The sequence below is a fragment of the Macaca fascicularis genome, chromosome 14 (assembly GCF_037993035.2).
Source record: "Macaca fascicularis isolate 582-1 chromosome 14, T2T-MFA8v1.1".
In the NCBI taxonomy this organism is placed as follows: Eukaryota; Metazoa; Chordata; class Mammalia; order Primates; family Cercopithecidae; genus Macaca; species Macaca fascicularis.
In genome coordinates this window covers 117,745,245-117,814,138 of record NC_088388.1, presented here as the reverse complement: position 1 = coordinate 117,814,138, position 68,894 = coordinate 117,745,245, and the positions used below count along the sequence as shown (strand labels likewise).

The window sequence follows — 68,894 nt, the reverse complement described above, 5'->3', positions numbered from 1 at the left end:
CAACCTCCAGAGTAGCTGGGATTACAGGCATGTGCCACCATGTCCCGCTTATTTTTATATTTTTTGGTGGAGACAGGGTGTCACCATGTTGGCTAGGCTGGTCTCAAACTCCAAAGCTAAAGTGATCCTCTGGCCTTGGCCTCCCAAAGTGCTGGGATTACAGGTGTGAGCCACCGCACCTGGCCAAATTTAATAAAAATTTTAAAATCCATCATTTTAAATGTTGATCTTATCCAAAAATATGCCATCACAGAAAGATCTGGAATAATGTTTGACTCAATCCCTGGCACCATGGTCCACCTAAATTGACATATAAAATTAACCATCGCATCTACCTTGACATATTCAGATTTTTTCAAATTACCCAACAGCTGAGTGAAGAAATCACAAAGCCATCAGGTCGTATTGGCTTAGGGTTGGGGTTTTCAAGGCAGGGAAATGTGGAGGTATTGGCAGAAGTGAAGAAATGGAGAAGAAGGTCCAGGCTAGTGATGGACAAGAGCGATAGAGGGGAAAGCACTGAGGGATGGAGATTTTCAGTGAACTCAGGGCAGAAGGAAGGCATGAGAGACGCGAAAGAGCAGGAGAGTGTAGATGGGGACAGGACATAGAGTGGCAGCTAGTTAGGTGGCTGCAGGGGAGAGGAAGCCGAGGTCCTCACTGCAGTTGGGTGGATCAAAATATTGTGAGGCCAGGTCAGGGGTCGCAGACCCAGTTGCCTCCAGGGGCCAAGCAGATAACAAAAATAGTACAAGGAGCGGCCAACTGAAGAGAGTGTAGCAGCATGAGCTCTGTCTAAAGGGGTTGCCTCACTCAGCTCTGTGAGAGTTGCCTTGCAGAAAGAGGGACTGTATTAGTTCATTTTCACACTGCTATAAAGAACTGCCCGAGACTGGATAATTTATAAAGGAAAGAGGTTTATTTGACTCACGGTCCTGCATGGCTTGGGAAGGCCATTATGGTGGAAGGCACCTCTTCACAGGGCAGCAGGAGAGAGAATGAGTGCTGAGCGAAGGGAGAAGCCCCTTATAAAACCATCAGGTCTCAGCCAGGTGCGGTGGGTCACGCTTGAAATCCCAGCACTTTGGGAGGCCAAGGCAGGCAGATCACAAGTCAAGAGATCAAGACCAGCCTGGGCAACATGGTGAGACCCTGTCTCTACTAAAAATTACAAAACTTAGCTGGATGTGGTGGTGGGGCCTGTAGTCCCAGCTACTAAGGAGACTGAGGCAGGAGAATCGCTTGAACCCGGAAGGCAGAGGTTGCAGTGAGCCGAGATCTTGCCACTGCACTCCAGCCTGGTGACAGAGTCAGAAATCTGGATTTTCAGGCAAAACAACCTTATTTTAAAATTTGCAATGAATAAATACACATTATGAAAATGCATTTTGTGAGCCAAATCATATACTTCTTCAAGGTCAGCCTTGTCATTAGGACCCCCAACATTGTGCCATTTGGGACAGGGTATTGGGAGGAGAATAGGTTGTTAGGTGAGCAAGAAGGAGGAATATTTGGAGTTGGTGGGAAATTGGCTGGAGGATTCTAGAAGCAGCAATGTGCTCAGGGCAGCCAGCAAGCAGAGCCCTGGGAAGGAGGAATTGCAGTGGCATGGGGTGGCAGTGGAGGAGGTGGGGGAGCAATTGCCCTGGGAAAGACCTGGTCCACAAGTATTCTGCAGACATGAGGAGTCTCTCACAGGGGTTAAGCAGGAAAGGGATATAATTAAGTTTGGTTATAGAAAGATTAAGAGTAGGTGGAGGTTTCACTGTGGGGTAATCAATCCTTTCCTCAGGCCCGAAGGAGAGCTCATCCACACAAGACATAATGATGAACTAAATTGACATGAATTAGTTTATTCAATAAATGTCTTATTAAATGCTTTTGTGTCGGCAGGACATGGTGGCTCACGCCTGTAATCCCAGCACTTTGGGAGGCCGAGGCAGGTGGATCACCTGAGGTCAGGAGTTTGAGACCAGCCTGGCCAACATGGTGAAACCCCGTCTCTACTAAAAATACAAAAATTAGCTGGGTGTGATGGTGGGCACCTGTAATTCCAGCTACTCGAGAGGCTGAAGAAGGAGAATCGCTTGAACTTAGGAGGTGAAGGTTGCAGTGAGATGAGATCACGCCATTACGCTCCAACCTGGGCAACAAGAGTGAAACTCCATCTCAAATAAATAAATAAATGCTGGCTGGGCACGGTGGCTCAAGCCTGTAATCCCAGCACTTTGGGAGGCCAAGACGGGCGGATCACGAGGTCAGGAGATCGAGACCATCGTGGCTAATACGGTGAAACCCCGTCTCTACTAAAAAATACAAAAAACTAGCTGGGCGAGGTGGCAGGCGCCTGTAGTCCCAGCTACTCGGGAGTCTGAGGCAGGAGAATGGCGTAAACCCGGGAGGCGGAGCTTGCAGTGAGCCGAGATCCGGCCACTGCACTCCAGCCTGGGCGACAGAGCAAGACTCCGTCTCAAAAAAAAAATTTAAAAATTTTAAAAATAAATAAATAAATAAATAAATGCTTTAGTGTCAGTCACTATGCTGAGCTATGGACATTGAGGGGTGAATAAGACACTGCTCTTACTGAAATAAGGTCTAGTGAGAGGTACTGAGAAGAGTTCACTACTACACTGCATCAGGATTTTAGTGGAAGATATAAGAACAGCTATTGCTCACTAAGTGTTTCCCATGGCTGGGTGTGGTGGCTCATGCCTGTAATCTCAGCACTTTGGGAGGCTGAGACGGGAGGATTGCTTGAGCCCAAGAGTTAGAGACCAGCCTCGACAACATAATGAGACTCTACAGAAAATACAAAAATTAGCTGGGCATGGTGGTGTACACCTTTAATCACGGCATGTAATCCCACCTGTAAACCCAGCCTGTAAACCCACCCGTAATCAGGAGGCTGAGGTGGGAGAATTGCTTGAGTCCAGAAGGCAGAGGTTGCAGTGAGCTGAGGTCGTGTCACTGCACTCCAGCCTAGGCAACACAGCAAGACCTTTTCTCAAAATTAATAAGAATAAGAATAATGTGTTTACCACATGCCAGGCATGTTAACTCCTTTGTATGTATATTTTCCATTAATTCCTTTATATATATTTTCTTTCTTTCTTTCTTTCTTTCTTTTTTTTTCTGAGATGGAGTTTCACTCAGCCACCCAGGCTGGAGTACAGTGGTGTGATCTCAGCTCACTGCAACCTCTGCCTCCTGGGTTCAAGCAATTCTCCTGCCTCAGCCTCCCGAGTAGCTGGGATTACTGGCGCCCACCACCACGCCAGACTAATTTTTTGTATTTTTAGTAGGGAGGGTGTTTCACCATGTTGGCCAGGCTGGTCTCGAACTCCTGACCTCAGGTGATCCACCCACCTTGGCCTCCCAAAGTGCTGGGATTACAGGCATGAGCCACCACGCCGTCTTTTTTTTTTTTTTTTTTTTTTTTCTGAGACGGAGTTTTGCTCTTGTTGCCCAGGCTGGAGTGCAATGGCGCAATCTCGGCTCACAGCAACCTCTGCCTCCTGGGTTCCAGCCGTTCTACTACCTCAGCCTCCGGAGTAGCTGGGATTACAGGCATGCGCCACCATGCCTGGCTAATTTTGTATTTTTAGTTGAAACGGGGTTTCTCCATGTTGGTCAGGCTGGTCTCGAATTCCGGACCTCAGGTGATCTGCCTGCCTCGGCCTCCCAAAGTGCTGGAATTACAGGCGTAAGCCACCGTGCCCAGCCTTTTTTTTTTTTTTTTTTCCCCAAGACAGAGTCTTGTTCTGTCGCCTAGGCTGGACCAGGCTGGAGTGCAGTGGCACGATCTCAGCTCACTGCAACCTCCACCTCCCAGGTTCAAGAGATTCTTCTGCCTCAGCCTCCCGAGTAGCTGGGACTACAGGTGTGCACCACCACGCCCAGCTGATTTTTGTATTTTTAGTAGAGACAGGGTTTCACCGTATTGGGCAGGCTGGTCTTGAACTCCTGACCTCGTGATCCGCCCACCTCGGCCTCTCAAGGTGCTGAGATTATAGGCGCGAGCCACTGCGCCCGGCCCCTTTACATATATTTTATTGCTTAAACCTTATAACAACCTCTGTGAGGCAGGCAATACTATTATCCTCATTTTATTGAGGAAGTTAAGGCACAATAAGTTAAATAACTTGCTAAAGAGGCTTCTCACCAAAGGGCAACTTACATGAGCTTGTGTAGTGTGGAAGAGCTACCTGGAGGAAGTAGTAACTAAGTGGAGACCTAAATTCAAGTCCGAGTTAGCAAGGTGAAAGTGGAGAGAGCGGAGGAAGAGGGAAGATTATTCTAGGCTGAGAGACCTGCAAAGGCACAAGGTCAGAGAATGGGTCCACTGGAGGGTCAGAGTAGAATTTGGGGAAGTCACTGGAGAAGTAGCTGGGAAAAGATGGAAGGCTTTTGCAGTCCCTTTAAAGAATTTTAATTTTGATCCTAAGGATAAAAGAAAGCCCTTGAAAGGTTTTAAACTGGAGAGTGTGCTGATCACATTGTATTGAATATAGATGGCTCTTGCTGCAATGTAGAGATTGTGTTGGATAGATAGCTGGCAGACATTTTAGAGGCTGTTAAAATCAGATTCTAAGGCCAGGCACGGTGACTTACGCCTGTAATCCCAGCACTTTGGGAGGCTGAGGCGGGTGGATCACGAGGTCAGGAGTTGGAGATCAGCCTGACCAACATAGTGAAACCCCGTCTCTACTAAAAAATATAAAAAATTAGCCAGGCGTGGTGGCAGGCGCCTGTAATCCCGGCTACTGGGGAGGCTTAGGCAGGAGAATTGCTTGAACCCGGGAGGCGGAGGTTGCAGTGAGCGGAGACCGCGCCATTGCACTCCAGCCTGGGCAACAGTGCAAGACTCTGTCTAAAAAAAAAAAAAAAAAAAAAACAAAACAAAACAAAAATCAGATTCTAGGTCAGCGTGGTGGCTCACACATAATCCCAGCACTTTGGGCGGATCCCTTGAGGTCAAGAGTTTGAGACCAGCTTGGCCAATATGGCAAAACCCCATCTCTACTAAAAATAACAAACGTTAGCCAGGCATGGTGGCACAGGCCTGTAATCCCAGCTACTCAGGAAGCTGAGGCAGGAGAATCGCTTGAACCTGGGAGGCGGACGCTGCAGTGAGCTGAGATCATATCCCTGCAGCCAGGGTGACAGAGTGAGACTCCGTCTCCAAAAAAAAAAAAAAAAAGATTGGGGAGAGGGCTTTTTTTTTTTTTTGAGACAGGGTCTTCTACTGTTGGCCACAATGGAGTTTAGTGACATGATCATAGCTTACTGCAGCTCAAGCCTGGGCTCAAGTGACCCTCCTGTCTCAGCCTCCCAGGTTAGCTGGGACTATAGGTGTGCACCATCATGCCTGGCTGATTTTTTAAACTTTTTTTTTTTTTGGAGACGGAGTCTTGCTTTGTCACCCAGGCTAGAGTGCAGTGGCATGATCTCGGCTCACTGCAACCTCCACCTCCCAGGTTCAAGCAATTCTCCTGCCTCAGCCTCTCGAGTAGCTGGGGGACTACAGACATATACCACCAAGCCCAGCTAATTTCTCTCCTTCCTTCCTTCCTTCTTTCTTTTCTTTTCTTTTCTTTCTTTTTCTCTTTCTCGACGGGGTTTCACCATGTTGGCCAGGCTGATCTTGAACTCCTGACCTCGTGATCCACCCGCATTCGCCTCCCAAAGTGCTGAGATTACAGGCGTGAGCCACCGCGCCCAGCTATTTTTTAAAACTTTTTATATGTAGAGACAGGGTCTCGTTATGTTTCCCAGGCTGGTCTTAAACTCCTGAACTCAAGAGATCCTTCTGCCTCAGCCTTCCAAAGTGCTGAGATTATAGGCATAGGCTACTGCTCTAGGCAGAGGGAAAAACTGACAAGGTCTGGTGATAGGGACAGTTGTGTGCGGTTTGGGGAGCAGAGTTAAGGAAGATGCTCCCAGGTCCTGGTTTGGGCAGCAGGGTGGATGACAGAACTGTCAGGGGCTAGAGAACACAGTAGAGGGTGGGAAGGGCAGGTTGTGGCAAGGGGCTGGGTGGAGATATTTGGGTCTTGAACTTGCCAGTTGAGGTGCCTGAAGGACACCCAGATGGAGGTATGTGGAAGGTGGTTAGATGTGTGGTCTGGAGCACAGGAAAGGTTGTCAGTGCAGGCGCGACAGCTGAAGCCTTGGAGAGGAGCAAGTGGATGCTGATTGAGAAGACAAGGTCAAGGACAGAGCCTGGGGCGCCCCAACATTTATGGGCAAAGGAAAAGAGGAGACTGCAAAGGAAACCAAGAAGCTTCCCTAAAAGAAAAAAGAATAGCCAGGAGGGAGCAGTAGCCCAGATGCCCAAGGAAGATTCCTGTGGGAGGCACATCGAGCAGCAGCGGGACCACAGGGAACTGAAGAGATGTGCTGAAATGTGCTCCTTGGATTTGGCAAGTCAGAGGAGTCATTGGAAAGCTCTTCAAACTGGAGGGTGTGCGAATGAGAGGGACTAAGCTGGGCAAGAGGATGCTGAAGGACTAAATGTCTGTGTGGAGGGTCTCGGACTCAGTGAAAGGCTCAGAGACCAGAGGGCCTCCAGAGGGCAGGAGAAGGAAAGGGAAGGATCCTCCCCGCTGCCCCACCCCACCACCCCATGCACTTCTTTAGATCTTTTTGGCTCTTGCTGGGCCCCCTTCTGAGTTGTCTGAAAGAACCTCTGATGGGCACAGGGAAGTAGGGTCAGGAGGGCCTCCCTGGGATGCTGGTGGAGGGTGGAGGAGAAGGTATGAATGAAGCACCAAAGCAAGCTGATCTTGGAATGCCCTTCCCTCTAGGCCTGTGGAGGAAGGAGCCCCATCCTCCTTTGGAGAGGTGGGGCAGAGACCTGGACTCTCCAGCCCAGTGGCCAAGGGACCCAACAGCATTGTGACCTTTAACCCCTCTTGGAGTGCAGGCATTTCTGACACCCCACCCACCCCAACAGGGACTTCCAAGTGTCTCAGGCTGGTCCCCTGAGAGAACAGTGGGGGATGTTTCATGGTCACCAGGAGGAACAGCCAGGTATGATGGGAAGGGGTGGGAATGCTTTGGAATCCTATCCCATCCTCCTGGGTTTGGGGGTGGTCTTGGCACAGCTGCCCAGGCCACAGCCCTGAACTTGGCCTTCTCCCACCTCCCCAGGCCCTGTTTGGTATGCACATCAGATACCGGTGCCCTTTGCAAAACTGTTATTTGTACAGAAACCTGAGGGAAGACGAAGGAGGGAAACTGCTCCCCCCCTTTCCTCCCTCCAGCCACTTCCACTTGCAGGGACCTGCAGGAAAATGCCCACCCCCAGCACTCTCCCTCACCACTCCTGAGACTTGCAGCTTCCCCAGCTCCCCACGTGGCCCATGCTGGGAGTTTCTGCTCTGCCGGAAATGGCTGGGCCTTGGAGCTTCCCCCCACCTGCTGGGGCCTCTCAACCTCAGCCCTTCCTCCCCATTTCCCCAGCCCTCAGCTCAGCGCTGCCCTGCACCTCCTCCCCAACCTGGAGTCTCGCTGGCTGTGACATATTTGGCTTAAGCCTTCCCAGTTCCCTTCATCTCCAAGAATGGAGTCAGAGCCTCACCCTAGTCTATCCCCTGAGCAGCTCCCAAGATGCCCACCGTGCCCTGAGGGTGCAGGAGATGGCAGCGGGGGATGGGAAGCAGGGGATGGGAAGCAGGCCATGCGAGGCAGGCAAGGTCTAGGAGAGAAAGAATGGGCTTTGGAGCAGATGGGCCAGGACTACACGCCCTCTGTCTGCAGCCTTCCAGCTTGTGTCCTGGACCCGCTTCCTGTCTATGAGTGGAGGTGGTAATACCGTCCCACAGAGCCCTGGTGGGCACCAAATGAACAAGGAATGAAGTGCCCAACACACTGCTTGCCACAGAGTAAGTAGGTGCTTAAAACAATGCCCTCCTCTCCTCCTCGGGGCGCTGATGAAGAGGGTCCGTGCAGAGGGCTCTCCAAGAGGCAGGGGGCAGCCGGTGTGGGGGTGCAGGGCTATTCTGTTTCACTGAGGGGCCTTTCGGGGAGAAGGGGAGGAATGCTGAGCCCCGGGCCACTCCAGTGCCTCTGCTCACTGCATTCCTTGGCCTGGCCTGGGGAGGACCTCTGGGAAGGGCTCCTTGCAGTGGGACGTCTCGTGGGGAAGGCCTGGTGTCGGGGGACAGCAGCTGGGTTTTGAACACCCCCGGCACACACAGACTCCCCCAACTCATAATCTGATTTATATTCCTACTCCCTCCTCTGGACCCATCACCATGGCAACAGTTTTCTCAGTTGCACTTCATCAGCTTCTCAGCGAATCTTTTCTCCTGCCCCCTCCTTAAGTCTCTTTTTCTCCTACTCCATCAGTCGGCCTTTCGAGGTACTCACAGCGCTCCCCTCCCCTTTGTCCCTCAGCTTCTGTTTCTCTCCTGCTCTTCACGAAGGTGTCCCTGCCTGCCTCTGTCCACATCTCTCTCTATGGCATCCCTCCTTTGCAGCAACAAGCTGGGGTCTGTTGATGAGACAATAACTTGTGTCCTTTCTGATATCAGGACAGAAAAGCAGAGTCCTGGAGGGTTTCGATTCCAGTGGGCTCTGCGCAGATTTCTGTCTGCCGTGATGCAGTGGGTGGGTGGGTGTCAGCTTGGGTTGATCTTTTCAACTCTGACCAGGAGGCAGAGAATGGTGGGGAGGGAAAGCAGTGTTGGGCAGTTTCTTCTCCAGCCCTAAGTCATGGCTCTGGATGTGTTCTACAGGGTCCTGTCCTTGGTTCGCTTCCCAGCTCACCCTCAGAGACCTGACCCACTGCCTGCAGCTACCACTGGCATGCGGTGCTTCCCAGGAACTTAACTTTGGCTCTGACTTCTCTTTCTCTGAAGTTCTAATCAAATCTTTTCACCTCCTCACTGGTCATGTCCACTTGGTATCCTACTGCCATGCCTAATGCAGTGACTAAACATGAACAATCTTCCCCAAATCATCACCCCCTTCATACTTCCCTGTCACTACCTAGAGTAAAAACCTTTGTGCTACCTGTGACTCCTCTCTCTGTCATCCTCCACACCTCACTCGAGTCCAAGGTGGACCAATTCTCCTTTGGAAATGTCATTTGGATCTGCTTCCTTCCCTTTGCCATTCCATACATATTATCCTAGACCAAGCCCCAGCCCCAGCGAGTCATTCTAGGCCCTCATAGAAGCCTCAGAGGTGGACTTCCCACTTGGGTTTACTACAAATGCAGTCCCTCTTCAGAAACCAGACCTGGCCAGGTGCCGTGGCTCATGCCTGTAATCCTAGCACTTTGGGAGGCCGAGGCGGGTGGATCACCTGAGGTCAGGAGTTTAAGACCGGCCTGGCCAACATGGTGAAACCCCACTAAAAATACAAAATTACCTGGACATGGTGGCACATGCCTGTGATCCCTGCTATTCAGGAGGCTGAGGCAGGAGAAACACCTGAACCCAGGAGGTGGAGGTTGCAGTGAGCCAAGATCATGCCACTGCACTCTAGCCTGGGCAATAGAGTGAGACACTACTAGACCTGGGCCTGTCCTGAGCACCACTTTCTTCTCCTCCTCCTCACCCTCTCGTTTTTCTTCTTCATTTGTTGAGTACCTGTTATGTACTAGGCTGTTCATACATGCTATCTCATTTAATCTTCACAATAAATCCTAAGGTGATTGTTATCCCATTTTACAGAAGAAACTGATGCTCAGAGCAGTCAATTTGCCCAAAGTTCTACAGCTGATAAGCAATAGAGCTGGAATTGTAGATCAGATCCAGATCTGTTGAGTTCCAAGGTTAGTGTTTTGTTTTTTTTGCTATGCCAGATTGTTCCTTGTATCACTCTTCTACTCAAAAACCTGTGAGCCTTTTTTCGTAGAAAAAGCCTTTTTCTCAAAAAAAAAATCAATAAAAATAAAAAAATTTAAAAATCCAAGAATCACCTCCATGTATAGAATGGTTAGGTAAACCTAACAGAATAAAGTGATCAAATATCTAAGACCTCAGCAATACACAGTGGGCCAGACATGGCTTAGAAGAAGTTCAGGTGAAAAAGAATCAGGGGTTTTAGTAAGTTCAGTCTGAGACATCAGCATTGGTGGGGGAGAGGGGATCGGGAGAAAGAAAAAAGGACATCAAGCCGGGTGTGGTGGCTCATGCCTGTAATCCCTTTGGGAAGCTGAGGTGGGCGGATCACTTGAGGTCAGGAATTCCAGGAGTTCCAGACCAGCCTGGATAGTGAAACCCCGTCTCTACTAAAAATATAAAAATTAGCTCAGCGTGGTGGCAGGCACCTGTAATCCCAATTACTTGGGAGGCTGAGGCAAGAGAATCGCTTGAACCTGGGAGGCGGAGGTTGTGGTGAGCTGAGACCAACTGCGCCATTGCATTCCAGCCTGGGCAACAAGAGTGAAACTCCGTCTCAAAAAAAGAAAAGAAAAAGTGACAGCAGGCTGGGAGTGGTGTCTCATGCCTGTAATCTCAGCATTTTGGGAGGCTGAGGCAGGTGGATCACCTGAGATCAGGAGTTCAAAACCAGCCTGGCTAACATGGTAAAACCCCGTTTCTACAAAAAATACAAAACCCCGCTTGAACGTGGGAGGCGGAGGTTGCAGTGGAGCCAAGGTCGTGCCATTGCACTCCAGCTTGGGGAACAAGAGCAAAACTGTGTCTCCAAAAAAAAAAGAAAGAAAGAAAGAAAAAGGGGCATCAGCATAACGTGACTGCCAGGAGCAAATCCAATGTTAAGTCATGTTACTGGAGATACAGTATTTGGAATAAAGGAGAAGATAGATAATCTTGCTTTACTGTAAGTTGGCCAGGTGTTATAATGGGAGCCATTGTTTGTGACTTGGGAATGTTTAGGCAAAAGAAAAGAGTGGATCACGAGGTCAGGAGTTTGAGACCAACCTGGCCAACATGCCGAAACCCTGTCTCTACTATAAATATAAAAATTAGCTGGGCGTGGTGGCAGGCGCCTGTAATCCCAGCTACTTGGGAGGTTGAGGCAGAAGAATCCCTTGAACCCAGGAGTGGCGATTGCAGTGAGCTGAGATTGCACCATAGCACTCCAGCCTGGGCAACAAGAGCAAGACTCTGTCTCAAAACAAAAAAAAAAAAAAAAGAGAAAGAGTAGGGACCACTAAAGCTCAAATACCTGAAGGACTATCATGGGGAAGAAGAATTAGACTTACAGTGTGCACCCCCACAAAGTGGTACACAGACCACCAGGAGATAAGAGATCAGCTCAAAATGAAGTTCAGTTTCGTGGGGACCACTGGGAGATGAAGTTCAGCTTTAAGGAAGGAAAACAGATGTTCATAAATGGAGTGAGCTGTCTTGGGAGGCAGTAAGCTCCCTGTTACTGAAGGTGTTCAAGAAGATGCTGATGGCCAGGCGCCGTGGCTCACGCCTATAATCTCAGCACTTTGGAGGCCCAGGTGGGTGGATCATGAGGTCAAGAGATCAAGAAATCCTGGTCAACATGGTTAAACTTTGTCTGTACTAAAAATACAAAAATTAGCTGGGAGTGGTGACACGTGCCTATAGTCCCAGCTACTAGGGAGGCTGAGGCAAGAGAATCGCTTGAACTTGGGAGGTGGAAGTTACAGTGAGCTGAGACCGCCCCACTGCACTCCAGTCTGGCGACAGAGCAAAACTGCATCTCAAGAAAAAAAAAAAAAAAAAGAAGATGCTAATACACTGCTGGCCAGAGATGTTGGCAGGGAGGTAACCATCAGAAAGAGTTTGAAGGCTGGGTACAGTGGCTCACACCTATAAACCCAGCACTTTGGGAGGCTGAGGAGGGACGGTTGCTTGAGCCCAGGAGTTAGAAACAAGCCTATGCAACATGGTAAAACCCCAGCTCTACAAAAAATACAAAAATTAGCCAGGTGTCGTGGTACACGCCTGTAGTCCCAGCTACATGGGAGGCTGAGGTGAGAGGACCACTCAAGCCCAGGGAGGCGGAGGCTGCAGTGAGCCATGATCACGCCACTGCACTCCAGCCTGGGCAACAAAGTGAGACCCCATTTCAGAAAAAAAAAAAAAAAAAAGAGAGAAAGAACTTGAACTAGGTGGTTGGTCTTTGAGATTCACTTCTTTCCCATTGACATTCATCCTGCTTTTGCTCTTTCCTTTCCCCTCACTGAGCCCTCTACGTGCCTCTGTCCCTGGCCTGTCTTTCCAGGCCCAGGTCAGTTTTCTCTTTCTCCACCAGGTCTACCTGAGGATGCAATTTGCACTGACTGCATAAACTTCATATCATTTAATTGTCTTTTAAATATCTTTTTTTTTTTTTTTTTGAGATGGAGTCTTGCTCTGTTTCCCAGGCTGGAGTGCAGTGGTATGATTTCGGCTCAGTGCAATCTTCGCCTCCTGGGTTCAAGTGATTATCCTGCCTCAGCCTCGCGAGTAGCTGGGGTTACAGACATGCATCACCACTCCAGGCTAATTTTTTTGTATTTTAAGTAGAGATGGGGTTTCACCATGTTGGCCAGGCTGGCCTCGAACTCCTGACCTCAGGTGATTTGCCTGCCTGGGCCTCCCAGAGTGCTGGGATTACAGGTGTGAGCCACTGTGCCCGGCCTATTCAGCATCTTTTATTGTTCTCTCACTGTCCCCATCTTACATGCCCCTTGAAGGCAGGTACCTGTATTATTTGTACAATGACTAGTAAGGACAAGAACTTGGGGCTGGGCAATATAGAGAGACAACCACCTCTGGGGAAAAAAAAAAAAAAAAGCATCCTAGTCCCTGCAGATAAAGCAGATGCGGTCCTGAGGCTGTGAGACCCCGCAGGAAGACAGAAGCACTAGGCTTATTCTCTTACCTCAGAGCTACGTCTTTTTTTTTTTTTTTTTTTTTTTTTTTGAGACAGTCTCACTCTGTAACTCAGGCTGGAGTGCAATGGTGCGATCTCTGCCCACTGCAAACTCCGCCTCTCGGGTGCAAGTGATTCTCCTGCCTCAGTCTCCCAGGTGCGTGCCACCATGCCTGGCTAATTTTTGTATTTTTGTAGAGACGGGGTTTCACCATATTGGCCAGGCTGGTCTCAAAACTCCTGACCTTGTGGTCTACCCGCCTAGGCCCCCCAAAGTACTGGGATTACAGGCGTGAGCCACCACGCCCGGCAGAGCTATGTCTTTTAAAAACACTTCCCTGATTTGGGATTTCAGAGGTGAGATTACAAATGCCTTAAGAGTTAGAATAGGTTATAGGTCTTTTTTTTTTTTTTTTTTTTTTCTTTTGAGATGGAGCCTCATTCTGTCACCCAGGTTGGAGTGCAGTGGCACGATCTTGGTTCACTGCAACCTCTGCCTCCTGGGTTCAAGTGATTCTCCTGCCTCAGCCTCCTGAGTAGCTGGGACTATAGGCGTGCACCACCACACCCAGCTAATTTTTTTTGGTATTTTTAGTAGAAACAGGGTTTCACCATGTTGGCCAGAATGGTCTCAATCTCCTGACCTCGTGATCTGCCTGTCTCGGCCTCGCAAAGTGCTGGGATTACAGGCATGAGCCACCGTGCCTGGCCTAATTTTTGTATTTTTAGTAGAGACAGGGTTTCACCATGTTGGCCAGGCTGGTCTCAAACTCCTGACTTCAAGTGATCCACCCACTTCGGCCTCCCAAAGTGTTGGGATTACAGGCGTGAGCCACTGTGCCCCACCAGGTTATAGGTCTTGACAGATGGAGAACACAAGGCCCAGGGAAGTGAATCAGTTTGTTTTAAGTCACAGAGCAGGTTTTAGGTCTGGCTGGGATTGGGACTATGCCTGGCCCAGGGCTTTGTCCATAATCCAGGGAAGCCGTTTTAGAACGAGTAAGAGAGCTACATAAATATAAACAGGGTCATGATGAGAGAGAAAAGGGGGGCCTGGGAGAAGGCAGGTTCTGAGCACCCCTCCAGGCTCTGGGGGATGTCCAGATAAGGAGGCCGAGTCTGCCTTCCCAGATCGTATGGCCTCACAGGGAAATGAGCCAGACACAGGAAGAAGTCCAATGGAAAGTTGGATCAAGTGCTGCTGTGGTGTAGTGGAAAGAGTCTGGACATGGAGGCCTGGGTACCTCTTCCAGCTATCAGCACCAGCCCTATGCTTTTAGGGAAGTCCTTTCACCACTCTGGACCTTCACCAAGCAGTTTCCTCACCTGAGAACATTCCATCTCTCAAAAATAACAGTCCTATAGTGCTACATATTGGAGCAGATTAATGCAGTAACTAAATATATTATGGGCATGCTCTCCCCTCCGGCACAATCTCAGAAAGCCTCTTGCCTTCCATTAGTAGCAAGAATGAAATGTTCCCAGGACGCAGAACTGCCAGACCAAGGGGGCAGTGGGCGAGACACGGGTGACTGACCAACTGGCTTTCTCTGAGACCCTGCCTCTGGCAGCTTCTCCTGGGTTTATGAGCTCTGGTAGCCCCATGCAGATCAGAGCCAAGTGAGTGTTTTTCTCTCAACAAGCCAACTATTTAATCGCTATCTATAGGATAAAGAAGAGCATGAAGATAAAGGCACCTAAGCCTCTTGTTTTATATTTGAAGAAGCTGCAACCCAGAGACAGGGAGTGACTAGGCCAAGGTCTTGTACTTTGGACTCTTAGACCAAAGTTCTTTTGGGACTTGGAGAATCAGAAATGGGTTGTTTGGGGCTGGGCATGGTGGCTCACGCCTGTAATCCCAGCACTTTGGGAGACCGAGGTGGGTAGATCACAAGGTCAGGAGTTCGAGACCATCCTGCCTAAAACAGTGAAACCCCATCTCTACTAAAAACACACACAAAAAATTAGCTGGGTGTGGTGGCAGGCACGTATAGTCCCAGCTACTCAGGAGGCTAAGCCAGGAGAATTGCTTGAACCTGGGAGGCGGGGGTTGCAGTGAGCAGAGATCACGCCACTGCACTCCAGCCTGGGCAATAGAGCAAGACTCTGTCTGGGAAAAAAACAAACAAAAAGAAGCATTGTTTGGGAATGTTGCCTTAGAGGCCTCTCATAACAACTGGTGGAGAGGCTTTGGTGGGATGCTATTTTTTTTTTTGAGACAGGGTCTAACTCCAGTTGCCCAGGCTGGAGTGCAGTGGCATGATCTCGGCTCACTGCAGCCTCGACCACCTCAGACTCAGGTGATTCTCCCACCTCAGCCTCCCGAGTAGTTGGGACTACAGGAATGCACCACCATGCCTGACTAATTTTTTTTTTTTTGTACTTTCAGTAGAGACAGAGTTTTGCCATGTTGCCCAGGCTGATTTTGAACTCCTGGACTCAAGCAATCCACCCAACTTAGCCTCTCAAAGTGCTGGGATTACAGGCGTGAGCCTCCACACCCAGCCTCCTATTCTATCTTTAGAGCTCTAGTGAGATGTACTGTTTGCCTGGACAGAACCATACCTGATGCTGGAAGTTCCAGCTCAGACAGTTGGTCCCTGCAGGCAGCTTCCTCAAACTCTCAAGTCTGGGATTGGTGTCCACTTCCCCTAAGTGTGCCCACACTGAATTGAAATCACCCGTTCACTTGTTTTCTGACTCCCACTAGGCTGCAGGCTGTGTGAGGACAAGGACAAACATCTATGTCACCAACATATGCCAACCTAGTGTCTAGTCAAGTGCCAGGCACATAGCAGCTCCTCAATAAATATCTGTTGGTTGAATAAGTAGGTGGGGCTGGTCAGAGAAGGATTCCTGAAGGAAAAGACTTTTTTTTTTTTTTTTTTAAGAGACAAGGTCTCATCTAGTTTGAGCTGGTGTTTGAAAAAAAAAAAAAAAAAAAAGAGAAAGGGTGTCTTGGTGTTGTCCAGGCTTGTGTGCCCAATCCCACCATGATCCGCACCAGAGTTTCAATCTATTCCATTCTGACCTGGGCCAGTTCACCGTTCCTTAGTCAACCTGGTGGTCTCCCACTCCTAGGAGGTCACCATATCGATGCTGAACTTGGTGTGGACACCCATCAGCATAATGCATTACAGCCCAGAACTCCTGTGGTCAAGCGATCCTCCCGCCTGCTAGCTGGGGCTACAGGGCTTGCCCCTGAGCTGGGAGAAAAGGCAAATATTGAGGTATCACAGGGTACAAGGAGGACAGAATTGTCTCCAATTGGGTGAACTGCCCATGCAAAAAGAAGTCTTGAAAGGAAAGTAGTGGGAAATAAGGAGAGGCGGAAAAGTAAGGCAATTGAAAGGGGGAGGGGAAGGAGCCCTTCAAGATGATTGGCTTTGCTAACCAGGGAGGGCTTTGGGTAGATGGGAGGAAGGGTCTCAGCCATGCTGGGGATAAGAACACCTGGAATCCCTCAAGTGGAGTCTTTTTACAGGGAGGGACCTAGAAAGCAGCTTGGCTAGAGGGGAGGGAAGCTGACGGGGGTTGGGGTGGCTGGTAGGAGCTTTGAAGCCTGGCTGATTTGTATTTGATGCTGGGGTCTGGAGGGAATGGGTGCTCTGGGAAGGCCTGAGGTACAGAAAGAAAAGGTAGGAGCGAGCAACTTCCTCCTACAGACCCTCTCTATTAGATGGAGACCCTGGGAGGACAGGGCCTATGTCTTCCGGGTTTTTTTCTACCCTCCTTCAGGTGTTTGGGACGCGCAAATAGAGCCCCTAGGGCAAGGATCTGGAAGTGGCTGAGGCAGCCTCCTGAAAGAGATGGTGTGGCAGGGACTGTGGGAGCTCCCTCCTTCCATCAGCCTTCCCAGAAGGATCTCCTTCCCTGGGAAGGTGCTGTTCCCGCAAGAGGAACACTCTACTGTCGTCGCCAATGCTCTTCTTCCGCGAATCCCCATGTGAGCCTATTTTTGCCAGCGGCTGCTAAGCCAGATTTAGCCACCAGGGGGCAAAAAAGCAGCCCTTAAGGTCAGTATACCCTCCTCTTTCCCCACCCACACACCTGAAGGCCAAGATGGGCGGTGCCTCACCTGGCGCTCCAGTCGAGCGCGGTAGCTGCGTTAACCCCTTCCTGCCTAGTCTGCGGTATTCTCTCGGCAGAGTCGTTCACAGCAGAGCTGATGGGGCACAGAGGATGGGGGAGGGGCTGTTTGCTAGGGGAGGGGCTAGGGTAGAGGCGAAGTCAGGTTTCCAGCTACTCAGGTCCTCAGTCCTCGCTGGAGCTGGGGGAGGCCAGCGTTCCCTGCCTCCGTAGGGTAGTTAGCCCCCCAGATGGGTGAAGCAGGCCCTCTGGGGGCAAGAGAGGCATGGGCTGCGGTCACCTGCGCTGGGCCTCAGTGGTGGGATGTAGAGGAGAGCGCTGAGGCAGCTACAGAACCCAGACTTCCGGGCTCCCCTGCTTCAATCTGGCAAGGACCTCGGCTCTCGACTGCAACTTGGAGATGGGGGTGGGGTGGGGGGAGGGTAGCCAAAGAGTGGAGGGAGAGACCCAGAGGGCGGCGGTGGGGATGGGAGGCAGGGAAGATTAGGCAAGAGAGCGGGCGATTCCGCAACTCTCAGGTGCCTTGTTTTGCGTGTGGCGACTCCAGAACCAAGCAGCCTTTCTGGGCCCTGGAACCCGACCAGTTCCGGGATTGCGTTCCGGGGCACAAGGTGTTAAACTGTGCGTGGGAGTGGGGTCCGGAGTCCCTCCTCCTTCCCTCCCTCACAGCGTCATCACCACAGAGTCCACCAGGCTGGCACTCAAGGAGTTAAGTCTGCCCGCAATCTGCAAGACTGGAGCCGCGGAGGGGGAGGAGGGGGAAGCTGAGGGGGTAGAGGAGAAGGGGGAAGCAGACTGCAGGGAGACAGCGTCAGGAACCCCCTCCCCAGGGTCCTGGCCCCTGGGCCCCCAGCCCCAAAAGAGGCCCTGTCCTCCCCGGGGTCGTTCTCTCTCCCCCCGCCCTGCCCCCGCCCTCCAGCTTTGTGTCCCCAGGAGGGTGGGCTGCAGGATTTCCAGCCAAGCCTTGGCTGCCTGCTCAGTTTTTCCAAACCCTCCAGTCGGGGAAGGCGGGAGCCCTGTCAGGATAAGAGTCCCTCCCCCTTGCCCCAGCCGGCCCCCTCTCTCAGCCTCCCTTTCCTGCCCCCGCACCTTTTCCAAACTCCTTCCCGTTCCCACCCTGGCCCCTGCGCCCTCTAGCACCTCCTCTATTGGCTCCCAAGTTGCAAGCTCAGGTTGGAAGGGGCCAGGCGGGTCCCACTATCCTGAAAGGAGCTTATGAAGCCACACTCCTCAGGCCGACCCTGAGACCCGCGGGGCACCGGCTCTGCTTCTCTCCGCTTGGCGCCCGCCCCATCCCAGGACCTGGTCCTGGGGTCTCCCACCCCGAAACGGAGGCGTTCCTGGGGGGCGCCGGCAGAACCAGGCAGCAGGCTCTGTGTGGCAGGTGCCAGGCCCTGGGGCAAGCTTCGAGGAGGGGGCAATGTTCCGAGCGCTGGCACGGTTCTGTCCAGCAAGTCTATTATATAATAATCACCATCTATCAGGAAGCCAGGCAGCTGGAGTGAGTGGGGAAGCCAGGATGCCCGGATCAGCTCTTCCTCCAGGGCCCAGGACGGTGTCGCCACCAAGATGGGGGTGCGGGCGCACCCCGGCAGTGAGATGATGTGGGGGTCGAGGGGCAAGTGAGGGGCGCTGGGCAGTCAGACGGCGGCCACACAAACCCCGCCCCCAGACCTCTGACTGACAGTGCCCTGAACCAATGATTGAAGTCACTGTGGGACTCTGCGTTAACTCTTTCTTGGGTCCCTATTTGCTTTAGGGGATAGAATCCTTTCCAGGAACTGTTTGGTCTGGACTCCTCCCACCGTCTTGGGCTAGTGCTCCAGCCAGTGAGGAGTACCAGCTGGAGAATCCTTTTGTCCTAGTAACCCCGGCAACGGGATGCCTAATCTCAGATCATCAGCAGCCCTCCCGCCGACCCCCAGCAGCCCCAAAGTAAATTGCATTACAATGTAACAGTTGTGTGTACACACTATGCTTCCAGAAACAGCCCCTTATGGCGCTGGCACGCCCACACTGCGTCACAAACGGGCACCCTCACGCACCCATACCCATGCGGGCACTTCCACCGACGATCGCCAAGGCTGACACACCTGTGACACCCCTCGTGACACAGTGACACACAGATACACGGAAACACAGAGGTTCCCCAAGTTGGCCAGTAGAGGGAGCCGCTCGATTCCAGCAAGGGCCCCCTGCCTCTCCTTTCCTCCTGGCTCTCTCCAGGGTTCCACCCAGAACTTGTGGCTGCCCAGAGCTCAGCTCCGAATCCCAACCTGGAACCTCCGCTGGGGGAATGAGTCACAGCCCCACCCAGGGGAGCGCTCTGCATGGCTGCTCCATAGGACATGTATTGTGCACCATTTAAGAGACCCTTGGCAACACAGACTCACTCGCCCCAGCAAACTCTGTTTTGTACCTGCTATGAACCAGGAATTGTGCCAAAGGGATCATAACAAGCCCCTTTGGCTTGTCACATATGTAAGGGAAAACTGATCCACATAAATGCCGTGGTCTCCTCTAACAAGCACCCTGTTGGAGAAGTGGGGGCTCATGTCCTTCTGGAGAGAAGATAAGAAATTAAACCTTATTTCCATGGGTCAGGTATTAGTCTAGGTGCTGGGATCTTTCACACTAGAAGCCTCTCTGGCTTTTGGTTTTCTTTTCTTTTAAGTGGGGATAAAATCGACTTCTCAGGACTGTGGTGATTCAACCACCTAACCCAGGACAGTGCTTGGCACAGCAGATTGGCACTTGGAAAAGTTTTGGTGATTAGATCAAAGCATCATCATGAGACAACATGCATGAAAATGCTTTGTAAGCGGTGACGGGACACACGGTGGGGGGGGCTACCATTTTATCTTCTTTCAGGTTTTTGGCCCCTTCCACCTGTGCCTCCCTAAACCTTGTCCAGTGCCCAGCTCTTGGCACCACCAACCCATCAAATCAGTATTTACTGAAGTCCAACTATGAACCCAGCCAGCACTTGAGTATTGTGGGGAATGTAGAGGCTAGGAGGCATGGTCTGAGCCCTTAGGAATCTTTTGGGGGAAATCAGACACATATATATATGTATATGTGTGTGTGTGTGTGTACACCTATATATGTATAGGGATGTGTGTATATATATATACACACACACATATGTGTATGTGACAAGATAAAACACATGAGGAAGTACTCAGGTGCTATGACAGGATAGGTGGTCAGAAGAGAGGGAGGTCAGTGAGGCTAGAGTTATCTGGGGACCATCCGTGAGGATGGGCAGGGGACAGGACCGAGGAAACAGCAGGAGCAAGCAGGCTGGCTAGTGTTCTTCCTATCAGACGGTCAATGCTTGTCACTTGGTATTAATTATGGGTGGGTGGGGACAGTAGGAAACAGAGAAAGTGCCCTGGGATAAGGAGACCCAAATTCTAGTCCTGGGCTTACCACTTTCTAGCTGGGTAGCTCTGGGTAAGTCCTTAGGTAATGTAAACCGCAATTGCCTCACCTCTGTAATGGGACTATAACATCTTTCTTGAAGGTTTGTGGTGAACATAGAAACATGTGAAATGTTTTTAAAAAGTGCTTTGGGCCAGGCGCAGTGGCTTATTCCTGTAATCCCAGCACTTTGGGAGGCCAAGGCAGGCCAATTACTTGAGGTCAGCAGTTCGAGACCAGCCTGGCCAACATGATGAAACGCCGTCTCTACTAAAAATACAAAATCAGCCAGGCATGGTGGCAGGTGCCTGTAATCCCAGCTACTTGGGAGGCTGAGGCAGGAGAATCGCTTGAACCCAGGAGGCGGAGGTTGCAGTGAGCTGAGACCGCGCCATTGTACTCTAGCCTGGGCAACAAGAGCGAAACTCCGTCTCAAAAAAACAAAAAAAAGTGCTTTACAATTTCTTTTTCATTGCATCGATAATCCTATAGGGTGGTGAGAGTGGGTGTGAGTATGTGTGTGTGTGAGAGAGAGAGAGAGAAGCACTTTGAGGTTAGGTTAGGAGAGCTCTTTTGAGAAGACAAAGGTTTCACTTCCACAAACATTTTCTTAGCATCTACTTTGTGCTGCTGAGGATTAAGATGAAAAAACTCAGTCTGTGTCCTCAAGAACCTCATGGTCTACTAGGGGAGAGACATGAATAAAGAGATGCTCAGTGCTTTATGGATGTGGGTGGGTACAATGAAGAGGGGACCCAGTGCTCTGTGTGTGTGTGTGTGTGTGTGTGTGTGTGTGTGTGTGTGTCGGGGCAACTTCCACTCCTTCCAATCAGTGCAGACAGGAAGGTAGGTTTGTCAAACCTTTCCCTAGCCTGGGATGTTGTTGGCGCGTCTCCTCCTCAATCCTCAGGAGTGGGGAGAAGAAACCCCCCTCCCCGCCCCCGGGCCAACCTGCCTCCGGCTAGCCGGCCGGGCGCCTTACCGAGTCAGACCACTGGGAGGCTGGGGGAGCCGGGTTGGGCGAGGAGGCAAGCGAGATGGGGGAGCTCTTATTTTGACAGGGGCCTCTCCGGGCTCTGGTATGAAGGCAGAAGGAGGCAGCCAGAGAGCCCCGATGCTTATTCAGGCTGGGGAGTGGAGCCGAGTGGAGGGGCGAGCGAGGCTCCGGCAGCGCAGGGGAGCCCGGGGAGGCGGCGGCGCGCGGCGGAGCCAGTGGCTGGACATGCCCCGGACCCGGGGCCGCTGCACCACTGCCGCCGCCCGGAGCCAGACGGCCGGACGCCCGCACGCCTGGGTCCCCCGGCGCCGCGCAGCCCGGGGGCTGCGACCCGGACCCTCGGCGTCCGACCAACAATAAGCGCCCAGACAGCCCCCTCCCCACCCAGCGCCCGCCATCCCCGCGGGCTTTGGGGAAAGTGAAAGGAGGAGGCGAAGGAAGGAAGGAAGGAAGCAAGCAAGGGAGGAGGAGCGGGAGCAGGAGCCAGAGTCCTGAGGTTCGGGGCCGAGACCCCAGCCCCGCGCCCCGGCCCCGGCGGGTGTGCGCGCTCTCCCGCCGCTGCCCGGCGCCCACGACCATGCTCCGCGGTTGGGAGGCAGGAACCCAGGCACCCAGCGATCCCCGGATAGCCTCCCCCGGGCCGGGCTGGTATTGAGATCAAGGCGTCCAGGATCAAAAGATCACCGCCTGCCCGCCCTCTCTGCATCTCCAACTGGCGAGCGGGAGGACCCCCATCCACACACCGACCCTGACCTGGTTATGGCTTCCAGCTCCGGCCTGGCGTGAGGACCCCCCAATCCGCGTGAGGTGAGGGGTGGGCTGGGGGCAAGGCGAAAGTCATGCCAGGCCAGCAGAGGCGCGAGGAGGGAGCTCCAGTTTGAATCGGGGAGGGGAAACACAGTCGGATTGTCTCTTGCTCTCTGGCACGTAACCCCAGGCTGTTTAAGGTGTGGGGGACGCCCCCAGGGTCAGTGGAGGCTACTCTTAAGCCCCCAATCAGGTTGGCAGCTCCAGAACACCGTGGGGAGGGCTTAGGGGCAGCCAGGGGACCCTGCCACCCTAGCGCAGAGAACAAGGCCGGCCTTGGGCCAGCTGGAGCAGCGAACCTTGCCCTGGGGGCTTCTGGGAGATGTAGTCCCCCTCCCAGGCTCACCAACCCCGTGGGTCTTCGCACCCCAGCCCTCCTTCCCTGACTGATGGGAGCCTCCAGAAGGAGATGGGTTAGGACTAGGGAGAGCTGGGGGTCAGTCACCCTTTTCCCCCAGGCATTGCCTGCGAGTAGCGGGGTCTGTGACTGAGGAGTCTCTTCTTTCAAGGCTTCTGAGTGATGTGGGCTTGGCTGGGGGGTGGGGCAGTCATACAGTTCCTTGGAGGTGTCCCTGCGCTGCTAAGGGGAGGTGGCCCCTGCCTTGATCCAAAGGAACCCTCGGGGAAGAATGCAGGAAGAGAAGTGAGCTTAGGCTTCTTGTTCCGCTAGGGTCGGTCCTATTCCAGAGCTGCTGGAATTTGGTTTCAGAAGAGACAGAGGACGACTAAGGAGAGAGTCCCTTGAAGTCTAGGAGTCTGGAGGGTGTCTCTGTGGAGCAATGAGGCTAGGATCAGCTTCTGTCTGTCTGTCCAGCTTCCTTCCTTCCGGGTTTTTCTGACACCCCCTCCCTCCCTCCTCTTTCTGTCTGTCTGCTGCTTGGGGTGGGTGTCTGTGTCTGTGTCTGGGGGGACCTCTGCTGAGAGGAGAAAAAGTGTTGCTCTGAGAGAGGTGACCTGTGCATGTGTTTGAGCCTTCAGAAAGGGGCTCCAAGGCTCCCTGGATCTTTTGCCCTGACTCCCAGCCTTGGTTTAGTGTGAAAGCTGTCTGTGCACTGTGTCTGCTTTAACTCTGCTGCTGCCTCTGAGCAGCTCTCTGGATGAGACCGCCACAGTGAGTGGCCTTCTACTGTCTTCTCCCTCTCTTCTCAGCCTCTCCAGGGTGCAGCCACTTCCGGGCAGGGGCTGCCTTGCTCCTTTGCTGCCTCTCAGCATGGGCCTGGCTACCTTCTCCGGGTCAGAACCACAGTTTCATGGCCCCAGAGGAAGAGCATGCTCAGCCTCTGTCTTCCTGGTGTCAGCTCTGAGGCCCTGCTGATAGAGGCCTCAGGACAGGACCGGGAGAGAATGAGTGAAGAAGGTGAAGAGCAGGGAGAGAGACTGGGAGGCTGGTGCCAGGAAGGAAGGTGCCACCTCCCCCAGGTGATTTGCCTCCTTGGCCTTGGAGAGCCAGGTCTGGAAGGCCAGCCTTCTGGCCACCTCCCTCTAGGGGTTCCCTGCTTGCCCATGTTGCTCCTGAGTGGTGTGGGGTGATAGTTCACAGCAGGAAGGGTGCTGAGGGGCAGATGGAATACCTAAAATCTTGGATCCAGAGTGACTCTTGTGCCTGGAGTAGAAGGGGTCCCATGACTGGTGATGGGTTCTGGAGGCCCATATGGAGGTTCAGAATGAGTTTCTACTAGGATGGGGAGTCATAGGATTGGAGAGATACTACAGGGTCCTAGAGAGGGATTGGCAGTCCACAGAAATCTAGCGCCTCAGTGGCAGTGTGGGACCTATTGATCTTGCTTGTTGAATCTGTGTTGGGTACCCATGACCCTGCTTAGCTAGTTCCTGCCTTTGGAGTCCTGGTACCTGGGTTAAGCGGGAGCCCTAGGCTGGGATCTCAACTTCCACACCAGGCAGGACAGTAGCCTCTAGGCAGAGGCCTAGGGGGTGGCAGTGTCGGCTCAGCAAGGGCTGGAATGCCTGGCACCTGCTTTAGATTAAAGGAGATGCCGAGCAAAGGGGAGCTGCCTGCCTGTCAGGGGAGTGGCTGGGATGGAGCTCCATGGACCCCAGGAGTGGAGTGGGAGGAAAGGACCAGGGTTGCAGCAGCAGCAGCCCAGGCGGGAATGGAGGGAGCCACTGTCACCCAGCTCTGCAGCCCTCCTCCAGGGAGTCCAATAGGAGGAGCTGGGGGCACCCCCACACTGCCCCTAGCACCACACGCTGAAGTTCTGTCACAGGACCTGGGGCAGCTCTGGAGAGCTGGGGTGTTCAAGTGTGCAGTCTTCCCAGGATCAGAAGAGGCCCACAAGGAGGTGTATGGGGGGTCCTTTGGGATTCTCATGGTCTTGCTGCCATGCTGGCTGTTTCTGGGGCTCTTTGGGTGCTGAGAGTAAGGTATCTCAAGAGTCTGGGCACCCAGGGGTGACAGGGGAATGGCATCCCTTGCTTCCTTGTGCCAGAGCCCTGGGCACTGCCCGGGTGCTGACCTCTGATGGGGGAGGGGGCAGAAGGGGGATGGCACCGTGGGAAAGTGGGCAGCTGTGGGAGCCAAGCGGGTACAGGCTGGGTGCCGCGGGCAGGGAGCCTCTGCCAGGCCCGCTCTCCCTGGGGTGGGGCGGCTGTTCCATGGACTGGCTCAACCTGTTGAGCGCCTGGCTGCTCTAGCTCGGCGTGTGTGCCCCTGCCTGCCAGCCCTGCCAGCTGCCCACCCATAGCCACACCGTGGGGGCTGCCCTCGGAACTGAGGGAAGGAGGCTCTAACTGGCCAGAGGGGCCGGGATGGGGCCGGTGGGAGCTCCTCCCAGGGCTGAGGAGCCCATCTGAGTCCCAGAGCTGGGGCTAAAGCCAGTTGGAGGGCTGGAAGGCCAGGGCTAGGAGGGGAAGGCCAGAGCACTGCAGCTCCTGAGCTGGTGCATGTCACTTGGCTCAGCGGCCCTGAAGGCTGCCTGGACTTACAGCCTGGAATTTCCTCTGCCTGGTGCCAGGGCCAGGCCTCCGAGCCCCACCCCCAGCCTGGACTGACCTCCCCTCCCTCCCCTCCTGGGGGAGAGCTCAGCCTGACTTTCCCTGGAGGCTGGGGGAGGGGCAGTAAGGGCATTCTGGCTGCTGTGGGAGGGGTGACTTCCTGGGTGTGGGCATGTGTTGCACTGCCTCAGTCTCCCCGAGGGTTCCGCATCCCTGTGGAGAGGAAGAAAGCACTGGCTTCCCAGGGGGATGCCCACAGCCTGCTCTGAGTGTGGGGGGTCCTGGAACCTGTAGAAGACCCCTGACTCCTGCAGGCCCTTGCTGTCTCCCTGTCCCCTGTGACCCCTTAGCTTTCCACCCACTTTGGGGCTGTGCTAGCTGGTGGGGAAGGGGAGCCAGGGTGCCACTCTGGAGAGCAGAAGGTGGTCACTGCCCAGGAGTAGGGGAAAGGACACAGACAGGTTCCCTCTGATTCTCCATGCTGAGGGGGAGGGGCGGCCTCCCCTGCCTTCTCACTTTTTCTGTCAGTGGCAAAAGCAGAGGCCTCTCCTTTGCAGCCCAGGCCCTCCCTGCTTGACCCTGGACCGGCCCCCCTCCTAACCTTGGTGTTTTATTCTAGGCCCCCTTCCGCCAGGGCTGGGACTCCCTCTGTCCATTCCCGATCCTTCTCCAATGGACTGGTAGCCCTGGGCTGGCCTGTCTTCCCCTCCTCCTCACTCTGCACTTCCCCACCCCCAGCCTCAACTGGGAATGGCCCTGAATCCAGCAATTCCAGCATTTCGAAACCAGGATTGTTTTGAAATCCCTGAGTGGTTCTCCACCCCCTGCAGGCTCCCCTCCTCCCCAGAGCACTGCCTTCTAATCCGACTTCACACACTGTACGCTGCAAGTTTGTGTGTTTGAGTTTGTGTGCTAGCACATGGCTGCGTACTACTTTGTGTGTGTGTGTAAGTTTGTGTGTGTGTGTGTGTCTCAGTGTGGGTGTATCTTCTGTCGGCGGTTCTGTTTGGCAGTTCTGTGTGATTGGCCGATGTCATGTGTGTTTCCTGAGCTCCCCTAGACTGTCTATATGAATACGGTAGCCTCTGTGGGTCTTAAGGGGCCACTCTTGGAGAATTTGGAGTGCTTTTTAGGAAACGTCTTTGGATGTGCATCTTTGGGAGTTGCGTCTGTGTTGTCAGTGTCGGGGTACCTCTGGAGAGTGTGTGTGCTGGGGGCGTGTCTCGTCCACGTGCATGTGCATGTGCGTGCACACACATGCGCTTCACTTCTCTTCCCTCCTCTCTCCTCCCTGGGAACATGTCTGGGGTGTGTAGTCACAGGTCTCCCCACAGCTCCCTGGGACATGGAGTCCTCTGCCCTTTGATAGGGAAGTTTCCTGGAGTGGGGCCAAGGCTTCTGGCAGTTCTGTGGTCCTTGGAGAGAGAGTGGTGCAGTGGGGACTTTGTGATGAACCCTCCCTGGGAACTGGGTTCTCTCCCTCTACCCCTGACGGGCACCTAACACCTTGTAAGGTCCCCATACCACCTGTCCACCCTCTCTGGTCCTGATTATACAGTGGTGGTTGTTACAGGGAGGCCCGGTGCTCTAAAGGCAAAGCGGTGGGGAAAGGGAGCTAACCCCCCACCCTGGGGTCACTTGCTTCATTGAGGGCAAGGAACAGCCAATCACATCAGACCTGGGAGCTTGGTGGCAAATTTAAGGTTCAGAAAAAGTTGACTTCTCCAGTGAGGGCCAAATAGCTAAACAAGAGAAGACACTCATATTTCCAGCCTGAGCAGAAGACAGAGGGGTCTGGAATCCAGGCATCTGGGGTGGGGCCAGCTGCCCTTGTAGCCTTGATCGATTGTGGGAAGTCCTTCTTGATGTTTAATCTAATTCCCAGTATTCTACATAAGAGAAGGTTCCTAGGGTTTTTTGATTTGGGGCCAAAGAGAGGACGGTGATAGCAGAGTTTTATCAGCATGGGATGCAGGCGCTAGAACCCCCATAACCTTTCTGTATCTCAGTTTTCCATCCTGGGATCTCAGGCTAGAATGGAATGCATTCCTCCAGAAGCACTTGTGACAAATCAGTGAGGAAGCAGAGTGCTGGGGCTGGGGCTGATTGTGTGAGTCAGAGACCTATGGAGACAGCAGCAGGAGGTGGACACAAGGATAAGCTGTCCCTTTTACGTCCCCACCCCCAGTGGCCTCTGGTCCCAGAGCACAGTGGGAGGAAGGGAGGGGTACAGGTTGGTACCGTGCTCAGTGACCCAGCAGGGGGAGGGCCTTGGCAAGGAATTTTCAGTTTGTTTCTCAATCTCTGTCTCTGAGACACGCACACACGTCACTGCAGACACCTTTAGGAGATGAGCTCAGAAAAGTCACCTAGGTGGCGGCAGGGCAGGGCAGTGCCAGACGGGGCCATGTGGAACCAGCCTTTTGCTGGTAGATGCCCTGCTCTGTAGGAGCCTTAGAATGGAAAGTTGAGCCCAGCCAAAGGTCTTCTCCCCAGCAGCCCCCATCTCAGGTCTGGGAGGAACACAGGCTGGAGAGGGTTAAGTCTGGTTGGCAGGGACACCCCCCGCCCAGTGCAGTGAGAGAGAGGGAGGGGTGGTTAGCAGCTTGCTCTAGTTGGCGTCTCTCCCAGAATTCTTCGGAAAAGAACTCCCCTTTGACCCCCCAGTACAAACTGAGCCCAGCCACCAGCCTCCCTCCCGCCTGCTGTGGGAGCTTCGCCCAGCCCCCTCCTACTGAATTGCTAAACCTATTCCCTCGCCCCAGGCCCTCCCAACCAGACCAGGTCCTCAGGACTTGGCGTCTTCAGGGGACCAGGGCTATAGCCAGGGAGACCACACAGGGACACAGAATACACAGCCATTCTTTTCTCTGACATAGGATAACCTGGAGGTGGCTGGCACTAGAATCTGGGGTCCTCCAGCCTCCCCATGCCTCTCCTCCCCCAGGTCCTCAGGCCAGGTCGTGGGAGTCCTCTGCCTCTTCTCCTCCCCATGGGGCCAAGCTCTAAGGGAGCGCTAAGGTCTTCCAGTGCTTTCTCGTCTCTTCCAGGCTAGGGAGGGGATGGCGTGGTGGGTGGGGGGTGCGGGGGGGCGGTGCAGCTGGGTCAGGCTTGGCTCCCAGCCAATCCACAGAAGTCCTAGCGGGGGTGGGGGGTGGCAAATGAGTAGCTCAGAGACTTCCTGGAGCTGCAGGCTGTGTGGACTGTGTGTACATGTTTATGTGGTGTGTTGGTGGGGGGTGCTGGGGTGATGGGAGGAGCGGGGGCATAGATTGCTGGAAGGGGGCTTCTAGCTTTGACCCTCTCTCCACAGGGAGCCCCCATCCCAGACCACACCCTTGAGCCTGAGCCCGACATTATTCCTGAGGTGAGAGGTCTGTGTGCCCCTGTGTGTCCCTCTCAGCCTCCCTGATTTCTGTCCGCGGCGGCCGCGTCATCCTGGCTTAGCCTCTTGCTTGGCTTTTTGTCTTTTGGGCTCCCTCCTCTTGGCTTTCTGCCCCCATCTCTCCTTTCATTCCCCTCCCTCCAGAGGAGGGAGGTCTCCTCTGGCTCCTGGTGGGCAAACAGCCTGACCAGAACCCTAGACCCAGTCGGGTGGGGAGTGGGGCCGGGCCGGGAGGGGTTACAGCCAGGCTCCAGTGAGAGTCCAGCCCTTCTCTATCTCAGCCGATCTCACCCCCCACCCGCCCCACCCTGCGGGAGGCGAGGAGATTCCGCCCAATCGCCCTGGAGGGCAAGGTACGATTTCCTGGTTATCCCAAGTCCTTGCTCCTCCTCGCTGGCTTGGCCTCTTCTGGCTCAGTCAAAGCCAGAGTGGCTGCCAGCCACAGTAGCGTGGTTTCTGCCCTGGCCCCCTGGTCCCCTAGTGTACACATGTGTGCGTGTATACACACACACACACACACACACACACACACGTGCGCACGCGCCAGCCTCTTTCCCTCCGTCAGCCCCCCTTCCTTACTTAGCAACAACTCCCTGAATTCACAACAAACACTCCTGAGGGCTCCTGGTCCGACTAGGGAAAGCTGGAGGAAGCTGGGGACTGGGAGGAGGCGCTTCTCCTAGACCATCCCCAGGAGGGAGGGGCTTCTCATCTCCCCACCTCAGCCCACACCCTCCCCATTGAAGCCACCCCCCCAGGGACACCGAGGATGTGGTCCTGCTCTCTACTGAGGAATGAAAGAAATGGGGAGCATTGGCCAGGTGTGGCTGAGCAGGTGGGTGGGGAGCAGGGCTGGGACTCCACCCTCACTGGTGAGTCCCACTTGACCTTTGACCCCCACCTGGGGCCTCTCACAAGCCCATGGTAACTCTTGGCAGGGGCTCTGTGCTGTTGTCTCAATGACTGGCCTTGTGCCCTCCTCTGACCAGCAGGGACAAGGATGGGTGAGGAGGTAACGGACTGGAGTTGGGCGGGGCTGGGGGAGGCTGGAGAACTTTGCTGTGTCCTGGCAGCACAGGCCAGGCCAGACGGGTACCTGGGTTGAGGGAGTGGGGAGTGGTGCTCTCTCTCTCATCTTCCCTGGGCAAGCCCTGGGCACATCAGGCATGGAAGGAGGATGTGAGGAGCGAGAGGGTGGGGCCTGGGTACCTCGTTCATCATTGTTCAGAGGACTGATACTGTGGTGCATCTGGAGTATTGTGAAATGGCCCAGAACCCAGATGCCAGGGAGTCTGAATTCAAATCCTGCTTCTTCTTTTTATGGGCCTTTTTTTATGGGCCTTAGGCGAGTTATTTCACTTCTTGGCACTTCCCTTTTCTTAGTGGGAAAGTGGGCATAATAAGAATGCTTTCTTACCAGACTGTTCTGAGGATTAAATTAGATGATGCACTTGAAGCATTTAGGACTGTGAAGTTACAAAGTAAATGCTCAATAAATGTTGGTGATCCTTCTCATTTTATTAGTTAGAGCTCTTCACAGGAACTTTTGACCCTCCCAGGGTTTTAGCACGGAAAGAATTGATAGTGAGAAGAGGGAGTGTGGGGGTGGGGAAGACAGCCTTTCCACACTCCAGATTCCTGGATTCTTTTTTTTTTTTTTTTTGAGACGGAGTCTTGCTCTGTAGCCCGGGCTGGAGTGCAGTGGCCGGATCTCAGCTCACTGCAAGCTCCGCCTCCCGGGTTCACGCCATTCTCCTGCCTCAGCCTCCGGAGTAGCTGGGACTACAGGCGTCCGCCACCTCGCCCGGCTAGGTTTTTGTATTTTTAGTAGAGACGGGGTTTCACGGTGTTAGCCAGGATGGTCTCGATCTCCTGACCTCGTGATCCGCCCGTCTCGGCCTCCCAAAGTGCTGGGATTACAGGCTTGAGCCACCGCGCCCGGCCCAGATTCCTGGATTCTAATACCCCTCCAGACCCACTGTTTGCTACCTCCGTTTCCCCATCGTTGGTGCTTGCTGACTTCTTGATTGCAAGTTTGCCAAATAGCCAGGGGCCTGGAGAAGGCCCAGGGAGTTTAGGACACGTCTCCCTCGCTATCTTCAGGCTTCTCAGGGCCAGCCCTCCTCCCTGAGGCTGTTTGCTCAGTTCTGCTCCAGCACTCCTCCCACTGCCCCATCCCCTGCTGCTCTGCTCTCACCAGGCAAACAAGACATTCCGTCCTTAAATGGCTTAAATGGCCGCCTCCTCTCCTTCCTGGCCTAGGGGTCAGGGACCTGGCTTGGGGAGCGAAGTGTCAGTGTGGAGCTGTGACCTGGATGGCAGCTGTTAGGAACGCCTCAGGGCCCTGGGCCCCCGGATTCCCTGTGCCCTGCCGGGGCATTTCCCTGAGGGGCAGTGCCCAGGCCTATGATAATGTGGGGGAGCCCTGAGGGGCGTGTTTGGCACCTGCTGGACACAGATGGTCAGGGACGGGGCATGCTGAAGCCCAGAAGGGGAGTGGAGTAATATCAGCATCCACAGCGGCCAAGGGACACCTCCAGAGTCCCTCCCTGAGCTGCAAGGGGGAGTGTGGACACTAGGAAAAGTTCTGCCTTAACCCTGTGTGCTGGCAAGGGAGAATGCTGAGTGGGGCCAGGCGGCCAGGGCTCCTATAGGCCCTGGGGTGAGAGTGGGATGGTGGAGGGGCTGAGGCTTGGGAGCTTCTGGATGAGGAGCCCAGGAGTGGGCGGCAGGGATGCGGTGCCCACAATGAGGTGTGGAAGCTATGCAGACAGGTGGGTAAAATCTTCTGGGGACTAAGATGTGGTAGAAGTGCCTAGGATCCCAGGGCCCCTGGGTCTGAGGCCTGGACTGAGCTGGCAGGTGTCTCTGGCGTGGTACCAAGAGGGGTGGGCTGGAGCCCCTGGCCCTGCTTACCATGTTCCTCTGGATCCAGAGAGGACACCTCCCTTCCATGGGCCGGGGGAATGAGGGCTCAGGGTCTGCCTGGGCCATGCCTCGCCTCATTGCTGGGCTGGCCATGCCTCCTGTGCCCAGCCCCTGGGGCCTGTTCCTTGGGCAGGCTGGGGCTATTTTTGGGATCGGGCTGGGGCTCTGGGGCTGGTTTCAGATGTTCCAATGTGAACGGGAGAAAATGGGAACAGATGGCTGGAGGGTTCCGATCAGTGGGTACTGCTGGGCGCAGGTTATTTTTAGGACCTTGTTAACCCTTTGGGGGCTTGTGGGGCCACCCGGAGAGATATAGCCCTCTCTAGTTGAGAAGAGAACAGGTTTTCTCCCTGGGCCCCTACTTTCCAGAACTGCTTGTCAATTGTTCCTTTGAGATCCACGGCTAGAGAGTAGGCTTAAGCTTTCTCCCGGCCCAAGTACTACAGGGTGACAGCCAAGGGACAGGCAGGGAGAAGGGCACCTGGCAGAGGGGAGGCTGGCCCTCTTGAAGAGAAATTCTCCTTTACTTGCCTCCTGGACTTTTGAGACATGGTCCTGAGGCTAAGAGAGTGGACAGCTGCCTAGCCCCTCTCTTTTTTCATGCTGTGGGTTTGAGTGTGTCGGTGAGCCCAGGATGCCCAGGACTGTGCCAGTGGAGGGAGCTGGCCTCTGAGAGGAAGGCAGGGAAGGAGCCAGGTCTTGGTACTTGGTGCCGCTAATATGATGCCCACGGGCCCTGTTCTCTTGGACACTCACAGGGAAAATATCTGGACAGTGCCTTCCTTTACCAAATGCCCACATATTTGGGTGCCATGGCAGAAGGTAAAAATGAGGACATTAAGGCCAGAAGTGGTTCGTTGAGGGCTGGTGTGTCTTAGGCATTCTGTTAGTTTCACACTGTTACCTCACTGTATAAAATTATTCTCATTTTGCAGATGAGGAAACTGAGGCTCAGAGGGATAAAGGGAAGGACAAGGCCCCATAGATGAGAAAGGGCAGGGTGTGATTGACACTGTCTGACTACAGACTCAGTTTTGTTTGGTTTTTTTTTTTTTTTTTTTTTTTTTTTTTTTTTTTTGAAACGGAGTCTGGCTCTGTCACCCTGGCTGGAGTGCAGTGGCCGGATCTCAGCTCACTGCAAGCTCCGCCTCCCGGGTTTGCGCCATTCTCCTGCCTCAGCCTCCCGAGTAGCTGGGACTACAGGCGCCCGCCGCCTCGCCCGGCTAGTTTTTGTATTTTTTAGTAGAGATGGGGTTTCACTGTGTTAGCCAGGATGGTCTCGATCTCCTGACCTCGTGATCCGCCCGTCTCGGCCTCCCAAAGTGCTGGGATTACAGGCGTGAGCCACCGCGCCCGGCCTTGTTTGTTTTTTTTTTTTTTGAGATGGAGTCTTGCTGTGTCGCCCAGGCTAGAGTGCAGTGGTGCATCTCAGCTCACTGCAACCTCCGCCTCCCGGATTCAAGCAATTCTCTGCTTCAGCCTCCCAAATAGCTGGGATTACAGGTGCCCACCACCATGCCCGGCTAATTTTTGTGATTTTAGTACAGACAGGGTTTCATCATCATGGCCAGGCTCATCTTGAACTCCTGACCTCGTGACCCACCTGCCTTGGCCTCCCAAAGTGCTGGGATTACAGGCGTTAGCCACTGCGCCCGGCCCTCAAACTCAGTTCTTATTCCACTGCATCCTACTGCATGCCAGGGCCCCAGCCCCAGAGGGCGAGGCCGCCAGGCACCAGACCTCCTCTGGGAGCAGCTTTACTGAATGGGTGTGGGAGAGGAGGCCTGGGGACAGGGGACCCTGCCTGTCACCGCTCTCACAATCCCCTAAGCCCTTTTTGCCTGAGGGTGCCAGGACTGACACCAGAAACCCCGTGTGGCCTTCCTGTCTCCCCTGCAGAGGATCACAGGCATACATCCTGTCTCATCACCCCCACCCCTCCCGGCCTGGCCCACGTGCCCGTGCATCCTGGAGGGTCATGACAGTCTGGATGTCAATGTGGGCAGAGCTCATGGAGCCCCCAGGTGCTGCTGGTGCCAAGAGTGTGGGCCAGCAGGCGAGGGGAGGGGCCAGGAGGATGCGTCTGCCTCTGGCTGTACCTGGGGAGAGAGCAGAGCAGGCAGGCGGGCGGGCGGGCGCTGGGTGAGGTCCCACCGTGGTGCGCTTGGCTGTGCCAGCAGTCTGCTGCACTCCATCCTCCCACAATGGCCCCATTGTTCCCAGCAGCCAGGCAGTTTGGAGGAGGTTCCTCGGCCACCCCTACCCCCCTAAATAGGGACCAGATTAACCCCTTGGAGGACTGAGGCCAGGTGAGGGCCCACAGGGAGCTGCCTTGCCCATCTCTGCCTGTTCTGGGAACCCAGGCTTGGGAAGTTACCTTCTACCCACATGAACCCAGCACCAGACCACCTCCTGAGATAGGAGCCTCCATAGGGTAGAGAGTGGCACCTGGATCATCTCCTACCCCCACCCTGGTACAGGTGCCAGGGGACAGGAAGTACCAGTGGGGCGGCGGGCAGAGACCAGATATATTTGGGCCGGTGGGGCTAATTCCAGCCACCACTGCCTGCCCTACTGGCTCCTGAGCTCCTTTCCTTCCTGTGAAACCAGAGCTAGGTTGGGCCTAGCTCAGGATTTCGGTGGATTTAAAGAGGCAGCACCATCCCTGCCAGCCTGGCTCCCTCTCCCCCGCCCAGGTAGGGTCTGGGGCAGAGAGAGGACTGGAGAGCTTCTTGCTCCTCCCTCGCCCTGGGCTAACCCCTGGCCCTTGCCTCTGTTGGGGTACCAGGCTTTTGGCACTCCTCTCTCCCAGAGCCTTGGGCGGGTGGGGTGGGCGGGGGTGGGCTGTGGTTTCCTGTGTTGGTTGTTTGTGCCTGGCCCAGAGTGCCCGCCGCCTGCCTGGGCTTCCTGCCCTGTCTTGTTTCCTTGTGCCCCCCACCCCCTCTCCACCCCTCCCCCTGTGGGAGGGAGCAGCTGGGGACTGGGTAGCTGTCTTTGGGGGCACCCCACTGCCAGGCCATGATTGCTGCCCAAGGCCCGACCACACTGACAATGACTGTAGGATCCAAGAGAAGTGAGGTGACCTCAGGCCTGTCCAAGCAATGCCACTTGTCCCTGCGAGCTCCAGAAGGGACAGTGGGCCAGAATGGGCAAAACCACCGATCGCCCCCCAGTACCCTGTTCAACGATCCCAGACCAGAAAGGTCTGGGACCAGGAGTTTCCATGGCCCTGTGGAGCTGGGGTTGTCTGACATTACCCTAGGGCTGCAGGTGGGGTGGGGCTGGAAACTCCCAGGGAAAACCTCCCAAGCAAAAATGGCTGATTTGCATGGTCTCCTTTGGCACAGGGTGGGGGGAAGTGGGGAGAGCTACTAGGAACCAGGGCCATGGGAAGGCCCCCTAAGCCTGGAAGTCCCCACATCGAGGGTCCCAGAGCAGCACCTTGGTCCTTGAGCAGATTTCCTGCTGGGCTACGAATCCTTGATCTCCCCACCCGCTGAGTCACCACCTCAGGAAGAGGAAGTGACCTGAGTGGTGGAGAGAGCTTCTGAGGTCTGAGGGGTCCTGACACCCAGGAGAAAGGGGATTTGGGACCCTGTCATCTCTGGCGCTGTATCTCCCTGAGCCAGAGGCCAAGGATCTCGTTTGCTCTGTTGTCCCCAGCAGGGTCCTGAGTCCTCGTGTCATCACAGAGGGCCCTGGCAGACAGAAGCATGGACCCTCCAAAACATTTTCTTACTGCCTCTTTGGGGTGGTTTTGAGCTAGGCAGTGACACTGGTGGGCCAGCTGGTGAGCCAAGCAGAGGCTCCCAACGTGGGGGCAGCTGGAAGCAGGCAGGTTGCCACTGGATGTGTGAACGCCTGCCCTACCTGTGGTAGTTGTGTGTGGAGCAGAGCTGGTGTGTCACACCTGGAGGCTCTGGGCATCTGAGCCTTCCTCAGCTCTTCCCCCAGCCAGGATCAGGTCCACTTTAACCCTTAGCAACCCTTAGGCTGCTGGCTCCTACCCTCGCAGTCACTCAGGGTGGGGTGGCGGGTGGGGGAACGGATGGATATCTCAGGCCCTTTGTCAAGCCGCCTCCTCCACTCCTCCGGGCACATTCATTCTCCTGGTATGTGCCTGGCCTTCCACTCAGGTGACTTGCACCTGCTCCCTGTTTGTGAGCTTGCTACCCCTCCCCACCTAACCCCCTAAGAGGGAGGCACGGTGATGCGTTCCCAGAGCCCCATCCCTTTGCTTTCTTGCACCTCAAGGGCCCCTGGCCTGGTACTAGGAAGCCCCCTTCACTTGGTACTTCAAAATTGCATTGGACTGAGATCAGCCCTCCTGCTTCCCATCACCAGGCCTTCCAGGTGTCTTCAGAGACTGAGTGTGTGGAGGAGGAGGGGTCTTTGGGAGCTGGGGCAGACTCTTGAGGGGCAAAGTGGGGAGGTGTGAGATGGGAAAGTCCTGACTCATCCACGCTTGACTCAGCTCGCCCTGCGGCGGGGTGGGAGAGAGGGGGTGGAGTCCCACAGGGGAGGGTGACTGAAAGAGTCTTCTGGGGAGGAGCCTAGGCCTGAAAGGCCACTGGGGAGGACTAATTTTCTAATGGCCCCTTCCCAAATTCTTACAGGTTCTCAATTTTTGAGGCTGTGAACATAGGTAGTGAATGGCCCTTGCCCTGCCCCTCCCCCCTTATGGGGGGCCTGGGCACTGTGGCTGGAGTGTGGGAAGCCCACCTATCTGATGCAGGCTCAGAGGAGCAGTCCTGCCTGGGGTGTCGAGGTGGGGCCACTGCAGTGTCTGGAATGAGGGTCCCCACACTGCCACGTACTGGGTCTGTGACTCAAGGTCACATCACTTCCTCTTCCCAGACCTCAGTTTCCTCGTTGAAATGGGGTCGATTCTTTTGAGAATCTGCGAGTTGGTGAAGGGAGAGCCTGAGATGCATGCCAGCCAGGAGCCTGCTCAGAGCCCTGCTGTCTCCAGTGACTCCAGCCTCTGCCTCTGCTCTTCCCTGGTTGTGATGGAGAAGCTGGGGGTGGCGGGCTGTTTCCCAGGCAGGTCCTGGACTTTGGAACCTTCCCCCAGGAGCCTTCCTCCCCAGAGACAGGGCTGGAGTGGCGAAGGCCAATGTGCCCTAGGGTTAAGTTGGGGTTACACTCCCGCAGGGTGGCAGGTGGGGGCCCCTCACCCGGAGGTCCCCGCCCAGCCTCCAGCAGCCCCGCAGGGAGCATCAGGAGTGTGCACCGGTGTCTGGCCGGGCCTGTCACCGGGACGAGGCTCATGGGCCCAAGACTCCTCCCCTTTGACAGGGATCGACTGCTGGAGGGCGGGTAGGGGAGGCGAGGGGGAGCCAGGGCTGGGGGCAACTGGGTGAGGCCTCTGTTTGTGTAAGTCTGTTGCTGTATCTATGGCCCTGTGCGTGTTTCTTTGTAACTACCAGGCTCAACTTTCTTCGGCTCTCTTGTGGCCGGCCTCAGTCTTTTCATCTGTTCAATGAGTCCGGCGCTCGCACTCAGCCCTCGGGCAGCCCCGGTGTCTGCGCGTGCCCCAGGCTATCTCCGCGGCTCCCGCTCCGGCCGGCGCTTCCCTGGCCTCCGGCGCGCCTCTAGCTTCCTGGGCTCCGTGCGTGTCTTTGTCTCCCTGTCCACGTGTGAGCTGTTGAGTGTGTGTGAGTCAGAGTTCGGGTGTCTGTGGGTCTCTGAGCCCCTGCCGGCAGCACCCGGTGCTCGCCAAGCTTTTGCCGGCCGGCGCGCGCCCCAGCTCCTGGCGGGACTAGTCCGTGTGTCTGTCCGCGCGCGGGGCCTGGAGAAGCACGCTGCAGTCCTGTCCGCCTCCCGCTCGCTGCCTCGCTGGCTGTCGCTCTCGCTCTGCCTCTCCACCCGGGCTTTGCCGAAGGGGGCGGGGTGGGGGTGCAGGGCGGGGGGAGGGGAGGCTCCTGCATTCTTGCGGTCGGGGAGGAATCCGAGCCAGCGTTACTGGTCTCCAGAAGAGCCCAGCTGCAGCCCCGGGGCCCCGCCAGGCCTCTCGCTGCCCGCCCGGGCCTGCTGGGATGGGCACGGGCTAGGCCTCGAGCTGGGGACGGGGCGGGGCGGGGCCCCCACCCCGGGCCCCCTCCATGGCTGGAGCGTTCTGGGGGTGGGGCGTGAGGGGTACCCCACCCTGGATGAGGGGCGCGTCTGGGAGCAGGAATCCCTCAAGGGGCCAGGGCAGACCTCACGGCCGCCACACGCGGTACCTTTGCTACCTAGCCTTTTAGTGAATTCTGTCTCTGCCGCCCGTCAGGGCGGGGGCTTGCTGGAGACTGCAAGCCCCCTGAGGGCAAGGTGCGGGAGGGATGGGGACAGGGCTGGCCTCCAGGATCGAGACCCCATCTCGTAATCCTCCTTTTCCAGTGCCACCCCACCCTACCCAGCTCCCTAGTCCCAGGGCTGTTGGGGCTTCCTTTCTCCCCTCCCCCTCTCACACCCCCTCCCCAAGTCACGAGTTTTCTCTTTGGGGCTTGTTGCTGCAGTCCGTGCTCCAGTACCGAGTACCTGGCTGGGCCCTGGGCACGCACAGGGGCCGTAGCCCCACTGTGTGTGGGAGCCATGAGGATCCTGGCTAACAAGACAAGGTGTGTGGGTGTCGTGGCGGGCGGGATGTGTGTGTGTGGAGTGTGGGAAGGGAAGGGCCCAGTGGTGATGGGGCCCAAGCTGTGCTGGCCAAGAGAGGAGCCGCCCTGGGCACCTGGCTCCCAGGCCACCAGTGGGCTAAAGCGGGGTTAGCATGGGAAGGCCTGGCCCGAAGCAGGAGGCGCAGCCAGCCTTAGTACCTGGGCCCGGGGGGCAGAGGGGACTGGCAGCCTGCTATGCTTGTGGCTTTTGGTCCCTTCTAGTTCCTCCCTCCTTAAAATGGTTTCAGCAGACCCCCTCCCACCCTACTGTGGGGTCCGAAGGCCGCCTCTGGCCTCAGTCTAGCTGGAGGTGGGAGCGGGAGTAGGGGGCGGTGCCTGCCTCCCTCCCCCCACCCCGGAGAAGCCGGCAGACAGGGCCAGGCGGCAGCAGCAGGACAGCAGAGCTGAAATAAATCTGAGCTGGTGTGGAATGAGGGGGGATAAATATCCTCTCCCGTGATGTGATCTTTCCAGCGGCTATTAATAGGTCTCCGGGGAGGGGGAGGCGGCGGGGGGAGCGGGCTGGAGCTTAAAGGGCCCGCAGCCTAGGCTGCAGGAATCCTTGGCTTCAAGCTGCACTCCCCATCTGCTTGACACACCGCTCCCCTCCCCCTTTCCTCCTGCTTCTGCCTGCCGGCCTGGCCTGCCAGGCCCCCCTCCTCGGGCCTTCCCCTCCAGCTGTCTGGACCAGTGGGTACCACTCCCCAGTGTGCGTTTCCCCACTGTCCCTGGGGAATGAGACCGGGGCATGTGCAGTGACCCCAGGTCCTGCGGCCCTTCTCTGCTGGTGTTGGGACATATGGGAGTTGAGGTTTGAGACCTTGGAAGGAGTCTGAAGACAGCAGATCTTAGAAGAGAGGATGCTTAAGTCTGATACAGAGGACAGGGTTGCCACAGAAGCTTGCAGGCTGATGGGTGTTGGGGCTGAGGTGGGCGAATTCTGCCAACTCTGGGCCCTGGTTTCCATTCGAATTGTGGAGGCTGGAGGGTGGAGGGTTTCCCCGTCTCCACTCCCCAAGGTGGATGAGGGCCTTAGCCCTTGTCTGAGGAAGCCGTAGAGGGAAGTAGGGAATAGCTGGTGGTGGTCTTGAGATGCCACCCCTTCCCCCTACCATCCCCCATTATTAGAGGAGGCAGGATGGGGCAATTAAGTTCCAGGCATGCCTAGCCCCTAGCAAGGTTAACTTTTCACATCTCTCCTACCTTCTCCCAGGTTACCCCACCCCAGGAGGAGAGAAGCTCCAGGGAGCCCGCCGCTGTCCCCCCGCGGCCATTGCCCCCCTGCCCCAGCCAAGCCAATGCACCCAGAAAATAAATTGACCAATCATGGCAAAACAGGGAATGGCGGGGCCCAATCTCAGCACCAGAATGTGAACCAAGGACCCACCTGCAACCTGGGCTCGAAGGGCGTGGGGGCGGGGAACCATGGGGCCAAGGCCAACCAGATCTCGCCTAGCAACTCAAGTCTGAAGAACCCCCAGACAGGGGTGCCCCCTTTCAGCTCGCTCAAGGGCAAGGTGAAGAGGGAACGGAGTGTGTCTGTGGACTCTGGAGAGCAGCGAGAGGCTGGGACCCCATCCCTGGATTCGGAGGCCAAAGGTACCCTATTTCCTTATCCCCAAGACCCTAGCATCTCCTATAGTCCAAGGCTCAGATGTTCTGGGAGATCACCTCTCTGCCCCCTGCTTGTCCAGTCCTCACCCCACATTATTCTCCAGTGTTTCTGCATGGGTACCTTTCAACACCCACCAACCAGATCATTCGGGATTGGGGCTGGCCATGGTGCCACCCATGGAGGGGCCACACAGAGTGGTCAGACTATGGATTCCTTCTCCTCCTGCTTACCCACTAGAGCTCCAGAGAGGGACAGGGAGGTGCTGTGGAGTGAGGAGCAGACCCCAGACCCACACACTTCCCAGGAGCCTCCGTATCCCCGCTGGTGGGAGCCCTCTGGGAGCAGGCACTGGGGCCTGGAAGAGTAGCAGCAGCTCCCCCTCCCCGCCAGCCCTAATTAGAACCAGTTGTGGTTGGGGATTATGCTGTACTTGGTGTTGGGGTGGGGGGAGGGGAGACAGGCATGGGGCTATAGAGAGAAATCAGAAACAAATGGTGTGGTAGGGACCACGGGCTGGCAAAGTGCCCACCATGGCCTGGGCAGTGCCCTCTAGGGTGGGGCATCTTAGAGAATGGGTCTGGGAGGGACCCCGGGTGTGGGAGGATGGGGCCTCTGGGCACTCACTCTTTCCTCCATCCTGCCTGGGCAGAGGTGGCGCCCCGGAGTAAGCGGCGCTGTGTGCTGGAGCGGAAGCAGCCATACAGTGGGGACGAATGGTGCTCTGGACCGGACAGTGAGGAGGACGACAAGCCCATTGGGGCCACCCACAGTGAGTGCCTGTTGATGCCAGGGTGCTGTAGCCAGTGATGTTCCAGGGGGATGGACTTGAGAGGACTGAGCCTGGGAAAGAAATGAGGGCTGGGAGCCCTGGATTTGTCTCTCCCATCCCACCTCAGACTCTGTCCCTCCCTGCACTGCAACAGCCTTGCCTCTGCCTTCCAGGTGCTCAGTGGCCCCCTCTCCCTAAGGACCCTTGGTGAGGCAGAGTGGAATGGCCCCCTTACTGGTCACATCACCCACACCTCTACTCGTGAATTCCTGGCCTATGCTGCCACCTTCTGGTTAGTGGAGGCAGGGCAGTGAAGGTCCAGTGTCCCTGGGAGTGGGACAGTTGACTCTGCTGTGCAAAGCCCTGCTAAGCCTGGGTGTGAGCTGCCACTTGGCTGTATCTCTGGTGCCCTTCCCTAACCTCTAATTGACTCCTGGCAAGTACCCAGGGTGTGTCACCAGGACAAGAAGTGGGTGTGGAGGGATGCCCACTCCTCCTCCGATTCTTTTATGAATCCGCCTGTATTTTGGCCTTCCATGAGTGATGGGGGAGAGCCAGAGGTAACCCCTACCCCTGGGAAGCTTGTACACATTTTTTTCCCCCTCAAAGTTTACATCTTTTTGATGGGAGAGACATAAGAAACTAGCCAGAGAGGCTAGGTGCGGTGGCTCTCACCTGTAATCCCCAGAATTTGCAGGGCTGAAACCGGAGGATTGCTTGAGCCCAGGAGTTCAAGAACAGCCTGGCCAACATAGGGAGACCCCATCTCTAAAGAGAGAGAGAGAGAGAGAGAAAGGAAAGAAGTAAAGAAAGAAGAAAAAGAAACTAGCTAGAGACTATTAAATTGTGAATTTCTTGAAGGCGGGGATGGTAGAAATAAGAAAGAAAAGAGTATGTTGACTACTTTGCTACTCTATTTTATTTAATCCTTACAATAGCCTTGTGAGGTCAGTGTTATCATAATGTCAATTACAGAGGAGGAAAGAGAGTCAGCAAATGTGATGGAGTGAGCAGACTATGTCTGTGGCCGGGGTGCAGAGGGTCAAATACCAAACCTCTACAGCTAACTGGAACCTCACAGACCATCCTGTATCGGTTCTCTCTCCCCTGTGGGACTAACCTGGTGGTCGCCAAGCCTCTGGCTGAACCCTTTGATGATAGAACCCTTTACTGCCTCCCAGGCCAGACACCTCCCCCCATAGCCAACACCTCCAGTTCACTTATGTCACATCAGACTGCACCATTGTAGAAGCTTTGTGAGTTTTATTTATTTATTGTTTAGAGACAGGGTCTCTCTCTGACACCCAGGCTGGAGTGCAGTGGTGTGATCACAGCTCACTGCAACCTCAAACTCCTGAGCTCAAGTGATCCTCCCACCTCAGACTCCCAAGTAGTTGGGGCTCAGGCATGTATCACACATGTATCACACCTGGCTATTTTTGTATTTTTTGTAGAGACAGTCTTGCCATGTTGCCCAGGCTGATCTTGAACTCCTGGTCTCAAGTGATCCTCATGCCTTGGCCTCCCAAAGTGCTGGAATTACAGGAGTGAGCCACTGTGCCTGGCAAACATAGGGAAATACAAAGTAGAAATTGCTGACATCCCATACTCAAGGCGACTATTGTAACTAATTTAGTAGTACTGCCCCTAGAGTCTTTTATTTATTTATTTATTTATTTTTGAGTTGGAGTTTCACTCTTGTTGCCCAGACTGGAGTACAATGGCGCAATCTTGGCTCACTGCAACCTCTGCCTCCTGAGTTCAAGCGATTCTCCTGCCTCAGCCTCCCAAGTAGCTGGGATTACAGGCATGCGTCACCACACCTGGCTAATTTTTGTGTTTTTAGTAGAGATGGGGTTTCACCATGATGGCCAGGTTGGTCTCGAACTCCTGACCTCAAGTGATCCACCCTCCTCAGCCTCCCAAATTATTGGGATTATAGGCATAAGCCACCGTGCCCGGCCTGCCCTTAGATTCTTTTTTTTTTTTGAAACAGAGTTTCGCTCTTGTTGCCCAGGGTGGAGTACAATGACGTGATCTCGCTCTTGTTGCCCAGGCTGGAGTGCAATGGCGCAATCTCGGCTCACCACAACCTCTGCCTCCTAGGTTCAAGTGATTCTCCTGCCTCAGCTTTCCCGAGTAGCTGGGATTATAGCAATGCACCACCATGACCGGCTAATTTTGTATTTTTAGTAGAGACGGGGTTTCTCCGTGTTGGTCAGGCTGATCTTGAACTCCCAACCTCAGGTGATCCACCCACCTCGGCCTCCCAAAGTGCTGGGATTACAGGTGTGAGCCACCACGCCTGGCCACTGCCCTTAGATTCTTAAAGAGTTCTTATTGGAGGGGCGATAGAACGTAGACATTGACAGAACTAGTTCTGCCATCAGGCTGCCTTGGTTTGCAACCCAGGTTATTTCTGTTAATTTGGGAAAGGGCCTCCGTTTCCTCATCTATAAAAATATTATTTATCTCATAGGGTTCGTACAAGGAGTAAATGAGGTTGTACATATAACATGTTAGCTTTTATCGTTGTTATTGTACTAGAAAGTTCCTTGTTGGACTAAGCCCTGCCTCTCTCCCCATAGCTTGTATCCAAGAGCCCCTCAGCAACCCTCACACATCGAGGTCAGCTCTTAAGCTCCCCCACAAATTTCTGGCTCTGCTCTTCTATGTAAAATTGGAGAGAGAGGGTCTAGAGCAGGGCCATTTTGGGGTGGGTCCATCAGAGAAGAAGGTGGAAAAGAAACTTTTTCCAAAGAGGGCAGCCTGACGCTGGGCCCATGGCCCGGTGGTCACTGCCCTGGCTCAATGGAGACAACTTTAGGCAGTTTGTCTCCCATTAACTGAGAATGCTGGGACTTACTGTCTGCGGGCCAGGCACCGTGACTTGCTTTTCTTGGCATGGGAATGGGCCTACCCACTCACCTAGACCCATTGGAGATTTTTTTCTACACTAAGACTTACAGTCAAGTGTATAACCATGGAACAAAACTTCCCTTGGTGCTGAGGGTAGCTGGTCTGTCTTGAGAGTGTTTCCAGTATGTCAGCTTTTTGTGTTCTTTCTTTCTTTCTTTCTTTCTTTCTTTCTTTCTTTCTTTCTTTCTTTCTTTCTTTCTTTCTTTCTTTCTTTCTTTCTTTCTTTCTTTCTTTCTTTCCTTCCTTCCTTCCTTCCTTCCTTCCTTCCTTCCTTCCTTCCTTCCTTCCTTCCTTCCTTCCTTCCTTCCTTCCTTCTTCCCTTCCTTCCTTCCTTCCTTCTTTCTTTCTCTTCTTTCTTTTCTTTTCTTTTCTTTTCTTTTCTCTTTTCTTTTCTTTTCTTTCTTTTCTTTTCTTTTCTTTTTTTTTGAGACTGTCTCCCTCTGTCACCCTGGCTAGAGTGCAGTGGCACGATCTCAGCTCTCTGCAACTTCCACCTCCTAAGTTCAAGCAATTCTCTCGTCTCAGCCTCCCGAGTAGCTGGGATTACAGGCATGCGTCACCATGCCCAGTTAAGTTTTGTATTTTTAGTAGAGATGGGGTTTCACCGTGTTGGCCAGTCTGGTCTTGAACTCCTGACCTCAGGTGATCCTCCCGCCTCTACCTCCCAAAGTGCTGGGATTACAGGCATGAGACACCGCTCCTGGCTCTCTGTTTTTCAAATGGATTTTTTTACTCTGTGACATTGATTTAAACTTACTGTTAAAAAATATATTTCTTTGACCTGCCCGCTGTGCAAGGAGGAGGTTAGTATTTTACATTTTATAGATGAAGAAACCGAGGCTTAGAGGGATGTCTGGTTCATAAAATCACAAAGTCAGTTAGTGGTGGGGCTAGAGTGAAAATCCATCCATCGTTTGAATCATCAGCTTGTGTACCCTCTCTGCCTTCTCCCTAACTGGGTGACTAGACTGTGTGCACATACACTTACCCAGTTTGAGGGGCAGCAGCAGAGCTCAGAGCAGAGCTTCAGAGTCCCTGCCCTGGCTTCAGTTCTGGCTCTGTACTAACTGGCTGTGTAACTGTTTATTTTCTTGTTTTGTTTTTTGTTTTTTTTGAGATGGAGTCTCGCTCTATCGCCCAGGCTGGAGTGCAGTGGCGTGATCTTGGCTCACTGCAAGCTCCGCCTCCCGGGTTCACACCGTTCTCCTGCCTCAGCCTCCTGAGTAGCTGGGACTACAGGCTCCTGCCATAACACCCGGCTCATTTTTTTGTATTTTTAGTAGAGACAGAGTTTCACCGTGTTAGCCAGGATGGTCTCGATCTCCTGACCTGGTGATCTGCCCGCCTTGGCCTCCCAAAGTGCTGGGATTACAGTCGTGAGCCACCGCGCCCGGCCTCCTCCTTTGTTAAATGGAGTGTGTGACAGGTTCCTCCCAGGGTGTGTTGATGAGATGAAATCACACCTGTTAAGTCCCCAGCAGAATGCCAGGCCCATGGGAGCCTGTGGAAAGGACACATTTTCTCTGTCCCTGCTCTCCACATGGTCACCACTCTTGCCATGATGGAAACCAGCCTGATGAGAACACCAGATAGTGACATCATATGTTCCTGTGGGCACGAGCTGTAAGGCTGTGAGCATCAGTGGGAGGGGTATCAGCTGGTCCTTCCTGCGTCTGGACCACTTAGCCCCTTTCCCTCTCCTCTCTCCTCCTGCAGATTGTAATGTAGCAGACCCAGCCATGGCGGCCCCACAGCTGGGTCCCGGCCAAACCACCCAACTGCCCCTCAGCGAGAGCAGCGTGCCAGGCGCCCCGCACGGCCCTCCTCCTGGCCTTCGGCCTGATGCCCCTGGGGGCGGGGGCGGGGGCGGGGGCGTCCCCGGAAAGCCTCCCTCGCAGTTCGTATACGTCTTCACCACCCACCTGGCCAACACGTAAGTGCCTGGTGGGCAGGCCACGTCTCTCTCTCTCTCTGCCCAGCACCTCTCAGCCTGGGGTTTCTGAGGGAGCCATGTGCAGGGGCAGGGTGGGGTGGGTGAGGGTGGGGCTCCCTCCTGCTCACCTCTCTGAGCTGTGGGTGCCCTCACTCTGTGCAGGGCTGCGGAGGCAGTGCTGCAGGGCCGGGCAGACTCCATCCTCGCCTACCACCAGCAGAACGTGCCCCGGGCCAAGCTTGACCAGGTGAGCGTGGTGCCTCTGTGAGCAGCAGGACGGGGCGGAACGTCCCCTTACCTGTCTCATGCTCTCTTTGTCCTTCTGCAGGCCCCTAAAGTGCCCCCCACCCCAGAACCGCTACCCCTGAGCACGCCGACAGCGGGCACCCCACAGTCCCAGCCACCTCCACTGCCGCCGCCGCCACCCCCGGCCCCTGGCAGTGCCCCGCCTGCTCTGCCCCCAGAGGGGCCTCCTGAGGACAGCAGTCAGGACCTGGCCCCCAACTCAGTGGGAGCTGCCAGCACAGGTGGTGGGACTGGGGGCACCCACCCTAACACCCCGACGGCTACCACCGCCAACAACCCTCTGCCTCCTGGAGGAGACCCCAGCAGTGCCCCCGGCCCTGCCCTGCTGGGGGAGGCAGCCCCCACTGGAAACGGGCAGCGCAGCCTGGTGGGCTCAGAGGGCCTGTCCAAAGAGCAGCTGGAGCATCGGGAACGGTCCCTCCAGACGCTGCGAGACATTGAGCGACTGCTGCTCCGCAGCGGAGAGACTGAGCCCTTCCTCAAGGGGACCCCAGGAGGAGCGGGTGAGGGGGGCCCAACAGCACAAGCACCCCCTCCCCCCGCCCAGCAGCCACCCACGGCCCCTCCCAGCGGGCTGAAGAAGTACGAGGAACCCTTGCAGTCCATGATTTCGCAGACACAGAGCCTAGGGGGCCCCCCTCTGGAGCACGAAGTGCCTGGGCACCCCCCGGGTGGGGACATGGGGCAGCAGATGAACATGATGATACAGAGGCTAGGCCAGGACAGCCTCACGCCCGAGCAGGTGGCCTGGCGCAAGCTGCAGGAGGAGTACTACGAGGAGAAACGGCGGAAAGAGGAACAGATTGGGCTGCACGGGGGCCGCCCTCTGCAGGACATGATGGGCATGGGGGGCATGATGGTGAGGGGGCCCCCGCCTCCTTACCACAGCAAGCCTGGGGATCAGTGGCCGCCTGGAATGGGTGCGCAGCTGCGGGGACCCATGGATGTTCAAGATCCCATGCAGCTCCGGGGCGGACCTCCCTTTCCTGGCCCCCGTTTCCCAGGCAACCAGATACAACGGGTGCCTGGGTTTGGGGGCATGCAGAGTATGCCCATGGAGGTGCCCATGAATGCCATGCAGAGGCCCGTAAGACCAGGCATGGGCTGGACCGAAGACTTGCCCCCTATGGGGGGACCCAGCAATTTTGCCCAGAACACCATGCCCTACCCAGGTGGGCAGGGTGAGGCGGAGCGATTCATGACCCCCCGAGTCCGTGAGGAGCTGCTGCGGCACCAGCTGCTGGAGAAGCGGTCGATGGGCATGCAGCGCCCCCTGGGCATGGCAGGCAGTGGCATGGGACAGAGCATGGAGATGGAGCGGATGATGCAGGCGCACCGGCAGATGGATCCTGCCATGTTCCCCGGGCAGATGGCTGGCGGTGAGGGCCTGGCGGGCACTCCCATGGGCATGGAGTTTGGTGGAGGCCGGGGCCTCCTGAGCCCTCCCATGGGACAGTCTGGGCTGAGGGAGGTGGACCCGCCCATGGGGCCAGGCAACCTCAACATGAACATGAATGTGAACATGAACATGAACATGAACCTGAACGTGCAGATGACCCCTCAGCAGCAGATGCTGATGTCGCAGAAGATGCGGGGCCCTGGGGACATGATGGGGCCCCAGGGCCTCAGTCCTGAGGAGATGGCCCGGGTTCGGGCCCAGAACAGCAGTGGCGTGATGGGCGGCCCGCAAAAGATGCTGATGCCTTCACAGTTTCCTAGCCAGGGCCAGCAGGGATTCTCTGGGGGCCAGGGACCCTACCAAGCCATGTCCCAGGACATGGGCAATACCCAAGACATGTTCAGCCCTGATCAGAGCTCAATGCCCATGAGCAACGTGGGCACCACCCGGCTCAGCCACATGCCTCTGCCCGCTGCCTCCAATCCTCCTGGGACCGTGCATTCAGCCCCAAACCGGGGGCTAGGCAGGCGGCCTTCGGACCTCACCATCAGTATTAATCAGATGGGCTCACCGGGCATGGGTCACTTGAAGTCACCCACCCTTAGCCAGGTGCACTCACCCCTGGTCACCTCGCCCTCTGCCAACCTCAAGTCACCCCAGACTCCCTCACAGATGGTGCCCTTGCCTTCTGCCAACCCGCCAGGACCTCTCAAGTCGCCCCAGGTCCTCGGCTCCTCCCTCAGCGTCCGTTCACCCACTGGCTCGCCCAGCAGGCTCAAGTCTCCTTCCATGGCGGTGCCTTCTCCAGGCTGGGTTGCCTCACCCAAGACGGCCATGCCCAGTCCTGGGGTCTCCCAGAACAAGCAGCCGCCTCTCAACATGAACTCTTCCACCACCCTGAGCAACATGGAACAGGGTGAGTCAATTGCGCAGGCAGGCAGGCAGGCAGGCAGGCTCTGAGCAGTGTGCCCATGCTGGGGCTGGGCAGTGAGTTGAGGCCTCTGTACTGGGGCCCAGAGGTGGATGACTCTGCTTGCGGGGCAGATAATGACAGCTGTGGGCTTTCTCAGAGGGCATTACGTGAGTCTCAGGCATTTTGAGGGATTGTACTTGGTGCCCAGGATCGTCCCCTTGCTCGGGGCCCTGAGGCTGCAGGGATTGCTTGAAGACTGGTGGGCTCTGGAGATACTCGGGGCCTATGGGTGTGTCTGAAGGACCAGGTGATTTGGGGAACTGACCTCTTCCTAAACCCCCCCAATATCCACAGCCGAACTCATCTGCCCCTCCCCAGTCACCCCTGCTCTCTTTGTCTCCCCGTTTCTGTAGGTGCCCTCCCGCCTAGCGGCCCCCGGAGCAGCTCCTCAGCACCTCCCGCCAACCCTCCCAGCGGCCTCATGAACTCCAGCCTACCATTCACTTCCTCCCCAGACCCCACGCCTTCCCAGAACCCCCTGTCACTGATGATGACCCAGATGTCCAAGTACGCCATGCCCAGCTCCACCCCGCTCTACCACAATGCCATCAAGACCATCGCCACCTCAGACGACGAGCTGCTGCCCGACCGGCCCCTGCTGCCCCCCCCACCACCACCACAGGGCTCTGGGCCAGGTGCGAGGACAGGCCGGGCCCCAGGGAGGCCAGCTGGTGTGGGCACTGGGATCGGGTAGCACAGCTGTGGTTGTGCTGACTTTTTTGTGCTTCTGAAGGCCCTGGGCATGGGGGTTGGAGGCTCCGGGATGCTGTTCCCACTCACTGGAGTCATTAGTGAAATGCAGCCCAGAGCACTCGAGTGGTCTTTCCAACACCTGGTGGTGTCTGGCGACCTGAGCCAGAACTTGGTCTCTTGGCTTCTAGCTTCAGTGCCTCCAGTCCCTTCCCTCCCAGCCAGGGGAAGCCAGTGGTGAAAACTCCGACCCCTGGCACCACCTGGCTTGGGAGTGGGGAAGGCCTGAGCCCTGCACCCTCCCTAAGCTGGGCGCACTGTGCCTGACCCCCTGTCTTTATTCCCTACAGGGATCAGCAACAGCCAGCCCAGCCAGATGCACCTGAACTCAGCCGCTGCCCAGAGCCCCATGGGCATGAACCTGCCAGGCCAGCAGCCCCTGTCCCATGAGCCCCCGCCCGCCATGCTGCCCTCCCCCACCCCTCTGGGCTCCAACATTCCACTGCATCCCAACCCACAGGGGACAGGAGGGCCCCCTCAAAACTCCATGATGATGGCCCCAGGGGGCCCCGACTCCCTGAATGCCCCGTGTGGCCCGGTGCCCAGCTCCTCCCAGATGATGCCCTTCCCCCCTCGACTGCAGCAGCCACATGGTGCCATGGCCCCCACTGGGGGTGGGGGCGGGGGGCCTGGCCTGCAGCAGCACTACCCGTCAGGCATGCCCCTGCCTCCCGAGGACCTGCCCAACCAGCCGCCAGGCCCCATGCCTCCCCAGCAGCACTTGATGGGCAAAGCCATGGCTGGGCGCATGGGCGACACATACCCACCGGGTGTGCTCCCTGGGGTGGCATCAGTGCTGAACGACCCCGAGCTGAGCGAGGTGATCCGGCCCACCCCAACGGGGATCCCCGAGTTCGACTTGTCGAGGATCATCCCCTCTGAGAAGCCAAGCAGCACCCTCCAGTACTTCCCCAAGAGCGAGAACCAGCCCCCCAAGGCTCAGCCCCCCAATCTGCATCTCATGAACCTGCAGAACATGATGGCGGAGCAGACTCCTTCTCGGCCTCCCAACCTCCCAGGCCAGCAGGGTGTCCAGCGGGGGCTCAACATGTCCATGTGCCACCCCGGACAGATGTCCTTGCTGGGCAGGACAGGCGTACCCCCACAGCAGGGGATGGTGCCCCATGGCCTGCACCAGGGGGTCATGTCCCCTCCACAAGGCCTCATGACCCAGCAGAATTTCATGCTGATGAAGCAGCGGGGCGTGGGGGGCGAGGTCTACAGCCAGCCGCCCCACATGCTCTCCCCGCAGGGCTCCCTCATGGGCCCCCCACCCCAGCAGAACCTCATGGTGTCCCACCCCCTTCGGCAGCGCAGTGTGTCCCTGGACAGCCAGATGGGCTACCTCCCGGCGCCAGGCGGCATGGCCAACCTGCCCTTCTAGAAGTCGCTGCTGGGGCTGGAGCCGGGGCAATGTTGCAAATACGATAACCTTAACAAAGTTCTTCCCCTCAATGTTGGGATGGCCTGGGTCGAGGGGTGGGGTGGAGGGGGTGGGAGGGAGCTTGCGTAGGGAGTGGCATTTGTGGAAACCAGATGTGCTGGCAGCTTAGGGGGATGTGGCAGAGTGGGGTGGGGGGATTTTGGATTGGGGTTGGTTCCATTTTGGCCACCAGGACTGCCCCTCCCCCACTCCTCCCAATTCCTATAGAGCCTCTCTATTTTACCTCTTTCCCTGCATCCCTACACCCGCCACACCCCCTTCAGCTATGCTTTTGGAGTCCTGGATGGGATCTTGGGGGAGAGAGGAAGGACAGGTCAGGTCTCCCCCAGCCCCTTCTGCTCTTGTCTCCTCGTGTCCACATTGCTGGAGCTCCACCTCCCTCTTCGTTTCTCTGCACCCCCCCATTTTCCTTCTGTCTTTACCTGCTTCGTATCCTTTCCCTGCTGATGTGGCTGACCCCTCTCCCACCCCTCCCTGCAGGTGGCTGGCCAGGTGGGCAGGTGCCAGCCGGAGCTGTAAATAGAGCGCTGCACTTTTGTGCTGGTTTGTGCGTGTGCTGTATTTCTGTGTTTTGATAGAAGTCACACAAAAAAAAAAAGGATAAAAGAAACCCTTCCCCCTTCTTCAAGTTATTGCCCTCTCCATTCCCCTGGACCCAGGACGTGCGGCCCTACATGGCCACCCACTGTTTGCAGTGTCTCTGAGTCCCTAAGGGATACCATTCCTGTCCCCTTCCCAAATGGTAAAATGACGTAAATGCCCCACTCCTAAACTGAGGTCAGACCACCTAGGCTTCCACCTGGTGAGCCCTAGCAGGGCTGAGACCCCCAGGGCGGCAGCCTGTCTGCTGCTGAGTGATTCGGGGGGAACATGTGTGCACACGCACACGTGTTTGCCCACACCGGTGACACGGGGCCCTGGCTTCCCACTTTCGATGCCTGAGCGTCCCCCGCTGCTACATCTTAGCCAGAACTTGAAGTCTTTTGTCCCAGTTTGGGATGAAGGAAAGGAGGAAGAGGCGGTGGCTGTGTGGCCCCCTTGAGTGGAGCCATGGAAGGTGTAGCATGGTGCCATTGGGGCCTGTGGCTGCAGTAGCCATGGGCCAGGTAACCTCCAGGGCCCTGACTTCCAGAGGCTGCTGCCACCTACTTCTTATCAAAGAAAGGGGAGAACAGTTCATCTGAGTCAGTGCACCTCCCCTCCAGGCTCCACCCCCTGAGGATGGAATCGGGGAAACAGCATCCTGCCGCCTCCTTTCTGCCTGTCCACTCACCGGCAAGGTTGTCCCTCTGCCCAGGGCTCAGGGCCATGTACCAGATCTGTCTGTGCCCACCCAGGCACAGCCACTGCCTCCCCCTAGGCTCCCTGCTCCTCCCCAGGTGAGCTCCCCGTCCGCCTTTGGTCAGAGCTGAAGCCATATACGACTGGGTGTTTGTCCCCTACTTTGGCCCCAGGAGTAAAAAACTTCTCCTTTTCTCACTTCCTTTCCTGCCTCGGGAGGTGGCAGGGCAGTTCCCTGGCTGAGGCCTTTTGCGCCCCGCCTCCAGGGCCAAGGGCCATTCTAGACAGGGTGTCTTCTACCAGGACCAGTCCCTAGCCTTCCTGGCCTGGAGGGCCTGGTCTCGCACTGGCAGCTGTAATACAAAGGGAACTTGCCCCACTTCTCCCAGCCTGGTGCTGTCCTCTCGGCCCACCATCGGCCAGGTCCAGCGCTTCCTCTGGGGCTGACAACAGGCCCCTGACTCCCCCTGGCCACCTCCCAGGGGCCATGGCCAGGGCCTCTGTGTTTGGGGGGTCACTTGCCCTTCATCCTGCCAGGCGTTTTGCCCGCCCTGCCTCAGCCTGGGCCCTGTGCCCTTGAGCCCTCCACCCCTGGCCCAAGACCCCCCAAACTGTCTGACTCTGTGTTTCCTGCCCTGAGGAGAGAGGGGTCAGATCGCAGCGGGCCGAGTGCCCTCTCCGTCCCCTCTCCTCCCACCCGCGCCACAGGCCAGCCTACTCTTCCCTCCATCCATGGCCATACCCCTAGCCATTTTGTACCATTATATAAATATATATATAAATATAAATATATAAATACAATATGTGAAGACATCTTCTTGGTTTTTATTTTGAAACAATTTTTAGGCTTGTTCCGGGGGTCTCTGTGCTGCCTGTACTGTATTGACCTGTTTTATAGGTGCCTTTTTATTAAAAAGAAAATTCAAAATCCAGCCTCTTGCCTCTTTGCCTCTGCTTCAGACTCCTCTGTCAATTAGATTACCCAGCTTGCTAGGAGATAGTCAGAGAAAAAAGGCCCATCCCAGGTCTTCCTTGTTGTTCCCCCGTGAAGACACTCTCCCCTCAGCTACAGCTGTTATTTCCCCAGTGGGGCCTCCCAAGGAGCTTGGCTGCTTGGCTTGGTGGGACAAGTGCAGGGGTCCCTGACTCCCTACCCGATCAAAGGGTGGGGAGGTGGGAGGGAGTGCCCAGAACTGTGGGAGGGAGGTGGGAGGGAGTGCCTCCCACACCCCAGGTGAGCAAACAAGCACGGAGCAGCTTCCTGCGGTTCCATCTGAGTGACATCCTCAGAGGGGCAGGGCACGGCTTCCTGGGGCCTGGGGACTTCCCTGCCCCAGTGTGTTTCTTACACTTCCCTGCCTAAGGTGATGCCACAGAGGGGATGGTTGAGATGACTCCCACAGGCCCCTTCCAGTCCACCTTTCTCCATTTGGACTCTGAGTTTCCTCGGGTCTGTAGCTTGTGGGAAGGGAGTGAGGAGGGGACAAGCCAGCCTCCTTCCCCATCAGTGCCCACAACCTCCCATCCCCTGGACCCGGCCACCCTAGGAGCTCTCCACCCCACTTCATCTCATCTAGTGGAGGGGACCACCGAGTTTCACTGATCCATGTCCCTCCTTGGGGTTGGGGAAGAAAGCTGTTTTCTTTCCTCTGTCGGGTTTCTCTCTTGCTTCTTGGTCTTTGCACTTCCTCAGGTCACTGGCTGCTCTCCAAGGGCACCTAGAGACGGCCCTGCCTGCAAACCACCCAGGACCCAGTGACATGGGGAGGACCAAGTGCTGTTTCAGTCCAAGCCAGTGGCAGCTACCTGAATTCAACCAGTCCAAGCTTCCTGCTTGGTCAAAATGGCTGCAGGCTTGGGGGCTTGGTGGAATGTCTATGTTTTTAGGAACTGAGTTGTCTGAAGGCCACACTCTGCTGCCAGCTGGCCTTTCCTCAGCCTTAACCTCCACTCATCCCCTGGTGCTCAGCTTCTCCTGGCCTTGTGGACAGGTGGGTAGGAGGGGAGAGGGGATTGGCTTCTCCTGGCCTTGCGGACAGGTGGGTAGGAGGGGAGAGGGGAAACTGTGGAGGTCAGCAGCCCTAAAGCTGATGGAGTGTGTTCTGGGAGGGACAGGCGCTCTCCGTCGGCAAGGGCAGAAGTAGAAGTTGTTTCCTGAGCGTTGGATGATTAGGATGGGAGGTACCTGAGGTTCTCTCAGCCCAAGAGGGTGCAGATGGGTAGAAACAGGCTTCACTGTGCCTTTGAGCTGCTTTCCGCTCCCTGGGCTCCAGTTGAGTCCTAGGGCTGGCAGAAGAGCTGGCAGGGATGTCCTAGAAATGGGGGTTGGTTCCTCTAGCTACCCCAGCTAAGGATACTCCTAGGACACTCTAAGCCACCGTGAGCCCTTAGGATCCCAGCTCCTGTTGGAGGGAGCATCCAGCATCACTGCGTGCCCCAAGGAAAAGCAGCAATAAAGGGGGACACTGGGACCTAGAATGTGGTGAGAGAGGTGGCATTCTCTGACTCAGAGAGACTGCTCTTGCGCCAGCTAGGGAAGAGCTGGCACAGGGAGGCAGGGCCGGTACAGCCCAGCTTGGTCAGGAGCCTCGACAGGTCACTGCGGAACTTCACGCCGGCAAAAGTGTAGAGCATGGGGTTGAGGCAGCAGTGGGCCAGGCCCAGGAACTCACACATGGTGATGGCCACGGGGAGAGAGCCATTTAGCTCGCAGGTATTGTCCACAGCCTTCAGCCTCACCAGGGTGTCCAGGAAGATGACGATGTGGTAGGGTGACCAGCAGAGGAAGAAGATGCTCGTCACCAGGATGGCCACCCTGACTGCCTTCTGCCGCTGAGGGCGCCGCTGGGCCTGGCGCAACCTGTGCACTACCCCCACGTAGCACCAGCCCATCACCAGCATGGGCAGCAGGAATCCCGCCACGTGGTAGAGGAATCGGGAGGTGAACCAGGCATGCGTTTCGGCTTGGTTCTCTTGGGAGAAGGTGCAACGTGGCAGGGAGTTGTTGGGATGGGCTTGGCTGACTTTGGCGAAGAGAATCTCTGGCAAGGCAAAGAGGAAGCCCACCAGCCAGATGGTCCCGCAGGTGATGTGGATGGAGAGGAGGCGGCGGTGGCGGTAGGCGTGGACGGCGTGGACAATGGCCAGGTAACGGTCCACGGCGATGCAGGCCAGGAGCAGGCTGCTGCAGTAGAAGTTGACTTTGTGCAAGGCAATCACAGTTTTGCAGAGGAAGGTCCCCAGGACCCAGCCCACAGAGCCCTCGGCCACGGCAAAGGGCAAGATGAAGACCAGCAGGAGGTCGGCCACGGCCAGGTGGAACAGGAAGGTCTCCGTGGAGCTGCGTGTCTGCCGGTGCCGCTCCAGGATCACCAGCACCAGGACGTTGCCGATCACGCCCAGGAGGAAGATGAGGCTGTAGGCCACGGGCACGAACACAGCCTTGAAGGAGGCCATGAGGGGCCCCTCTGTGGCAGGGCAGAGGTGATTTTCCACCAGGGAGGTGTCGTTATAGTTGTCGAATTTGTCAAATTCCAAGAACTGCAAGGGCAAGGAGACGGGAGGGTGAGGACTGTCTTTCCTCTCCGAGAGGAACCCTAGCTCTCTTGGAGGTTTTTCCTACATAGGCTCCACTGACCAAATGTCAAGTTTCACATTTCAATTTTGAACAAATCACTTTGTGTTTTCCAACTTCAGTTTTTTGCCTGTCAAAGGGATCGCATTCCTTAGAGTGGTGGTGCAGATGAAGGGAGGTGTGCGGGTGGCCATGCTTTGTAAGTGCTGAGGGGCTGGGCCCCATAAGTCAGCTTGTGTTTTGGGGTCCTCATGTATGGAAGCCTGCAGCCTTGGGGGCTGGAGTCAATTTGGGGAATGGACCTGATTGGTACAAGGACCCGTCTGTTTCAGTTCCGAGCAGAACAGTCGGGCACTGCAACTTAGCATCGTGCTGGGGGCTGGGGGCGGGCGGGTGCTGACGTGGCCTGCGGCTCCCTCCTCATGGGTCTCACTGTTCCTGACCGTCTCCGTTATCACTGAAATGGCAGTAATAGCCTCCCATCCGGTTCAATATGCACAACCCGCTCAAGGTATGTAATAGTATTCTTGGCCGGGCGCAGTGGCTCACGTCTGTAATCCCAGCACTTTGGGAGGCTGAGGCGGGTGGATCACAAGGTCAGGAGATCGAGACCATCCTGGCTAAAACGGTGAAACCCCGTCTCTACTAAAAATACAAAAAATTAGCCGGGCGCGGAGGCGGGCGCCTGTGGTCCCAGCTACTCGGGAGGCTGAGGCAGGAGAATGGCGTCGGCCCGGGAGGCGGAGCTTGCAGTGAACCGAGATGCGCCACTGCACTCCAGCCTGGGCGACAGATCGAGACTCCGTCTCAAAAAAAAAAAAAAAAAAAAAAAAAAAAAAAAAAAAAAAAAGGTATGTAATAGTATTCCTATTTCACAGATGTGTCTTGCTAAAGATCAGGTTTGTGTGAACTGACATTTATCTACTTCCAAAGCCAATACTTTCCACTGAACAACCCTGCCTGGGCTTCCTTCTAGGGGCAGCAGATGCAGGTTCCCTGCTACTTCCCATCACTGGCAACCTCCCTGCAGCTAGGAGCACTCAGAAGCAGAAAGCCCAGAGGCAGACAGAGGCAGGAGAAAGTGAGGGTGACCCAGGGAGACTGGCAGGAGAGAAGGAGAGAGCCTACTCCAAGTGCAGGAGGCGTGCCCATGATGTCTCCGGAAGTTCCCTCCTCCCCATCCTCCTCTTCCTCTCCCCATCACCCCACCTCCATCACCCCAGCACTCAGGTTGTTTACCCAGCTAACCACAAAGGAAGACATGTGCCTGTTTTCACACCTTTCACTCACAGCTGTCCCCTGCACCTGTTCCTCCTCACCTCTCAGCTCTGTTCTTCCCACCCTCCCTACCCAAGCCCCTCCCCAGGCAATTCAAAATCAATTATAACCAACCTATGTGGGTTCAAAAAGGCAATACTATAAATGATGAGCCCCAGGGAGGCAGAGGATAGGATGGGGTACCCTGTCCACCAGGCTCCGGGTGGCTTAATGCTGCCCCCATTTTAGGAGAGCAAGGCCCCCCCACAAGGAGGGGGTGGTCACACTGGGTGCCACAGGGCTTTCTTGCCTCTCCGGAGCCACAGTTGTGGGTCACACACTCACTCCTAATGCTGAGCAGACCCATTCCCCAGCCTGGGTCTTTCCTTCTGGCTCTGGGGGAATGGGGCTCTGTGAGAAGCAGGTGTGGGAGATACATCAGTGCAAGGGCAGAGCCATCTGCCAACTCTTCCCACAGCATCCCTCTGCCATTGCCTCAGTCTAGTCTTCCTTCTCTTCACGCTAACGCTCAGGAGACCATCTCTCCATGGGTCCCGTCTCCACCAGCTTCTCTACTCCTGTCCACGTCCTGCACAGAGGACGGGGTGCGTGTTCTAAAACACAAATCCCACTGCCTCAGTGTTCTGCTTAAAGTCCTTTGCCGGTTCCCCATCACCCATAAGCAGTGGTTTTCTTTTGTTTTTTGTCTTTATTTATTTATTTTTTCAATTTCACTTTTTTTTTTTTTTGAGGTGGATTTTTGCTCTTGTTGCCCAGGCTGGAGTGCAGTGGCACGATCTTGGCTCACTGCAACCTCCGCCTCCTGGGTTCAAGCAATTCTCCTGCCTCAGCCTCCCGAGTAGTTGGGATTCCAGGCATCTGCCACCACACCCAGGTAATTTTTTTGTATTTTTAGTGGAGACAGGGTTTCACCATGTTGGCCAGGCTGGTCTCGAATTCCTGACCTCAAGTGATCCACTCACCTCGGCCTCCCAAAGTGCTGGGATTACAGGTATGAGCTACCGTACCAGGTCTCAATTTCACATTTAATAACAAAGTCAACTATAAGAAAAAGTCATATTTGTGATAATGTTCGTCAGTAGAAGATTGATTGGAGTCTGGGCATGGTGGCTCAGGCCTGTAATTCCATCACTTTGGGAGAACAAGGCAGAAGGATCACTTCAGCCAAGGAATTTCGGACTGCAGTGAACTATGATCATGCCACTACACTCCAGCCTGGGTAACAGACCAAGACCCAGTCTCAAAAAAAAGAGTAGAGTAAGCCAAACTTAGTGCCATTCACACATTGCTAAATTTCAGAACTGCTGGGCACAGTGGCTCCCAGCACTTTGGGAGGCTTAGGTGGGAGGATTGCTTGAAACCAGGAGTTCAAGACCAGCCTGCACAACATAGCGAGACCTCAACTCTACAAAACATTTTTTTTTTAAATAAAGTTTAGAACTAATTGCAGAACATCCCATGCAGTAGGATTCCATGGAATTTCTCTCCCAAACACACACCTTTGTTTTTGTTTTTTGATAGATAGTGTCTTGCTATGTTGCCCAGGCTGGAGTGCAGTGGCTATTAATAGGTGTGATCATAGCACACTACACCTCGACCTCCTGGGCCCAAGTGATCCTCCTCCTGCCTCAGCCTCCTGTGTAGCTAGGACTGCAGGTATGTGACAGCAGCGCCCAGCTCCAAGGACTTTCTTTAGAGTACCCATGACTGTGTGTGTGTGTCACAGGGTTCCCCTGGGGTGGAGAGTGGTGGTGTGGCTCCAGGCTCCCCTTCTTGACTTTAAACTATAGCTCTCCACTTTTGACTTGTGTAGTGCTTCACACATAAGCTTTTGTTGAAGAAAATGGTTCTACTTTCATTTGAAAACCATGGACCTGTGGGATGAAGTGTAACCTCCCCAACAGAGCCTTTATGTTCCTCCCAAATGTATATTCCTCTGACCTTTCAAACTTTGTCTTCTATTAATATATTATTGCTCTAGGTCACCCCTTGGCCTTTTCCTTCTGCCTAGCAGGTCTTTCTTTCCAAATTGGCCTATCTAATTTCTACCCTTCCTCCAAAGCCGAATTCAATCCCATCTTCCCACATCCTTGCTGGCTCCCCTCTTGGAATTCTCTCTTCTCCTTATGATGCGTGTGCATTTATTACAGCACCCAGGGTTGGGATGACCACTTTCTAACCAGATGGCAAAGGTCTTAGAAGCAGGCCTTCTGTGTCCCCCTCCCAAGGTCATGTGTTTTACATAGGACAGATGTGTGCTGACCTGCTCTGAAAGCAGTTTCCCAGAGAAGGCCAGGAGCCCTGATAATCTGAGACTTAGGCTAGTGTCTCAGCAGGGACTCACTCCGTCACCTTCTGCATTCTGCCTTCTCCCAATAACCTTGACCGCCTGGATCCTAGATCCTATCTTGACTGCTCTCTCTCTATTGGGAGCTATTTCCAGTATTGTCATTGAGCACACCCACTTGACTAATACTGGAATTCAGCAGTCTTCACGCAGAGCCAAGCCATTCATGCAGAGGGAGGAGAGCAGCAGGGCCCAGGGCGGTCAGCAGGGCTGAACTCCACCTACCTTGGCTGTGCCTGGGTGAGGGCTTAGGTCCAACCAGCCTATCTGACCCAGAAAGCCCTGGGTTTCTGTCCCTAGGGCTCCCATCTCCTGAGAACCAGATTTAGAGGGGGGTTGGGAGGGGCCTGTCTCTTCCTCCTTGCCAAGAGGTATTTGTTTGGCAGCGTCAGAGAGAGGAAGATGGGAGGAAGCTGGTTTGAGGGGTGCTGGGAACTGACGGCACATCTCAGCAGGAGGTGTCAAACAGACGTTTTGGGGGTTCAGGAGTGGCACGTGTTAAAGCCACTTCCCACACATAGGAGTTCTAGCTCCCCCAATCTCCCCCAAACTATGGAGAGAGGCAATAAAGCAAGGTTGGCTCTTTCCTCATGGGAAGTTGAGGAATCAGGAATCCTGAATACTGGGGGGCATGTGGTGCTGAGGAAGCCCTCCAATCCCGTGCCCAGAGGGAGCGCAGGGCGGCCCGTTTGTGTGAGCGGTGTGCCCATTCTTTGACATGAAAAGCTGCAGAAACCCAAGGCCCTCATGCACACACGCACTCTGACAGCAACACCCACCTTGCATAGACACAGGTCCCAAGATGGGCCACACCAGCGTGTGGCATAGACAGGCACCCAGCAGACAACAGCCTGGTCATAGGCCAGGGCCACATGCCCCAAAGAAGGCAAGAAACACAATGACCAGAATGAGGCTGAGTGGAGCTAGAATCTAGTTAGAAAATTGCTGTGAGCACTGGGGAGGAGCAGGGGCTGTAACAGTGTCCAGTATTGAGGGGCTTAGGGGAAGGTGCGGGGTGTAAAGAGATGCAAAGTACTTGGCCTGTGGTAGGGCCCAAAATGTTACTCTTCTCCTTCCCTCCACTGTAGGATGCAGGCTCCTCCCTGGATAATTAAGTTTCCAGGCCCCACCTCACTTCTCCAAATAACGAAGCTGCCCCACTGCCCAGCACTGACCAGCATGAAGCTCAGCTCACATTTGCTAATGGGGATTCTATGTCAGCAGGTACATTGGTCAGGGGTGTCTAGCATGCCTCAGGGATCTATCCTGGGTCCCCTCCTCTTCAGCACTCTCAACCCAGCTTTGGGGGCACTCTCAGGCAACACAGAGTTCTTTACAAGCTGGAACCATGGGCCCAACCTAACCAGATGAAATTGCGTGGGGAAAAATATACAAGCCAGGACTCAGGTTTAAAACTTTACCCATCCAGGGATAAGTTAGGGAAGACCAGGTAACAACAGTTCGTAAGAAACACTTGGGAGTTTGTTGCCTACAAGCTTAAGATGAGTCATGGGAGTGACGTGGCCAGCAGAAGGGCCACTGTTACCTTCATCTGTTCACCTAGAACAGATGAAGTGGGCAGCTGGCACCAGCCCAGTTTGGTTGGTCTGGACAAGGATGACCGCTTTGTTGAGGGGCTTGGAAAACCCTGCCCGTGGAGGAAGTTTTCAGGTACTAGGGGTGTAGTGTCTGGGACAGAGAAGACTTGAGTCCATGAGGGCTGATGTCACGGATTGGAAAGAAACTCCATGGGCAAGAGGGCAGCAATGGACTCTTGCTGTGGGCTTCCAGGGGCGGTCCAGAAGGACTGGGCAGAAGCTGAGGGGGTAGAGTTTCAGTCAAAGGCGGGAGAACTTTCTAACAGGCAGAACTGTCCAGCAATGAGATGGGACCCTTGGGAAGGAGAGGAACGTTTGAGCCCAAGTGTGCGGGAAGAGATTCCTGCCCTGGGAAGAAGGAGGCTAGACTCTGCCTTCAAATGCCCCTCACTCTCACTCCCAGATTTTCTGTCTGTCCTGCCCTGCCTGGGGCTGAGCTGGTTCTCAGTGTGATCTCCGTCTAGCTCAGTAGCTGGAGACTTTGCTTTTCTAGTCCATTCTGCCACCAGTGAATGCCCCAGCCTGACCTTACTTCTCAGCCCCGAGGAGGGGGCAGGGCTGCCTGCGTGCGTGGCTCACTCAGGCCGAACCCCAGGACTCCAAGGCCTGAGTCATGCTGGCCACGGGAGGTGTCTGCACACAGACGCCAGTCATTGCTCTGGCCACGGGGAGCATGCAAGCTCCATCTCCTTTTATGTCCCTATGTGGATATTCCCAGCTGAGAGTCAGGAGCTGTGAGTGGAGCCGGCCAGGGTATCTGTCATTCCAGCCTTCGGTGGCTTAAGGGGTGCAGGGGTCTGGAGGAATGAGACTGGGCTATGGGTGAGGGTGTAGGTCTGTATCCCTTAGCCCGTCTTTCTTCAGGAGGCCCACAGCCTTTAAAGACCATCTGAGACTCTGGCTTGCCATTTGTCACATCTCCCTTGCTACACCCATAGCCTTCAGGGACAAGCCTGTGAGACTCCTCTTCCATCTCTTCCCATGGGTTTGGGCCGTTAGAAGCAGGTACTGCACTGGCTGTGGTTTTAGGGGGAGAGTTTAAGCTACTCCAAGCCTCTGCGGCAAGTCTTGAGGCTTAAAGGGGCCCCACCTGGCACCCCAGCGTCTCTTTGCCCTTTGGATACAGGGTCACACAATCCAAGGTGCAGATAGACAGGCCTCCCAGGTGTGTGTGGCAGCCTCTTGAAACCATCTCCTGGGCTGGAAATATTTTGCCCCACCACTCTTGAAAGAACGCTCATTCTTGTGTCCTGATTCTCAGGTCCATATACACGGCCGCTGTTGATGCCGTTCTGCTAGAGGAGTGGGATCAGCTGCAGACTGCATCCCTGGGGAAGGCAAGAGTTCCTGACGAGACTCTGCAGTCTGTATGCCTGAACCCAGATTCACTTTGACCCTGACCCATCCTCAGCCTGGCCTTGGGGCTCTCCCTCATGTCTGACCCCTCCAACCACACCCCCAGTTGGGCCTGCTCTGCTGGGGTTGCTCTGGGACTTTTGATCTGATTGGGGGGGGGCGGGTGGAGAACCTCCCTTCCCCCCAGAAACAGCCTGAGCTGGTTTTGGTTCCTCTTCTTCACACCTCCGTGATGAAATGAGATGGTCCACGTGGACGGGCTGTGTAGCCTGTGATGCTCTAGTCACACTGAAGTCATGATGTGTGGTAATTATCTATGGAGAGGGGTCATAGAAAGCCAGGCTCTGGGGCTTGGGCCAGCTTCACCCTGTGCTATAGCAGCTTCCCCTCCTGGTTGGTGTGCAGGGTGGGGCTGGAGGTATAGTTTATGACCAGCCTCTGTGGGTGCCCCAGCCCAGGCCCTGGTTCTGTTGGAAGGAGGCTCTCAGATCAAGGTTCGCATAGACAGGGGCTGCTCTAGGTCTGCCTGGATCTGCCTTTCCAGCAGGATGGGTCCCTGGCATGCCCATCCCAGGACCTGGAATCTTCTGGTTCCTGGCTCTCAGCCATCTAATTTTTTTTTCTATTTGGACCATTCATTCTTGAGAATTAGCAGCCCCTCCACACCTCCCGGCCCCTGCCTTAAAGAAGTGGACATTTTAAGCGGCTCAAGTTGGTCTTCGAGTTCAACAGGACAAATGGAATACAGAATGACCAACCTGGCTTATGGCCAGGAGTCCCCAGTTCCTTTTCTTTTTTTTTTTTTTCCTAGCAAGTTTGTGTAGCCAAAAGTCCCCAGTTCTTAGCCCAACATTAGAGTGTAAAACCCAGTGTTCAAGGAATATGAACCAATACTTGGTATGGGCAAGGACAAGGAGGAGACTAGGAAGCAGAAGGAGTAGAAGAACCTGGACTAATTCCAGAGGAAAATGGTGAGCTAAGAGCTTTACTGCATCACAAATCAATAAATACTTATTGAGAAGCTGCTACATGCAAGATTCTCCTGCCTGTACCACTATGCCCGGGGTTTTTGTACTGTGACACTGAGGGACAGTCTGCCAAGCTGCTCACAGCCCTTCAGTGAGTAGGTGGGGGTGGAGGAGAGGGTCTGTGTTCTGAGGGGACATTGGCCCTGGAGACAGGGTATGTAGGAGATTCGTGAAGGGAGAACCACGCACTGGTGGCTGGCTGAAGAACTCCAGAGCCCAGATGGTCCAGGACTCCGGACTCCCGGCTAGACCCTGAGTGAGGGATCCAGATATTTGAATGCCTGGCTGAGGATCACTCATTTGAGGTGTGACATGAAGCAAGTCACTAGGTCCCTTTCCCCCAGATGTAAGTTTTCTTGGGACATACCCTGCTGCCCCTGGCCCCTGCCACCACCTGTCTCTAGTAGGTCACTCAGTGAGGTGAGACGCGCAGTTAGGGGAAACTCAAGGTTTCTCAGAAGCTGGGACCCGCCAGGTCTCCAGTCGGTTACTAAGAAATCCAACTGGGTCAGGGCTCGTGGTCAGTTTGAAGCTGCAGGCAGAGGAAGACGCCCAGTAACCGAATCAGGCAAGGCCAGCGGCCGTGACTGGGGACCAGTGTGGGAGCACATTGCCCCTTTGGGGCTGCGGGTTTTTAGTCTGATTTGGGATATTGCCCAGACTCTGTGATTAGACTCAGGGCAGCTTCATAGGCGTGCAACTGGTGCAGTCACACGGGGCCTGCACCCAGCAGGACCCCTGACTTGGTTTAGTGCTCTGCTGTTGCTTTCTTGATATTTTTAATAATTTTTCAATAAGGGGCCCCATGTTTCGTTTTGCACTAGATCCCACAAATTATGAAGCAGGTCCTGATTAAATGAATGGTCCAGTTCTGATTCTGCTTGCGGTTTGGATCCGAGAGGCCAGGCTTTGGGTAGTTAGCCCTTCTGCTCACTTTCTCCCCGTGTCCTACTTACACTTCCCAGCCTTGAGATCTGGGCAAGCGAGAGGCAGGCTTTTCCCAGCAGGTCTGGGAACACGGTTGGTGGAACTACAAAGTCCACTCCAGCTGGGGGAGCAGGAGGGAGTCAGACAATATCTCAGGGTAAGTTTGGGCCAGGAGAGTTGGTAGGAGCCAGGGTTTGGCTCCTTCATGATCTAACCCAGAATGCAGTCCCAAGACAAGTCCTCTCCCCAGGGGGAGAAAAGACCGTGAAGAAGTTTCCAAGAAACCCTTACAACCAGCCTCTGCCGTCGGCTCACAAGGAACCCTGTGTTTCTCCGGTTGAGCTGCTCCACACATACACCTTTTGGGAGCCCAGTGACGACCAGGTCAACTGCACCTCTACGCTTCACTGCAGAGACATGAGTGCTGGCAGTGTAGTGCTGGGGACCATTTTCTTAGCCCACCCAAGAAACCTTTCCAAGAATACCTTATCTCTAGAGATTCTACAACAGGTTCCAAGACATTTTTTCAGATTAACAGTTTTCTCACCCTGCTCCCCGACTCCAACCTGCTGGGATCCTCTTCCTTGCTACCATCTGTTCTCATACTTCTCAGTTTAGCACATAATTGTTGTCTAATAGCTTCCAGTGAGTGATTTTTTTTCTCTGGCCAGAGCAGAAGCTATTTGAGGGCAAAGACCAGATCCTCAACTTCTCCACCCAACATAGAATGTAGTGCCCTGATGATATAATCATATGGTAAGAGATGAACAGCTATGCATTGATTGACTGATGAGCAATGCCAGCCTCCTCATGGTAAGAAAACCTCCAAAGGTACTTTCCTGTCTAGTTCCATATTCCCACCCTAAGAGAAAAGGAGAGAAAGAATGGGGAAGTGAAGTATCCTGTTCCCGGTCACATAGCAACTCAGAGGAGGATTCAGGGCCTGACCCCATGTCTTCCAGCTTCCTCTAAAGGATGTCTACTAAGGACGGCAGCTCTCCTTATCTGCTTCTTCCACAGAATGGAAAATAAACTCTTAAAGGGCAGGAGCTGACTGACCTGTCTAGATTTTACAGATCCACAGCGGGAGAGGATTCCCACGCTGTCCCCTCTCTCTCGGATTCTGGCAGAGGATATTAGAATTCCAGGCAGGGCCTCGGCGACAGGAAGCTACCCGTGTCTACTCACCAGGTCCTCCAGGTTCTCGAGGTCCATTTCCAGCATTAGCGGGTAGTTCATGGCTGTGCCGGCTGTGAGTCACCAGACTGGTCACTGTCTGATGTTGAGAGGCTCCCCGCCAGGTGCCTCTAGAGAGGTGGCAGCCGTCAGCTGCAAATTTAAGCAAATGAGCTGCGCATCGTCTCCTGGGGCTGTAGGGCCGCAACCTGCCTCACAACTCATCACTTTTTTTTTTTTTCCACTGGGTCTTTTCTGTTTTTTTGAAGAAAGAGGGAAAATCCCCCACAGCATCAGTGCTAGTCAAGCATTTCAGCTTCTTTCCCGGCAACAATTGTCTCAACTGGGGCCTATGACTAGTTTAAAGGCTGCTCTCTCTTCTCCTCCCTATACCCCCAATAAGGGGCTCACAACTTGTAATGAAACCACCACACAAAGTCAGCAGACTGATGAGGGAAACTCCTGATCAACAGAGAACAGGAGAAGAGCGCTCCCAGCAACCTCTCCTCCAAGCCACCTCCAGACCTTCATCTTCCTCACCACTAGGGCGATCAACCATTCCAGTCTGCCCAGGACTGAAAAGTCCCTTGACTTGGGAAACCCCTAAGTCCTGGCAAATCAGGGCACTTGGTCAAACTACTTGCTACCATCCTTTTGCCCAACAGGGGCAAAACCCCTTCCCTTCTCAGCTCAAGTTCAGAAAAGATAGGTTAGAATTTTTCAAAGGGAACAACAGTAAAACAACACTGGAAGACAAAAATGAAATAAACTCTGGAAGGCCGAGGCAGGAGGACTGCTTGAAGCCAGGAGTTGGATACCAGCCTGGGCAACATAGCAAGACCCTGTCTCTAAAAGAAAAAAAAAAAGTGAAATCACCAAGAAAAGCATACAGTTACAGAGTCATTTTCTGACTCAAAAATAATGATGTTCTATCTATAAATTAACTTGGTTTGCTGATAAATTATTAACCTCATAGACTACCAGGCGAGAGAGGACTTCAGAGATCATCCAGTCTAACCCCCAATTTTTATGCAGGAGGTCCGTGAGGCTGAGAGGGAGAGCAACTTACCCAAGATCCCACTGCTAACCGGTGGCAGAGCTGGGACTTGAACTCAGGTCTTCTGACTCCACCTTTAGTGTTTTCTCTACTCCAAGCTGCCACTCTTGCAGGCACTCATAACCTCTGTCCTTTCCCTCAACTCTGCCCTGTCTGAGGGCCGTTTCCTTTAAGAAGCCCTTTTGTAGATGTTGATCAATTTCCCTTCCAAGTCTCATTTGTGGCTTTTTCTTCCAGAAGTGGGCATTTCCTCTCTTGGTCCACAATGATGTGAAAACAATGTCTGCACGCATAGCGGCACCCACACATGGTGGCTGTTTCTTGGCCCCACCCCCACCTTTGTATCATGCTCCCTTTCAACCAAATCGCCCTTCACTGGGATCCTACCCTTTCCAGTGCTCTCCTTCACCCTCTCCTCCATATTCACCTTCCCTCTTTCCCCTCTTCACACCTTGCTTACTGAAGATGCTTACCTCACTGCATCCCCAACAGATGTACCATTCGTTTTTTTTTTTTTTTTTTTTTGAGACAGAGTTTTGCTCTTCTTGCCCAGGCTGGACTGCAATGGCATGATCTTGGCTTACCGCAACCTCTGCCTCCCAGGTTCAAGCAATTCTCCTGCCTCAGCCTCCAGAGCATCTGGGATTACAGGCATGCCCACCACGCCCGGCTAATTTTGTTTGTTTATTTATTTATTTATTTTGAGACAGAATTTTGCTCTTGCTGCCCAGGCTGGAGTGAAATGGCGCGATCTCAGCTCACCACAACCTCCACCTCCCGGGTTCAAGCAATTCTCCTGCCTCAGCCTCCCGAGTAGCTGGGATTACATCCCGGCTAATTTTGTATTTTTAGTAGAGATGGAGTTTCTCCATGTTGATCAGGCTGGTCTTGAACTCCCGACCTCAGGTGATCCGCCCACCTTGACCTCCCAAAGTGCTGGGATTACAGATGTGAGCCACGGCGGCCAGCCAACAGATGCATCATTCTTAGGTTTAAACAGCCTGAAGCGTTTCCAGCCTCTGTTGGTGGTATTGGGGTCGTTTCCTTGCTCTTCTCCATTCACTGCCTTTAGAAGCTGCTTTCAAGGAGGAAGGCTTTCAGGACAAGGCATCACACTTCTTCTCCAGCACTTCCAGTCCTGATACCTCCGGGAGGAAGCTGCCCCAAGGTTTCCTGTGTCCCAGGCTTGCTGGGAACTCCTCATCCTTCCATTCACCCTATTCTCAACATCCCTGCCCCTCTAATCCCTCAGCATACTCGACTTAGCCTTGGCCACCCCGGCTAGGGACATTGATCAGGAAGGAGTACAGCCTATAGAATCACAGAGGAATTGAAAGGAACTTTGAAAGATAAACCAGACTATCCTCAACCACACCCCCACCCCCAGCAAATGCAAGATTCCTGTCACTGCATCCTTATCAGATGATCACCCAGCATCAATGAATACAAACATCAATGAAGGTGAGACATTTGCTCCTTTCAATAGATCATGTTTCAATGGAGAATGGTTTCATGATTAGAAACTTATTCCTCATGATGAGTCAAAATATGTCTTCCTGTAACTCCACCCCAGAGGTCCTGGCTGTCCCTTCTGTCTGGACTGTCTAACTCTTCTTCCAATAAGCATCCTCTGAAGACAGCCAGCACATCCCGAGAGTCTTCTTGTCTCCAAAACACACTTCCACAGTGTCTTCAGTCGTTATTCGAAGACTTGGTTTCTGGGTCCTTTGACACCCTGTTTTTTGACCTCTGGGTGATTTCTGGGACATAGATAAGTCATCCTTGGGTCTATCCAAGTTCTGATGGCAAATATCGACAGGATGAAGCCAAAATCAGAACTCTGCTTCATGTCATTAGAGACCTACTATACCCAAAGGTCAGGAGACACTTCATGGAAGTCTTGGCCACTGGAGGCTTGGAGAGAGCGAAGGCGTGGTGTGCCTGGAGAGGCGGACAGGGTGGAGAGTGTGGGACATGATGAGAACTGCTTGGAAAAAATGTGTAGAAAGAATTCCCTGGCCGGACATGGTGGCTCACGCCTGTAATCACAGCACTTTGGGAGGCTGAGGCGGGTGGATCACGAGGTCAGAACAAGACCATCCTGGCTAACATGGTGAAACCCCATCTCTACTAAATATACAAAAAATTAGCCGGGTGTGGTGGCAGGCACCTGTAGTCCCAGCTACTCAGGAGGCTGAGGCAGGAGAATGGCGTGAACCCAGGAGGCGGAGCTTGCAGTGAGCCGAGATCGCGCCACTGCACTCCAGCCTGGGTGACAGAGCGAGACTCCATCTCAAAAAATAAATAAATAAATAAAATGAAAGAGAGAAAGAATTACTTGGGGCTCACGCCTGTAATCCCAGCCCTTTGGGAGGCCAAGGTGGGCAGATCACGAGGTCAAGGGATTGAGACCATCCTGGCCAACATGGTGAAACCCCGTCTCTACTAAAAATACAAAAATTAGCCGGGTGTGGTGGTGCACACCTGTAGTCCCAGCTACTTAGGAGGCTGAGGCAGAAGAATCGCTTGAACCTGGGAGGTGGAGGTTGTAGTGAGCTGAGATGGTGCCACTGCACTCCAGCCTGGTGACAGAGTGAGACTCTGTCTCAAAAACACACAAACAAAAAGAACTACCTTGTGCTCGGCACATCATAGGCATTCTGTGTGTGGTGATGTGGCTATGGCAATGATGATGATGATGATGGTGATGATAGGGCAGGGGGAGGAGTGAGGAGGTGATTGAAGCATGTACTGGACAAGGTAGGAGCTGCTCTTATGGCCTTAGTGCAGTGGTACAATCAAGGCTCACTGCAGCCTTGACCTCCTGAGCTCAAGCCATCTTCCTGCCTCAGCCTCTCAAGTCGCTGGGACTACAGGCACATGTCACCTCACCTGGCTAATTTTATGTTTTTTGTCGAGACAGAGTTTCACCATGTTGCCCAGGCTGGTCTTGAACTCTTAGGCTCAACCGATATGCCTGCCTCAGACTCCCAAAGTGCTGGGATTATAGGCGTGAGCCACCATGCCCAGCAGCCATGAGTTCTAATACTGCCTTGAGAAGGCTCACAGAGTTACTGCCTCTACTAGAAACCATGATCTTACAGTCTTCACACATAAAGCCAGACTAGCTCC

At 54.8% G+C, this 68,894-nt stretch overlaps 2 protein-coding genes across 10 annotated transcripts; one reads left to right on the top strand and one right to left on the bottom strand.

Moving 5' to 3' along the window:
* The first annotated feature begins 21,442 nt into the window (after positions 1-21,442).
* BCL9L (BCL9 like) lies at positions 21,443-54,962 on the top strand. Of its 8 annotated transcripts, none has more exons than XM_005579856.5 (10): positions 21,443-22,126; positions 28,392-28,445; positions 37,892-37,993; positions 39,246-39,631; positions 40,297-40,416; positions 45,052-45,268; positions 45,431-45,515; positions 45,597-47,889; positions 48,300-48,581; positions 48,987-54,962. In XM_005579856.5, exons 3-10 carry the CDS (start codon positions 37,968-37,970, stop codon positions 50,078-50,080), a joined length of 4,503 nt encoding a protein of 1,500 aa, XP_005579913.3. In that variant the 5' UTR covers positions 21,443-22,126; positions 28,392-28,445; positions 37,892-37,967; the 3' UTR covers positions 50,081-54,962. The 8 variants fall into 8 exon arrangements, with proteins under 8 accessions (XP_005579913.3, XP_045225961.2, XP_005579916.3 ...); XM_065529077.2 differs by lacking the exon at positions 21,443-22,126 and adding an exon at positions 28,242-28,302; XM_045370026.3 differs by lacking the exon at positions 28,392-28,445.
* Positions 52,227-64,813, bottom strand: CXCR5 (C-X-C motif chemokine receptor 5). Of its 2 annotated transcripts, none has more exons than XM_005579863.4 (2): positions 64,589-64,813; positions 52,227-54,961 (listed from the first exon to the last, which is right to left on the bottom strand). In XM_005579863.4, the coding sequence occupies exon 2, from the start codon at positions 54,875-54,877 to the stop codon at positions 53,894-53,896; it is 984 nt and encodes a 327-aa protein (XP_005579920.1). In that variant the 5' UTR covers positions 54,878-54,961; positions 64,589-64,813; the 3' UTR covers positions 52,227-53,893. The 2 variants fall into 2 exon arrangements, with proteins under 2 accessions (XP_005579920.1, XP_005579919.1); XM_005579862.4 differs by having other exon boundaries at positions 64,718-64,813.
* Between the last annotated feature and the right edge of the window lie 4,081 nt (positions 64,814-68,894).

Excerpts from the sequence above, each read along its gene's own strand:
- BCL9L (XM_065529077.2), top strand. Across the intron at positions 39,632-40,296 it reads CCTGGATTCGGAGGCCAAAG|AGGTGGCGCCCCGGAGTAAG; the intron begins GTACCCTATTTC and ends CTGCCTGGGCAG. Across the intron at positions 45,269-45,430 it reads ACCACCCACCTGGCCAACAC|GGCTGCGGAGGCAGTGCTGC; the intron begins GTAAGTGCCTGG and ends CACTCTGTGCAG.
- CXCR5 (XM_005579862.4), bottom strand. The coding sequence starts at position 64,768 with ATGAACTACCCGCTAATGCTGGAAATGGACCTCGAGAACCTGGAGGAC. Across the intron at positions 54,962-64,717 it reads TCGAGAACCTGGAGGACCTG|TTCTTGGAATTTGACAAATT; the intron begins GTGAGTAGACAC and ends TTGCCCTTGCAG.